This window comes from Hypanus sabinus, chromosome 2 (genome assembly GCF_030144855.1).
Source record: "Hypanus sabinus isolate sHypSab1 chromosome 2, sHypSab1.hap1, whole genome shotgun sequence".
Classification (NCBI taxonomy): Eukaryota; Metazoa; Chordata; class Chondrichthyes; order Myliobatiformes; family Dasyatidae; genus Hypanus; species Hypanus sabinus.
In genome coordinates this window covers 47,172,536-47,244,624 of record NC_082707.1, presented here as the reverse complement: position 1 = coordinate 47,244,624, position 72,089 = coordinate 47,172,536, and the positions used below count along the sequence as shown (strand labels likewise).

Below are 72,089 nucleotides of genomic sequence, written 5' to 3'. Positions count from 1 at the left end.
CTGTAAATTTCTATAATTCATTGATCAGAGCAGGAAAATAATAGCCTTTCTCTAACTTGAGGTTATTATGATCAATTGGTGGTATTACTTTCCTTTCCTTTCACATTTAGACATTGCAGACTGGGGACTAACACCAGTTCTGTATTGCCTCAGAGGTAATGCAGAAGGGGTCAGATGGAAGATTAAGTACAGAATCTGCTTTTCAGGCAGAGTTCTGCATGCAACACAGAAAATACTGAAGGAAGTCAACTGGTCAGGCAGAGTTTATGGACAGAAATGGATAGTCAACATTTTTGGGTTGAGACCTTTCATTGGGACTAAAGGAAAGAGGGAAGATAGAGAGTATAAAAAGGAGGGAAGGGGTGAAGCCAGAGCTGGCAGGTGATAGGTGAATGCAGGTGACCAGGATGGGGAGGGGACAGTGGAAATGGAGCCAGAAGCTGGGAGGTGATTAGTGGAAGTGATTAAAAGCTGAAGATGTTGGAATCTGATAGGAGTGGAAGGTGGAGCATGGGATAAGGGGAGAAAGTAATGAGGGAAGAAAATCAGTTAAGGGGAATGTGTGGGTGATGGAGATGGTGAAGAAGGGACAGAGACTGGATAATGGGTCCAGGTAGATCAGGAGGGGAGATGATAGGGACAGAGGGGGAAGAGGGGTAAGAGTTCAGCTTGCCTCACTGTTTCTCCACAAACTCAACCCATATTTTTGGGTGAAAAATTAATGGGACATATTGTTCCATCTGCAATCAGTGTTTATATATTCAAATGGAAGTAAGTCCAAGACAAACACAGACCTGGCAGAAACCCACAAGGTGGCAGGTAGTTAGTCACTCAATGTCATTACACTGCATCACTGGATCCTGTTTAATTTCAATGAGGAGTTCCAAATTGCAGATAAGGAAGCAAAGGGTTATGTATGGAATATCTTATTACTTTAGTTTTATTTTTTCTTTCTTTCTTTTTCAATCTTTTTATTATTGTTATTAATATCAACAAAATACAATTGATACATTGATAATGGGATTACACATTTCAACTGCACATGAAAGAATACATAAGCAATGATTACAGTATCAATGAGTATTCCCAAATCATGGACGATACAATATATAAATAAACAAGGCAAATCTAGGTATATCATAATATATATAATTAAAAAAACAGAAAAAAGAAAAAGAAAAAAAATTATGCAAAAAAACTAATCTAATAATCTAATAACTAATAAAGAAAAAAACAAAAAAGGAAAAAGAAAAAAAGAAAATCTGGAAAAAGAAAAAAAATGGGCTGTTTATAATATCTCACAAGAATACAAAATCATCAGTGTCATCAACTCCGATCCTCTCAACATATATAAAATCAAAACTGAAAAATCAAATAGGCTTGAAACAGGGTCATATTACATCATATGAAAATATTGAATAAATGGTCTCCATATCTTTTCAAATTTAATAGAAGTATCAAATACACCACTTCTAATTTTTTCTAAATTTAAACATAACATAGTTTGAGAAAACCAATGAAATACAGTAGGAGGATTAATTTCCTTCCAATTCAGCAAAATAGATCTTCTAGCCATTAGAGTAAGAAACGCAATCATTCGACAGGCAGAAGAAGATAAATGAAGTGAGTCCATCATTGGTAAACCAAAAATTGCCCTAATAGGATGGGGTTGTAAATCAATGTTCAATACCGCAGAGATAATATGAAAAATATCTTTCCAATATTTTTTCAAAAGTGGACACGACCAGAACATATGAGTTAAAGATGCTATTTCAGATTGACATCTATCACAAATAGGATTTATATAGGAATAAAAATGAGCCAATTTATCCTTGGACATATGGGCCCTATGTACGACCTTAAACTGTATTAATGAATGTTTGGCACATATAGATGATGTATTAACTAATTGAAGAATTCTATCCCAATTCTCAATAGGAATAATAAGATTAAGCTCTCTTTCCCAATCATTTTTTGTCCTATAAAGGGCTCTGAACGTATCTTCATAATTATATTATAAAGTTTTGATATAAGCTCTTTTTGAAAAGGGATTAATTCAATCAAACTCTCCAAAATACCTGAAGACACAAAATTTGGAAAAGTAGGAAGTACAGTATTTAAAAAATGCCTTATCTGTAAAATTCTAAAAAAATGAAATCTAGGCAAATTATATTTATTAGATAATTGCTCAAAAGACATAAAACAATTGTCCAAAAATAAATCAGAAAATCGTAGTAATCCCCTAGTCTTCAAGGCCGAATAAGCTTGGTCTATAATTGAAGGATGGAAAAAACAATTGGATACAATAGGAATATTTAAAACAAACTGAGTCAACCCAAAAAATTTCTGAAATTGAAACCATATACGTAAAGTATGTTTAACTATCGGGTTGTCAATTCGTTTCGGCAATTTAGAAAGAGCAAAAGGGAGAGAAGTCCCCAAAATAGAACCCAGTGCAAAACCTGGTACCGATTTAATTTCCAGGCTCACCCAATGAGGGCTAAAAGATCCATCCCAATCTTTCAACCAACTTATCAAATATCTGATATTAACTGCCCAATAATAAAATCTAAAATTAGGCAATACTAACCCACCTTCCTTCTTAGAGTTTTATTTTTTAATTAGTGATTTAATGTGCTCTTGGCTGTTTTAGCTTCAAAATTATTCATTAATGTACACCTTTATTTTTATCATTAGGTGTCTCAGATTGTCAGAAACATTTGCAAGATGTCAAAATCAACTAAGCCCATGAAACAGTGTAATAATTAGCCTTATTTGTTATGTGTATATCAAGATGTCAAAGCATAGAGTGAAATGTGTCATTTGCATCAACATCCAACAGAGTCTAAAAGTGCACTGGGGGCAGTCCACAAGTGTCACCATGCTTCCTGTGTGGAGCTGTACACAGTTTTGCCTCTTATCAAAGTCTTCTAGAGCCTCAGCACTGCACCACCAGAGGATTACTTGCCATTGAGACTTGCCATCGAACTCCAAATTAAAGACGGCCTGGGAAACAAGCCCCTTGATTGATATCAGGTGAGTGTTGTTGGGCACTGGGTTGTGATCCAGGAATGTGTCAGTGATGCCTCCATGGTGGGATCTACAAGAGGAAATGCTCCAATGCTAAAAGGAAAATCATGGTTTTGCTCTAGCAGGGAGAGTAAAGGGAAAATCCATCCTCAAAGAAATAGCAGCAGAAATAGGCTTGCTGTACTCTTTAGTAGGACTGTGGCTGGATTTGTCCCCAACTTTATTTTCCTACCCCTTTCCCCACATTCTTGATCCCTTTAGTTGAACCACCTACAGATCCTTAGAACAATGCAACCACGTGTGTAAGGGTGTTTTATATTTAAACTGCAAACCCGCCAACGGACATGCAGTTCTGGATTGGTTTTTCTCAATCTGCTGACTGTGTTACTTCGTCCTCAGCCAAGCTTGGCACTCCAGGTGAAATATCAATTGATGAATCACCCCCACCGTGAATCCTTTAGATTCCACTTACTGAAGATGAGTGCGGAACAATTGATGGGATATGCAGTGCTTTGGAAAGGAAATAAAATGGATCCAAGACTGCCACAGCACCCATTCAAATGAAGTATGTTGGCTTTGGAATACAATTCACAATAAATAAACAAGATGTTATAGATAAACCCGTCGCAGGTCATCAAATATGATTTTATTTTATAGACATATACTGTATATATATATATATACTATACATATACATTGTATACAGTATAACATTTTCATGTGAACCTCAGACCCAGGTAAGCATTAGAAATCAATATTTCTCGGTCAGGATAAGGTGAGTCAGTGCTTCCAGTCGTTATTTAACACATGAAGCAGCCAGATCTTTTCAGTCTAATCTTGACATTGTTTGTGTTGGAGTGAATTTACAGCATGCAGCTGGGTGGGGGCGTTTTCCTTTAGTTTTGCTACAATATGATCCTGCTGCAACAGAAGTGTTATCTAAATTTGTCCTGGCTTGTAAATTAGTGTATTTTGCCATGTGTCGTTCTAATTGATACAGAATGTATCTGATTCTAATCTCCATTGCATACCATAACCTGCTGCCTGCAGGTTAAGAATGCAGGGAAATTCGACACTCAAACAGGAATTTTCTGTAATAGATTTTTTCTCTTAGAACCAGCTTTCAGCCATCAGGATGCTGGCCCTGTCTCCAGATCACTGCAGGCAAGAGAACTGCTTAGTATTTCAATAATACAACTCCATATGATATTTCCTATTTCCTTTTCCAATCTGTCACTACTCAGAAACTTATTTCAAACAGTACTTTATTATCATTAATTTCCATTCCAAATTTATATTGCTTGGCTTTTTAGACAATGAAAGTTAAGAAGGACATATTTCCACTTTAGACTGTGGTTTATGTGGTAAATGACTAATAAGGCCAAAAGGGGAACTACAAGTTCTGTCACAGATAGGTTTGAAAGGGTGTATTGGAAGTTTGGAAGCTGGTGCCACCTCATGAGCGACACTAGATTTCTGAATGCTTCCTGTGTATGGACTCCAGGTTCTCAATGCCATCTGGAATACCCCTTCCCCATTTTGAGTTTTGTGGGACAGGGATTCCTACGCTTGTTATACCTGCATAAGGAGACTTTGAGAACACCACTATCCACCTGTTAAAACTGCTTCCTTTGACAAAACTTGAGTTAGATTGTTTGGTTTGGTATTGTGTACAAAAATTATGTGATCTGCTCAACAAAGCCAGCTAAGCACGTTTAGGGCCTCAGTACTGGGGGCATAGGTTAGGAGAAGATGTTTGTGTTAGTTTGCTTATCCTGCCAATGAATTTAGAGGATTGGTGACAACCATCCTGTGCATTTGGGTGTCTGCTGTAGCAAATCCATGCTTCACAAGTGTACATAAGGATAGAGATCACAACTACCCACATATGATGTCTTGATTTTCAAACACACTATCCCTTCCGATGGCCAAATACACTGCTGATGCTGGTGAATTTCATCATTGATGTTTACCTTTGCCTGGAGGTACCTCCCAAAAAGATTCATGTTGGGATGCAGTTTTGTTTTGCTGGCACAGGCTGACAGAAGTCTTTTAGTGTTAGGCTCATTCTCTTTTATGCTTCAACACAAGCACGGTTGGAATTTTACAGCTCAATAGAAATTTGGATTATTTTGATTTCTGAGTGGAGGCTTGTTACAAGGAAGCAAGTTCATGGGTTTGGTAAGTGAGACAGAATTATAAAAGCGAATGTGAACAAATTGCAACATCTAAACAGAAACCTGCATGGCCGAACTAATTCTGTTACCATTGTGGTAGGGGCACACATACACCAGACCAATGCAGGTTTAAAGGTGAAACTTGCAGCAAATGTAACAAAGTAGGACACATACTGTACAAAGAGCATAATGGCAGACAATTATAAGTGGAATGTACAGGGAAGATAAAAAGATAAATTACTAAAGTCAGGTTGCAGTTTCAAAAATAGCACTAATCTACATGCTTTTGATGAAAAATCTGATAATGACGAGGGTGACACAGGACTACGTGGTCTTAAGATTTACAATGTGAAAAGTACAGGAGAAAAGAAATATAGTTTACACCCGAAGTGAACAGCCCAGCTGTTTCAGTCATTCCACAAAGTAACTCCACGGCATTTCAAGATAATGGACTGAGACCTGCAGATATTCAACTAAGGACATATACTGGAGAAAAGGTAGCTCTTGTAGTACCGACATTCATAACAGTGAAATACAACAACCAACAAGTCACATTGGGCTTGTATGTGATAAAAACAAAGAAGGGTTAGCATTGTTGAGACATGATTGGCCAAAACAACTGCAACTTGATTGGAGATCCATTCACAATTTGCGTGCCACATCCCCTGCAAAAGAGTCAACCAAAAACAAAGTAAGAAAGGTACTGGATGATGCCACAGCAGTATTCAAGGATGGCATTAGAAAATTCAAAACATATAAAGGGTAAAATAATGTTAAATGAAAATGCGCCAAGTTCTTTGGTTCTTTATACCGTATGTGATAAAATAACTGGTGAGCTAGAGAATGAAGGAAATCTTTCCAAGTTTGAGTGGGGCCCATGGGCAATGGCGGTGGTCCCAGTAGCAAAGAAGGATCAGTATGTCATAACCTATAGTCATTTTATGGCCTTCATCAATCCAGTATTGAAAGTAGATCACCACCCACTGCCCAGGATAAAGGGTACCTTTGCAAACCTTTCTTGAGGGGAACGTTTCAGCAGTGTACTTTGTCTACCTACAGATGGAGATGCAAGGAGGGTCCAGAGTGTTACTCGCCATTAACACTCACTAAGTGCTTTATCACTGTAATAAGCCTGTTTCTGAAGGAGAATCCACACCTGCATTATGAACCAGGGGCTGAAAGACTGTTCAGGCACTCAGTGTAACCTGGATGGGATCATTATTACTGGTGGGGATGACAAGGAATGTCTACCAAAATCTCAAGACAGTGTTAAGAAGATTAGTAAATCATGGGCTTAGAGCATGAGGCAATATATGTGAATTCTTTAAACCAAGCATCATTTACTGTGATCACACCACTGTGCCCAGATATTACACAAATGTGCTGAGAAAATTCAAGCAGTGCTGGATGTCCAAAAGCCAAAGGATATATCACAGTAATTGCACTTCTGAGGATGTGTCAATTACAGTCACAGGTTCCTGCCAAACCTGTCTATTGTGCTCCTTCCCTTGAACTCATTAGGTAGATCCAGAAGAAATGACAATGGGCAAAGCAATTTGAGGTGGCTTTCCAAAAGGCAATGGGAATGATACTGTCAGATACTGTACTCACACATTTTGATCCATATCATCCAGTGAATCTTGTCTGCCATTCCTCGCCTAATGGTATAGGTGCAGTCATGTCACATGTTATGAGTGGTGGAAGTGAATGTCCCATAGCTGTTGCATCACGTTCCTTTACTGCTGCAGAGAAAAATTATGCATAAATAGATGGAGGAACCTTCAGTCTGGTTTCAACCAGTGCCTATATGGGAGAGAGTTTACCATCATTACTGATCTTCAACTTTTGAGGTCTATTTTCAGTCTACAAAAGGGCGATCCATTAGCAGCTGCAGCATGAATACAGAGATGTGCTCTGTTTGTTGGAGGACACAATTACAAGATTGAATTTAAGAAGCCAACCAATAATGGAGATGCTGATGGATTGTCCCATTTACCCGTGGGAAAGGAAATATCTGAAAATTTTATCAAAGAGGACACTCCTCTTGATGTATTTTCCCTAATGCAAGTCAAAAGTCTCTCTATAATGGCAGAGATGATCCAAAGGACTAGTATAGCAGTTGTCGAATGCGTGGGACCTCTTGTGCTGCAGGTTATATGTTGATGAAAATTAGGCAGAGATTTCTTCAGGCAAGCTTGATGATTGATGTCCCTAGCTATGATTTGAAATGCGTTGAGTTGGACTGTTTCTCGTTTGATGATGGCAGCATGCAGTGTTTCAAGTGCCTGATTTCAGTCAGGCAATAGTGGCATGCAAGCTGCGGTCAAGATCATGGACAGCAGTCATTTCGTTATATCTATTGAAGTTTGGTCACAGGAAGGATGTGGAGGCTTTGGAAGTTGTCAAGATGGAAACTTGGAGGGCATGCGCTATGAGGAGAGTTTGAATACGCTTGGGCTGTTCCTCTAGAGCAGCAGAGACCGAGGGGAGATACAATAGAAGTTTATAAAATTATGTGAGGCGTAAGTAGACAGCCATCATATTTTCCCCAGGATTTAGAAGTCCGATACTACAGAGCATTGATATACAGCGAGACACGAAAAGTACCAAAGAGAAGTACGAGTCAAGTGTTTTTTTTAAACAGAGAGTAGTAGAGGTCTGGGATTCACTGCCAGGGTGGTGGTAGAGGCAGACAGCATAGGAGCTTTTAAGGGGTCTTAGACAGGCACATGAATACGCAGAGAGGAGAGGGATATGGTCGACATGTGGGAAAGATGGATTAAATTATGTAGGAGTCATGGGTTTAGTCACTTTGGTACAACTAATTAAATCAGTGTGGATCTGTTCATAGACTTCATACAGATGTACAGCATAGAAACGGGCCCTTTGGACAATCTACTTCATGGTGAAACCATTTAAACAGCCTACTCCCATTGACCTGCACCGGGACCATTGCCTTCCAAATCTCTACTATCTATGTACCTATCCAAACTTCTCTTAAATGTTGAAATTAAGTTCACATGCACTACTGGCACTGGCACTTCATTCCACACTCTCATGACCCTCTGAGTGAACAAGCTTCCCCTCATGTTCTCCTTAAACTTCTCAACTTTCAGCCTTAACCCATGAACCACTCAACCTTTGCTTGCATTTATTGTATCTGTACCCCTTAGAATCTTGTATACCTCTATCAGATCTCCTCTTAATCTTCTATGTTCTAAAGAATGCAGTTCTAGCCTGTTCAATCTTTCCTTATAACTCAGGTCCTCCAGACCCGGCAACATCCTTGTGAATTCTCTCTTTACACTTTCAACCTTGTTGACATTGCTCCTGTAGGTAGGTGACCAAAACTGGACACGATACTCAAAGTTAGGCCTCACCAACATCTTATACAACTTCAACATAACATCCCATCTCCTGTACTCAATACATTGATTTATGAAGGCCAACGTAAAGCATTCTTTACAACCCTATCTACCTGTGGCACCACTTTCAACGAATTATAGACCTGTATCCCAGATCCCTTTGTTCTATCACACTCCTCAGTGCTCTACCATTCACTGTGTAAGACCTACCCTGGTTGGTCCTACTGAAGAGCAAAAACCTTTCACTTGTCTGCATTAACTTCTATCTGCCATTTTTCAGTCCATTTTCCCAGCTGATGCAGATCCCTCTGCAAGCCACAACAGCCTTTCTCACTGCCCACTACACTTCCAATCTTGGTGCCATTCTCAAGATGGCTGATCCAGTCAACCACATTATCATCCAGATCACTGATATAGATGACAAGCAGCAAAGGAACAAACACCAATCCCTGTGGCACACCACTAATCACAGGCCTCCACTCAGAAAGACAACCCTCAACTACCACTCTCTGACTTCTCCCACAAAGCCAATGTGTAATCTAATTTACTACCTCATCCTGAATGCCAAGTAACTGAACCTTCTTGACCAGTCTCCCATGTGGGACCTTGTCAAAGGCCTTGCTAAAGTCCATGTAGTCAACATCCACTTTCTTGGTACCTTCTGAAAAGCTCTATAAGATTGATTAGACATGACCTATCATGCTTGAAGCCGTGCTGACTATCCTTAATCAGTCCATGTCTATATCAGGTCCCTTAGAGTACTTTCCAATAACTTTAACACAACTGATGTCAGACTCACAGGCCTAAGGCTCATAAGGCTTGTCCTTTGCTGTATGGTTTTATGTAAATATTTCATATTTCAACTACGAAACACCAAAACCTCAGGAGCAAAAGGTATGCCTGCTTAAATTCCTCTTGCATAAAGGAACTTCAGACAAAAATTCACAGCCTCATCTGCTATGTCTCATAAAAGGTGAACACACTAATGAATATCAAAGATGCCTTAACTTTTACTTATCACACTTGCTGCTTAAATTTGTTTTGCCAAGTCAATAATGCCTAATGTTTCAAATAAATTGGTACATTGAGAAAATGCTCTTTTTTTTTGGCTTATTCACTCCTTATTTCCACTCCTGAAGAAGGTTCTTGGCCCAAAACATCGACTGATTATTCCTCTCCATAGATCAGCCTGAGTTTCTTCAGCACTTGTGCGTTTTGTTCTTAAATGGAATACTTTTATAGCAGTTCTAAACAATAAAAGTGAGGTTTCATTACCAGAAGTTCTTTGAAAACCAGACTGAAAAGAAAATGTTGTCAGATTTGCCTGAAATGCCCTGAAACTCTTGTATTAGCTGTCATGTATTATTCAGCCTGTGTGGGTGAGTCCATTTTCTAATGAATTAAAATGTAAATAGCAATTAACATGAAAACTGCAGTGACAGTGCTGATTAAATTAACTATTTAATTCCCTGTCTCCGGGAGATCTTTCATGCCGTCACTCACCGCCCCAGCAGAGACCATCAAACATTCACATTTCTTTGACTGCTACCTGCTTTCCGGCTCCTCACCTCAGCAAGGGTGCCCATCTGTGGAGCTTTCCTCCCTGCCCACTCACTCTGCCACAACCGTCCAGACCAGTTTCTGCTGCCAATCATTCCAGCATGACAAATGAGCTCAGATCATCACTATAACCAACCTCTGTCACTGGGCTAATTGGATTAACCCTTTGAGAATATTCATCAGGGGAACAGAGATGTTTATCCGAATTGTCTCAACATGCCTAATGATTAATAACATTTTGGCAGTTATGCAGGTAGGAGTCAGACACAAGGCCATTTATTTTAAATTGCTTGACATAAACACCTACTATCGGTTAGCCTATGGGATTTTTGTGTGGGTGTTTTCTTTCTCCTGGTTTTGTTTTTATGTGAAAGTGACAATCTAACTCAGGCAACATTTTAAAAATGCTATAGAATAAGACTATGATTGAACAGTGTACTTTTAAAGATTGCATCTCAAACTCATAAAATAGTCATGGGCTGAATTATTTGTACTATTCGTGTTTCAATCTTCCTTAATCAGCACTTTGCCAGTGGCCTTGACTGCAGTCCATATTATATATACTAGGTATGATGATTTCACAAAAGCAACATTATATGATTTTTGTTTCCAGCGGCAGTAGTTTTATATCTTGTTAATGAGGGTTTTCACTCAATCAAACCAAGCAAACCATCTTATGATCAATGTTTATTTACAGTGTTTGGATGTTTATAGTGACACCACAATTTCTTCTGACTATATGCAACCTTTATCTAATTGTATTCTGAACCATTAGGAATACTGAGATTTATAAGTTCAACTGATGTGACAATCTTGTGCTGCCAAGATTGAATGGAAAAAATTTTTAAACTCAAAACTAAATATCAATAGCTATTATAAATGAAAATGCACAATTTTTAGACAAGCTTTTGAATTTAAATGGAAGATTTAAATATTAAACATTTCTTCAATAAATATTTTTATTCACAACTAAATAATTCTAATTGTTATAGCTATAATTTAGCAAAGTAATAAATTTTATTGCACAATTAGATGCATTAAAATAACCTTTGCTTTAGCTTACAGTTAATTGTTTTTCTTAGTATCTCACTCATCACTTCAGAGCTTGAGAACATCAGTGAATGCTTAATCCGGGTATCTGGTCAAATCTGATATGAAGTGTTAAAAACTTCTGACTCAGGGATATGATGCGTTTGCCTCAAGAGTCTCATTGTTGATTCTTTCAGTTTCACTAAGCTTTGATTTGTGGTGTATCTGTAAACAACTTGGGTGTTTGATGATATATTTCTGGCTGATGAAATTTCCTAATATGCCTTTCTTATTTACTTACTTTGTTATTGAGCAATAAAGATTTATTGAAACAAGTTCTCCAATAATTGGAAGGGTATCAAACTGAATGTTGTAAAGACAAAGCTTCTTTATCTTCCTTGCTCGGCAGTCAAAATTGTTTTATGATATCAAACCCACAGCGTGAGTTTCTGGGAAGGTCTAAAACATTTATCGATAATTTCCAGAGACATAGGAAAATATATTGTAAAGAAGGCATAAGAAAGGTATTGATGGAAATCAATAGGACAAGTGAAATGGCAAAGATTTGACAATTAAGATATAATGTACAGTAGGTGAATATGAAATTGTCAATTTTGGCAGGAAAAGTGTAAAAGCAAGCATGTTATACAACAGTGATGATTGAAAAGCTTTCAGATTCAGAATACTTTGGGGTGCTAGTGCATTATTTGTCTAAAGGAAATATGCAGAGAGCAAATAACCAAGATAGTCAACAGACTGTTATTGTTTATTGCTATTTGTATTCAACAGTAGGGAGTTTATACTTCAGTTATTCATGAAATTACTGAGAATGTACCTTAAGTATTGTGTACAATATTTGGCTCCCTATTTGAAAAATGTTGTAAATATTACAAAAGCAATTCTGAGTAGCTCTTCTCAGCTGATACCTGGATTGGGAACGTTGTCTTATGAGGAAAGGTTGGACAGGTTAGAATGAGTTTAGACAAGTAAGAGATGATGACTGAAAAATATAAAATCCTGAAGATTCTTGAAATGGTCCGTGTGGAGAGAATCTAGAATATGATGTCATTAAGGTTGGCCATTTAAGACAGAGAAGAGACAAGACATTTTTCACAGAGCTCAAATGTCTTTGGAGCTCTCTTCCTCAAAGGAAGGTGGAAACAGAATCTTGAAGTATTTTTAAAGCAGAAAGGATGTATTGTTGATAGGGAATAAATGGCTACTGAAAATTAGTGGGATTTTGGACTAATGGTTTCAATCTGATCAGTCAAGATCTTATGAACTGGCTGAGCAGGCTCAAGGACTCGAATGAGCAAAAAACTATGGTGAATGTTCCATAAATAAATATTGTTAAGGAAGAAAGAAACACAAATCTTATACAGAAATTACCAGGAGAGTTGATGAAAGAAAGACAGGGAATATTGTCTATGTGGATTTTAGCAAGGCCTTTGACAAGGTGCCACATAGGAGATTGCTCAAGAAGGTTAAGTCACTTGGCATTCAGGATGAAGTAGTAACTGGATTTAACGTTGGCTTTGTGGAGAAAGCTAGAGAGTGGTAATAGATGAGTGGCAACCATCCTCTTTGACTGCAGGCTTGTGACTAGTAGTGTGCTGCAGGGATCTGTGCTGATTCCATTGATCGTTGTCATTTAATCAATGATCTAGAGGATAATGTGATAAACTGCATCAGCAAATATGTGGATAATACCAAGATTGGAAGCGTAGTGGACAGCGAGTTAGGCTAACGAAGCTTGTGTTAGGATCTGGAACAGCTGGAAAAATGCGCTGAAAAATGGCAGATGGAATCTTAATACAGAGAAGTGTGAGGCTTTGCACTTTGGCAGGACAAACCAGTGTAGGATTTACAAACCCCATTTCCAGAAAAGTTGGGATAGTTTCCAAAATGAAATAAAAACAAAAATCTGTCTTATGTTAATTCACGTGAACCTTTATTTAACTGACAAAAGTACAAAGAAAAGATTTTCAATAGCTTTACTGACCAACTTAATGGTATTTTGTAAATATACACAAATTTAGAATTTGATGGCTGCAACACACTCAACAAAAGTTGGGACAGAGGCATGTTTACCATTGTGTTACATCACCTTTCCTTTTAATAACACTTTTTAATCGTTTTGGAACTGAGGACACTAATTGTAGTAGATTTGCAATTGGAAATTTTGTCCATTCTTGCTTGATATAAGATTTCATCTGCTGAACAGTCCGTGGTCTCCGTTGTCTGATTCTCCTCTTCATGATGCGCCATACATTTTCAATAGGAGATAGATCTGGACTGGCAGCAGGCCAGTCAAGCACACGCACTCTGTGTCTACAAAGCTATGCTGTTGTAGCCCGTGCAGAACGTGGTCTGGCATTGTCCTGCTGAAATAAGCATGGATGTCCCGGGAAGAGACATCGCCTTGATGGCAACATATGTCCCTCTAAAATCCTAATACACACCTCAGAGTCAATGGTACCTTCACATACATGCAACTCACCCATGCCGTGGGCACTGATGCACCCCCATACCATCACAGATGCTGGCATTTGCACCTTTCGCTGATAATAATCAGGATGGTCGTTTTCATCTTTGGCACGGAGAACTCAATGCCCGTTTTTTCAGAAAACTAGCTGAAATGTGGACTCATCTGACCACAGCACATGGTTCCACAGTCTTTCGGTCCATCTGAGGTGAGCTCGGGCCCAGAGAACACGCCGGCATTTCTGCATAGAGTTGATGTATGGCATCCTCCTTGCATAATACAGTTTCAAGTTGTATTTCTGGACGCAGCGACTGACTGTGTTAAGTGACAATGGTTTTCCAAAGTACTCCCGAGCCCAGGTGGCTATAATTGTCACAGTAGCATGACGGTTTCTTAGGCAGTGCCACCTGAGGGCTCGAAGATCACGCGCATTCAACAGTGGTTTCTGTCTTTGCCCTTTACGCACTGAGATGTCTCTGAATTATCTAAATCTTTTCACAATATTATGTACTGTAGATGTTGAAAGACCTAAATTCTCTGCAATCTTGCATTGGGAAATGTTTCTTTTGAACTGACTAACAATTCTCTCATGAATTTTGGCACAAAGGGGTGAGCCACAACCCATCCTTGCTTGCAAAGACTGAGCCTTTGATGGACACTACTTTTATACCCAGTCATGATACCTCACCTGCCACCAATTAGCCTGCTTAATGTGGAGTCTTCCAAACCGGTGTTACTTGAATATTCTGTGCACTTTTCAATCTTATTTTAACTCTTCGTTGAGTGTGTTGCAGCCATCAAATTCTAAATTTGTGTATATTTACAAAATACAATTAAGTTGGTCAGTAAAACTATTGAAAATCTTTTCTTTGTACTTTTGTCAATTAAATAAAGGTTCACGTGAATTAACATATCACAGATTTTTGTTTTTATTGCATTTTGGAAAATATCCCAACTTTTCTGGAAATCGGGTTCATACATGGTGAATGGTGGGACACTGAGGAGTGTACTAGAACAGAGGGACCTGGGACTACAGATCCATAATTTCATGTAGAACTGAGTTGATGACAGGTGCTGGAGATGGTAAATACCCTGGCAAGCTTGAGAGATACAAATAGGCTCAGATATTTGCCCTTTATACTGAACAGATTGATTTTTTTCCAGACAGTGGATGATATCATTCAAATTCTAGTTTAATAATCATTCAACCATACATTAAGACCTATGAGTTCAGGCCAAAGAAATGCCATTACTCTGGACTAAGGTACAAAACACAGTACCAACAGTCACACTGCACAAGGCGCACATAGCACATATAAGATAGCAAGCACATGCAAGATATCAGTAAAATACAGCCACACAAGAAAAAATATATAGTCCAAGACCCTGAGTCCATGAATGGTGCAGCAGTCTGCAGTTGAACACAATATGGCTTGTCTTCTGCAAAGTGGGGACCGACTCCATCTTGGATGTCATGCCAAACCACCTTTGGCATTCTGATGGAGTGTTCAACTTCAACTCCTTTCTCTTGGGCAGCTGTAAAAAAGCAACATCATGGCTTGAACCCTAGTCCCTACTATGACTGAGGCCACACAACTATCCTGTCATATGCCAATAAATCAGTGAACGGGACTTGCAGCATTCCACATTATCATGTCCTACAGGGTCTTGCCATCACCAGAAAAGTGACGAAGATGATCACTCACTGTTATTGTAGTCCCATGAAAGATGCAACAAAGTCATACAGCAAAACTAATGAAGGGACCAAATGCAAAATGGAAGGCCAACATCTGTACTTTTGCTTGGGTAGCAACAGTAAGAACTTTGAAATTTCCAGTGTCGGATAACTACACACACTAATCCATTCTCCTAGTTTTCTTTTTCTTTTTTTCACTCCACCATCCTAATTCCACTCCTTGCCTAATTCCATCTACACATCATTCCTTCCCCATCTGGTTCCTTTGATTACCCACCTCACTCACACTGATATGTACTGGCAATCTTTCCTCTTCCCTCTCAATCCTCATGCAAGGTCTTGACCTGAAATGTTGACTTCCTCCTTTTGTCTTCATGAGTGCTGCTTGACCTTCTGAGTTCTTCAAGCATTCTTTTATTGTTGTTGTTGTTGCTGCAGATTTCAGCATCTGTGTTCTCTTTTGTTTTCAGGTTAATTGAGAACTCTAAATAACTCCTAGAGATCAGCATGCACAAGAAAATAAGTTATGGGGTGTCACGGGAAATCAGAGAAGGGTTAGGAGTGATGGGACTACTTTGTTGGGAGCTGGCATGGACTTGATGGCTCTCCTCTCTATCATAATAAACATAAAAGAGAAACAGAGAGAGAATGGAAGAGAGATAGCATGAAGTTGGGAGCAGAGAGGTACACAGATTTTGGATTGAAACAGCTGAGGACTGAAAACAGGTATCTGGTCCCTTAGATTACCTTACAATAACATTTCCACTACTGATGTCAGATTCACTGGCCCATTATTTCCTAGCTTGTTTAGAGATTTTCTTAAACGGTAGAATAACATTGGCTATCCTCCAATTCATCGGTACCTCCCATGAAGAATGATTTAAATATTTCTACTAGGGCCCTGGCAGTTTCTGCACTTGCCTTCCATAGGGTCCCAGGGACACCTTGTCAGCCTTGGGGATTTATCCACCCTGATTTGCCTCAGGACAGCAAACACCTCCATCCTCTGTAATCAATATAGAGTCCATGAAGTTGATGCCGTTTTGCCTCACTACTATAGACTTTGTGTCTGAACCCAAGTAAATACATTCACAAAAAAAATTATTTAACATCTTCCCCCATCTGTCTTGGCTACACATTTTGATCTTCCAGAGGACCAATTTTGTACCTAGCAATTCTTTTGCTCTTAATATGTCTGTAAATTCCCTTAGGATTCTCTTTCACCCTGTCTGCTAGGGCAACTTCATGCCTTCTTTTAGCAACCTCCTGATTTCTTTCTTAAGTGCTCTCTTGCATTTCCTGTACTCCATAAGTACCTCATTTTTTCCTACCTGCTATGTACCCCTTTTTGTTTCCTTAACGAGGGCCTCAACATCTCTTGAAAACCAGGGTTCCCTACACTTGTTATCTTTACCTTATATTCTGATTGGCACATCCAAGCTTTGTACTCTCAAAATTTCACTTTTGAAGGCCTCCCACTTGCCAAGTACACCTTTGCCAGAAAACAGCCTGTCCCAATCCACACTCACCAGATCGTTTCTGATACCACCAGATCACCTCTGATGGTGATGTGCAAAATACAACAAATTGTACAAATACGAAAGAAGAAAAAAAGTAGTAAAAATTAAGCTGATATGCATCTCAGGGTTTTCGTATTTTTCTTTTGATTAGTTTCTGAAGTTACAAGGCATAATAATTATCTTCAGTTCTTCAAAGTTCAAAGTAAACTTATCAAAGTACATAAATATCACCATAAGCAACCCTGAGATTCATTTTCTTATGGGCATACTAGTAAATCCAAGAAGCATAATAGAATCAATGAAAGACCACACCCAACAGGATGAACAAGCAACCAATGTGCAGAAGACAACAACCTGTGCAAATACAAAAAAAAAGAGAAATAATTACAATAAATAAATAAGCAATAAATATCGAGAACATGAGATGAAGAGTCCTTGAAAGTAAGTTCAAGGATTTTAGGAACAGTTCAATGATGAGGCAATTGAAGTTGAGTGAAGTTATCTCCTCTGGTTCAAGAGCCTCATGGATGAGGGATCATTATTGTTCCTGAACCTGGTGATGTGAATCAGGATATATTCTGAAAATTCTCAGTAAACATGTAAAAACTAACTGCTGCATTACATCACCTTACTTAACACCATATAGGAAACAAAACAGAACAATATTTGACTATAAAATGTCTTGTCATTGGGTATGAAGTATTGGATAAGGAATCTTAAGAGGTGTTGAGACTGGGGAGATCAGCTGGAAGATGAGGGTCAGGAGCAATAAAAAGGCAGGTTGTAATCCCTTCCTCACTGTGACCACTGGACCTCCTCCAGTAGGACTAACAAGCTGTGTGCCCTCTCCCTCAGTGTCTGAGTCATTCTACAGCCACCATTGCATCCGGAGTGTTACACCCTGTCAGTGAAGTGACACGGTCAGCATCCGATCACAAAGTGAGTGTAAAACCTGCACGTCAGCAATAAGATTAAGTTATGGTATTCAGTAATCAGATAAAAAAATCTGCCTTTTAAAGCCTGTATACATCCTTTCACCAGAATAAATACCAACATCTACAGCTTTACAGTTTATAGATGATTTCCCCAAAATCTGGCATAAAAACAGATTACTTCTGACTAACAAGCAGATCTATTTTTATCTAGATAGATGAGTAATGTATTCATGGGGAGCATTCAACACCAAGCACTGTATGTAACATTTGCTTAAAAGATCAGGCACAGTTAGAGTTTAAATTTCTGTTCAGACCTGTGTAAGGTTCAACAAGGCTGATCTTAAAGGATCATTCCTTGTTTTTCTGTCAACAGGACCCGGTTGACAGAGGTCCTATGTTCAGATCACAAGATTATAGGGTAAACATCCTGGACGTGTATTTAATTGCACCTAATCACAGTTGATTTGAAAACTAGTCATGCCTGATTGGTATTTCTGCTAATTTAAATGGAAGAAGCTGGGTGGGTCCCCTCTATTCAATTTTTCCACTTTCCACTTTTTTCTACTTTCCACTCAATTCAATTCTGTTATACAGGTGATGGACAGGAACCAGGCCAGAAGAAATCTATTCTATTAGCAAGATTAAAACTTGGTCTGTTGGAGTAAATTTTGGCAGAGAAACTTGTCTTTAGTTCAATTGACAAGTAAACTGTCAATTTAGTTACATCCCCCCCCCCCCCCAAACAGGGGTTCCCAACCTGGGGTCCATGGACCCCTTGCTTTATGGTATTGGTACATGGCATAAAAAAAAGTCAGGAACCCTGCTCCTGAATGAAATCAATGGAAAAGAAAACCAGGAGGTTTTGTGAAAGAAGAGAGTAGTATATTGTCATTGATTTGTGCAACTGATAAAGATAAATATCATTTGTCCCATCCTTTTGAATAAATGCTAAATTGAAGTCTTCTCATTTGTTCAAATGGTGCTGCAAATTATGTGATCAAATTTAAAGAATTTGCAGTTCTCTTGCAATGTTACCTAAACTTCATTCGTTCAACCCAATCCTGGCAGTGATTTATTGGAATGCATTTTATGAGGTTTTAATTTGTATAATATACAAATAGGCTTTTGTTTTCTTATATACCAAAAGAAGATTTAAAAAAAATTAAGTTCATATGTAAACAACTTGAGACCTTCATTAGAAATGAATAGGCACTAGGTAGATGTAGATTCATCTTCACGTCAGTGGCATTCCCTTCATTGTTCAAAGTTCATTATTTTAATCAGTTCATTGGTGCTGAACTCTACCAACCTTGGTGTTTAGAAGCTTTTAATGGGCTGTACAAGAGGGTATGGCTTACACCTGAACCCGAGGAGGACCAATTTCCTTGTGGCCATGTTTGCTGGAGATGTGCGGGGGGTGGGTGGGGTGGCTTAAATTATTCGGCAGGGGGGTGAGAACGAATAGAGCTGAGCATGGGGTAGCTGGTTTACAAACAGAGGTAGTGTGGAGTGAGGTTGCTAGCAAAGAGAGGCTGATGATAGAGCAAAATTGCAGTGAATGGGATGGATTGCAGTGTAAAAGGAGAAAAACTGAAAAGGATGATGAATACAGGACTGCAGGGGTTACATTTGAATGCATGCAGTATACGGAGCAAGATGGATGGACTTGTAGCACAGTTACAGATTGGCATGTATGATGTTGTGGAGATCACTGAATTGTGCCTTTCAGTGAAGATTACAGTTGGGAGCTTAACATCCAAGGGTGCACATTGTATGGAAAGGACAGGCAGGTAGCAGAGGCTGCTGGGGTGGCTCTGTTGGTAAAAAATGCAATCAAATCTTTGGAAAGAGGTGACATAGGATTGTGGCTAGAGCTAAGAAACTGCAAGGGTAAAAAGACCTTGATGGGAGTTATATACACACTTGCAAACAGTACTAAAGATGTGGTCAACAAATTAGAAGGGGAGATAGAAAATGCATATCAAAAGGGTAATGCTATGATAGTTACGGGGGATTTCAATATGCAAGTTAATTGGGAGAATAAGGGTTAGTGCTGGATCCCAAGAGGGGGAGTTTTTAAAATGCCTATGAAAAGGCTTTTTAGAGTAGCTCATGGTTGAGTTCCCTGTGGGCCCAGCTATTATGGATTGGGTATTGTGCAATGAACCAGAATTGATCAGAGAGCTTAAGGTAAAGGAACTCTTAGGGGTAAGAGATCTTATTATGATAGAATTCACCCAACAATTTGGGAAGGAGAAGCTAAAGTCAGATGTATCATTATTATAATTGACTAAAGGGAATTACAGAGACTGAGAGAGGAGCTGGCCAAAGTTGATTGGAAGGGAACAATAGCAATGATGATGGCAGAGCAGCAATGGCTAGAATTCCTGGGAGCAATTCCAAACATTCCAAAAGGTGCAAAATTCCAAAGAAGAAACAACCATGGCTGACAAGAGAAGTCAAAGCCAACATAAAACCCAAAGAGAATAGAGCAAAAATTAGTGGGAAGGTAGAGGATAGGGAAGCTTTTTAAAATCAACAGAAAGCAACCAAAATGTTATAAAGAAAGAAAAGATGGAATAAGAAGTAAGCTATAATGTTAAAGAGATACCAAAAGTGTCTTTACTTTTGGAAGTGTAAAAGAGAAGTGAGAGTAGATATTGGACCACTGGAAAATGGTGCTGGAGCTGTATTAATGGGGGACAAGGAAATGGTGGATGAACTGAATAAGTATTCTTTTCAGGCTTCACTGTGGAAGACACTGGCAGTATGCTTGAAGTTCAAGAGTGTAAGCAGGCATAAGTGTGTGAAGTTTCCACTACTAGGGGAAGATGCTTGGGAAACTGAAAGGTCTGAAGGTAGGTAAGTCATCTAGACTAGATGGGCTACACTCCAGGGTTCTGAAAGAGGTAGCTGAAGAGATTGTAGAGGCATTAGTAATGACACTTCAATAATAAATACATTCTGGCATGGTTCCAGAGGTCTGGAAAACTGCAAATGTCACTCCACTCTTCAAGAACAGAGAGATAGAAGAAAGGAAATTATAGGCCAGTTGATCTGACCTCAGTGGTTGGGAAGATGTTGGAGTCAATTATTAAGGATGTAGTTTCAAGTTACTTGGTAGCACATGATAAAGTAGGCCATAGTCAGCATGGTTTCCTTAATGGAAAATCTTGCCTGATAAATCTGTCAGAATTTTTTGAAGAAGTAACAAGAGGATAGAAAAAGGAAAATCAGTGGATGTTGTACTTGGATTTTCAGAAGGCCTTTGACAAAGTGCCACACGTGAGAACTCTAAGATTAGAGAATGTATCTTCAAATGTAACAGTCCGGTCAACTGCATGATAGCATGAGACTGCTCAGCTTACCACACCCACATCAACGGCCTGCTATCAGAGCTCAATGAGCATTCATTTGATCAGCATACCATTCCACTTAGTCCTGGCAGAAGCACAATCACACATTGTACACCCTGCCAACTATTCAGCCACAAAAATTACTTCACCTCGGCACTCACCGAGATTTTCCTGACTTAATACAGAACAAGTTAGAGAATAGCTGGAGAGTCACATACAAACTGAAAGGATCACGTACACTTGCACATCCTAATCCCACAAAAGGGATGATCGGAGACATTACGTGGTGACGATTGGTGAAGCCATGACTGAAATTGTAGACAGTGAATGATTTTTCATATCTAATGCCCCCTTTTGCATCCAAGTTCCCCAACAACTCATGCCCCATCATTTATACACTGTATAAGTGGCAGTTCATTATTTCCTAACTTTCCCTCATCAATAATCATATCCTTACACAATTACTTGTGTCAAATCGTCAGGAAATGCCACAATCTCAGGGAGCACGGGAACATAACGAATAATTTTGTACATGAAGATAGAAATGCTGCACATAATCAGAATCAGATTTAAAATCACTGGCATATGTTGTGAAATGCGTTGTTTTGCAGCAGCAGTACATTACAATACATGATAAGTGTTTGATGGCTCTGGGCCTGTATTCACTGGAATTCAGAAGAATGAGGGAGTGACTTCATTGAAACCTATCGAATATTGAAAGGGCTTGATAGTGTGGATGTGGGGAGTATGTTTCCTATGGTGGGAGTCTAAGGCCAGAGGACACAGCCTCAGAATAGAGCAGCATCCTTTTAGGACAGAGATGAGAAGGAATTTCTTTAGCCAGAGAGTGGTGAATCAGTGGAATTCTTTGGTCGGGGTATAAAGGGATATGGGGAAGAAACTGGAGATTGGGGCTGATAGGAAAATTAGACCAGCCATGATGAAATGGTGGAACAGACTCAATAGACCAAATGGCTTAATTCTGCTCCTATATCTTATGGTCTTATAAATTAAGATACTATTAATTAGCTTTAAAATATATATTAAATATGTAGTGCAAAAAAGAGCAAAAGAAAAAGGAATGATCTGTGAGGTAGTGTACATGGGTTCATTGTCCATTCGGAAATCTAATGGCGGAGGGGAAGAAGCTGTGCCTGAAGTGTTGAGAGTGTCTCTTCAGACTCCTGTACCTTCTCCTTGATGATAGCAGTAAGAAGTAGGCACGTCCTGTGTAATTGGGGTGTGTAATGATGGGTGCCACCTTTCTGAGGCATTGCCTTTTGAAGATACCCTCAGTCCTGGGGAGGATGGTGTTCACGATGCAGCACGCTGAGTTCAAAACAATCTGCAGTTTTTTCTGATCCTGAGCAGTGCCCCGCCCTCCATACCAGACAGTGGTGCAAGAATGCACCAAGTTCCCCAACAACTCATGCCCCATCATTTATACATTGTATAAGTGGCAGTTCATTATTTCCTAACTTTCCCTCATCAATAATCATATCTTTACACAGTTACTTGTGTCAAATTGTGCTAAATTACAAAATTATTCTTGTTATGTTCCCGTGCTCCCTGAGTTTGTGGCATTTCCTGATGATTTGACACAAGTAACTGGGTAAGGATATGATTATTGATGAGGGAAAGTTAGGAAATAATGAACTACCACTTATACAATGTATAAATGATGGGGCATGAGTTGTTGGGGAACTTGGTGCATTCTTGCACCACTGTCTGATATGGAGGGCGGGGAACTGCTCAAATACAAGAGAGCTCTCCACAGTACATCTGTAGAAATTTGCAAGTGACATACCAAGTCTCCTCAAACTCCAAATGAAATATAGCCTCTGTTGTGCCTTCTTTGTAATTATATCAATATATTGGGCTCGGGATAGATCTTCAGAGACACTGGCATCCAGGAAGTTGAAATTGCTCACCCATTCCACTGCTAATCCCTAGAAGAGGACTGGCGTGTGTTCCTTTGACTTCCCCTTCCTGAAGTCCATAATCAATTCCTTGGTCATACTGACACTGAGTGGAACATTGTTGCTGTCACACCACTCAAACAGCTGATCTGCCTCACTCCTGTACGCCTCCTCATCACCATCTGAAAATCTGCCAGTTGTGTCATTGGCAAATTTATAGGTGCGTTTAAGCTGTGCCTAGCCACAGTCTTGAGTGTAGAGAGAGTAGAGCAATGGGCGAAGCACACATTCTTGAGGTGCACCAATATTGATTGTCAGCAAGGAGGAGATGTAATTTCCAATTCGCACTGGCTGTGGTCTCCTGATGGGGAAGTCTCAGATCTCATTGCATCGGGAGGTACAGAGGCTCAGGTTTTGGAGCTTGTTGGTTAGTACTGAGGGTATGATTGTATTGAATGCTGAGCTGTAATCAATGAACAGCAGCCTGATGTAGGCACAGTATTGCTATTGTCCAGGGCTGATTGGGGAGCCAGTCAGATTGCATCTGCTGTAGACCTAATGTGGCGATAGGCAAATTACAGCAGGTCTATGTCATTGCCTAGGCAGAAATTGATTGTGGCCGTGGCTAACCTTTTAAAGCACTTCATCACAGTAGATGTGAGAGCCACTGGGCGATGGTCTTTGAGAAAGCTCACCCTACTTTTCTTTGGTACTGGTATGATTCACACCCTTTTGAAGCAAGTGGGAACCTTCAACTGCAGCAGTGAAAGATTGAAGACGTCCTTGAACATCTCTACCAGTTTTCTGGCACAGATTTTCATTGCCCCACCAGGTGCACCATCAGGGCTTGATACCTCGTGAGGGTTCACCCTCTTCAAAGATATTCTGACGTCAGCCTATGAGACAGAAATCACTTTTGTCACCAGATGCTTCAGGAATTTGCACAGACGTAGTTTAATTCTCTCTTTGAAAATATGCATAAAAGACGTTGAGCTCATCTGGAAGTGAAGCATCACGGCCATTCATGATGTTAGGTTTTGCACTGTAGGAGGTAATGGCTTGCAAACACTGCCAGAGCTGACATGCCTCTGATTCTGCCTCTAACTTTAATCAGAATAGCCTTCCGTTGGTCATACCTGGACTTCTTGTATAGTTCTGGATCACCGGTCTTGAATGCCACAGATCTAGCCTTCAGCAAACTACATATTTCCTGGTTCATCCACAGCTTTTGGTTTGTCTTTTCTGGTATGTTCTCAGAGGCATGCACTCACCCACATAGTTCTTGAAGTCAGTGACAACTGCGGTGTATTCATTCAGAATCAAAGATGAATCCCTAAATATTATCCAGTCCTGTAAGTGCTCCTCTGCCTCCCTTAAGCATAATCTTTATTTATTGATTGAGATACAGAGCTGAATAGGTCCCTTCAGCCTTTAAAGCTGCACTGCCCAGCAACCCCCGATTTAATCCCTGCGTAATTACAGGACAATATATAATGCCCAATTAGCCTACCAACCAGTGAGTTTTTGGCTGTGGGAGGAAACCCATGTGGTCATGGGGAGAATGGATAAACTTCTTACAGGCAGAGGCAGGAATTGAACCTGGATCACTGGTACTGTAGAGCATTGTGTTGACCGTGCCACCCTCCTTGGCCCTCACCATTGATGCTCCGGTCTTCAGTCTCCTCCTGTATGCCAGGAGTCAAAGTAAAGCCTGGTGATGGGACTGGGATGGCACAGCAAGCATTCTTAATGGTGGTATAAGAGTGGTCAAGGGTGTTGGCTCCTCTGGTTCCACAGGTGATACATTGGTGGTAGTTATTCAGAGACTTCTTCAAGCTGGACTGGCTCAGGCAGAATTGTAGGGAGAACTACTGTTAACTTTTCAGGACAATGACATTACATTAAATCCATTTTTCTCTCTCTACACAAATACTGATTGATTTTCCTGCATTTTCTGTTTCCCTTTCAGATTCCCAACATTTGGCATTTTATTTTGTTTTAAGACAAAAAAAAACACTATATTGTCATCAGTTCAGATGCTAGTCGTGCATGGTTTAGAGGACAACACAGAGGGAAGTGTGTCTGCACTTCTAAGGGGCACGGAGACAGGCAAGCATGATGCAAGTGCAAACTTGCCAGATGGCTGAGTATGCACAATTAAATATATACTAAGTGCATTGGGAAGTTCACCAAAAGGTTTGCATCAATGTCAAGGAACAGAGAAGAGTACAGCTTTGTGAGAGCTTTCACACATCTTTTCCATTATGGAAACAGTTGCCAATTATTTTCAGACACATCTGGATCTAGTGTTGATGTTATTACATTCATTGCTGATGTCACTACCTCCAATGCCTCTGACTGCCTGCTGTGAAAACACAAGCTGTTCTCAGGCAAAGCTAGCTAGATGCCAAGGAAGTTCAGACTGCAGTAACCAAGGCGGTGGACTCCTGTATCTAAAGGGCTTCTGAGAACCTCACAGCATTGCAGTGATCTGTGCTCCAACAAGACGCCAGTCATTTCTTTGTGCTCAGTGATAAACTGTCACTTTAGACCAGAAGACACAGGAGTGGAATTAGGCCCTTCGGCCCATTGAGACTGTCCCGTCATTCAGTCATGGTCGACTTATTATCTTTCCAACTCCATTCTCCCAGATTCTCCCTATAACCTTTGAAACCCTTATCAATCAAGAACCTATCAAACTCTGGGTTGAAATATAACCACTGTCTTGGCATCCAGCGTTATCTGTCGCAATGAATTCCGCAGATATGTCACCTTCTGGCTCAAGATATTTAGAGATCTCCAATCTAAAGTAATGTTCTTCCTGAGGCTATGGCCTCTGGTCCTAGACTCCCCTACTAATGGTCATGACTATTCACTCAACACAGTGATAATAAACCTGTTTCTGATTCTACCCAAATGCAAGAATAATCATAAATATGGCTAATATGTTGGGAACACAGAGTGTGACATTATAGCATTTAAGGAATCTTAGCTTAAAGTGCAATGACACAGTTTAATATTCCTGGTAGCAGTGTTTTCAGATGAGACAGAGTATAGAAAAGGAAATGGGCAATGTTCGGTGGAGTCATGAACTTAAGAGGGCATATGTTAGAAGGATCATCAATAGAAACCATGTGGGTAGAGTTACAAAGCAGAAATGGGGGAAAAAAATCACACTTTGGTTACATACTATAGACCCCCAAACATTTCTATACAGAGAAAAGAGCAACATTATGCAGATATTTCTGCCAAATGTCAAAGCACTTGGCAGTTATTGTGAGACTTTAAATATGCCAGTGTAAAAGGTATGGAGGGCACAACATTCTTAAATTTAATTCAGAATACTTTTTAGCCATTATGCAGCCAGTTTAAGAAGAATCAAGTGCAATCCTGCATTTAATTTTAGGGAATGATTTTGCATTTTTGCATTATTGATCATCATTGAAGTAGATCGAGCATTGTTATGAAAAAGGATAAATATAAAATAGGAGTTACTGAGGTGCGCATGCTGTCAATGGTTCCAGACACAAGGGGAAAGGTGCAGTCGTAGCAGAGCCACATGCACCAGCTGCCTGTAGGCTGTGGGCAGAAGAGAAGGAACTATATATAGCTGACTTAGAATGATTTCACTTGCTCAAGGGGTAAACTGTAATCATTGAATATGCATACATCTTCAAATCCAAATACATTAAACATTTTGAAGCTATCGCTGCATCAGTTATTACAAAAGTGTGTCTTGAAGAGATGTCCAGTAGCAATCATGGCTGCATTGCATGGTAGATACCGATAAGGATATCTTTAATAAAAGACAGAGACTCAGTGGAGACTCGGGTGCAATAATTTGCTGAGAACCTTTCCACTTCCTTATTTCAGTGCTGCATTTGAACTCCTTGCACCCTTTGCTCATGTCCCAGGCATGCTGCAGTTTAAGTGGCATGCTTTTAATTTTGTCTAAGAGCAACTGGTTTGTGCAGAGGCCCTCAAAATCAAATAAAAATCTTTTATAATTTTGCCACTTAAAGTTCCTTATCAAACACAAATATAGCCAGAAGAAGAAATCAACCGGTAATAATAGGTAAAGAGTTGATAATCACTTTAAAAGGCCCTTTAGGTATGATGGGTGATTTATTTCTTATGGTGGTCTCTCTCCCTTTTCTGGGTTCTCTTTGTGAGTGTTTACTGAGTGCATGAAGACATCCTCAGCTTTATGACAACCTGCAACCTTCACTCCATAAGTGTATGTACATCATTTTAAAGCTTTCAACCACTTCTATTGTCCAAACATGGACAATGGCCCATACAAACCAGAATCATTGACCCACTGGATCCAGAACAACCTTTGCCATGAAATGGCTAGATAAGCTGATGTGGGAATCAAGCAAAGAACTGCGAAGTAAAACCCATTTTCTATAATTGAATAGATTGTGGAAGGTGATTTATTAAAGAAATCTGAATCACTATAAAAAATAATCCAATCAAGATATATTGGTAATAAATTATATTTGACTGAATTTTGGACATATCCTGGATATAAACAACTGGAAACTTGTAACATTCCTATTTATTAATTTATACAGGCATCTATCAGAATTCTAGGCAATCTGGCTTGGTAGGAGGATAATAAGTATGAATTATTAAATGTGATTAGATATAGTTATTGACGCTGATTTTCATTCTGACATGTACCAATGATATTATAACACCTCAAGCCATATGTTAAGTCATTGTTTAATATCCCATAATACAAAGTTCTCTTTGCATACTATTGGTATATTCAAATATTTGCTTTGTGTTTTGTATTCTGGATAGGCGGTGACCATGTCTCAACACTAAGAAAGATGCATAGTTCAAAAATCAAAGTTCACAGTAAATTTATTATCAAAGTACATAGATGTCACCGCATACAATCCTGATATTAATTTTCTTACCCGCATTCACAGTAAATACAAGAAATAATAGAATGAATGAAAGACAACACCCAACAGGACAAATAACCAATGTGCAAATTACAACAAACTGTACAAAGAAATAATAATAAGTGAATGATAATCATCAGTAAGGGAAAAACACCAGAAATACGCTGAACTAAAAGAGGAAACTGAAAGACTATGGAACATAAACAGGGTATACATTATCCCAATATCGACAACTGGTATCATCCCAAAGGCACTACACAATAGCATTAAACAAGTAGGGCTACACAGTGATATTGATGTAAATGTTGAAAAAGCCACATAAACACCACTAGAATAGTCTGTAAATTCCTAGTAATTGACAGATGAGTGTGTTTGGCTATGCCCATACCTCAGGTTTTACCAGTTTGAGCTGAGAGGAAAAAAAAACAATAATAATAATAAAACACTATGACCAGTCAGGTGTGACAGTGGGAAAGTGTGTATGGAACCGAAGGAGATAGCAGAGGTACTTAAGAAATATGTTGTTTCAGTATTCACTACAGAAAAGGATCTTGGCGATAGTAGGGATGACTTACAGTGGACTGAAAAGCTTGAGCATATAGATATTAAGAAAGAGGATGTGCAGGAACTTTTGGAAAGTATCAGGTTGGATAAGTCACTGGGATCAGATGAGATATACCCCAGGCTACTGTGGGAGGCAAGGAAGGAGATTGCTGAGCCTCTGGCAATGATCTTTGCAACATCAATGGGGACGGGAGAGGTTCCGGAGGATTGGAGGGTTGCGGATATTGTTCCATTATTCAAGAAAGGAAGTAGAGATAGCCCAGGAAAATATAGACCTGTGAGTCTTTCTTCAGTGGTTGGTAAGTGGATGGAGAAGATCCTGAGATGCAGGATTTATGAACACTTGGAGAGGCATTAAATAATTAGGAATCGTCAGCATGGCTTTGTGAAAGGCAGGTCATGCCTTGCGAGCCTGATAGAATTTTTTGAGGATGTGACTAAACACCTTGATGAAGGAAGAGCAGTAAATGTAGTGTATATGGATTCCAGCAAGACATTTGATAAGGTTCCCCATGCAAGGCTTGTTGAGAAAGTAAGGAGGCATGAGATCCAAGGGGACATTGCTTTGTGGATCCAGAACTGGCTTGCCCACAGAAGGCAAAGTGTTGTTGTAGTCGTGTTATATTCTGCATGGAGGTCAGTGGAGTACCTCAGGGATCTGTTCTGGGACCTCTACTCTTTGTGATCTTTATAAATGACCTGGATGAAGAAGTGGAGGGATGGGTTAGTAAATTTGCTGATGACACAAAGTCTGGAGGTGTTGTGGATAGTGTGGAGGGCTGTCAGAGGTTACCGCAGGACATTGATAAGATGCAAAAAAATGGGCTGAGATTTGGCAGATGGAGTTTGTGTGAAGTGCTTCGTTTTGGTAGGTCAAATATGATGAGAGAACATAGTATTAATGGTAAGACCCCTGGCAGTATGGAGGATCAGAGGGATCTTGGGGTCTGAGTCCAGAGAACACTCAAAGCTGTTGCACAGGTTGACTCTGTGGTTAAGAAGGCATATGGTGCATTGGCCTTTGTCAACCGTGGGATTGAGTTTAGGAGCTGAGAAGTAATGTTGCAGCTATATAGGACCCTAGTCAGACCTCACTTGGAGTACTGTGCTCAGTTCTGGTCGCCTCATTATAGGAAGGATGTGGAAACTATAGAAAGGGTGCAGAGGAGATTTACAATGATGTTGCCTGGATTGGGGAGCATGCCTTATGAGAATAAGTTACGTGAACTCACCCTTTTTTCCTTGGACCGATGGAGGATGAGAGATAACCTGATAGAGGTGTATAAGATAATGAGAGGCACTGATCGTGTGGATAGTCAGTGGCTTTTTTCCCCAGGGCTGAAATGGCTAGCATGAGATGGTATAGTTTTAAGGTGCTTGGAAGTAGGTACAGAGGAAATATCAGTGGTATTTTTTTTAATACGCAGAGTGATGAATGCATGGAATGGGCTACCGGCGACAGTGCTGGAGGCAGATACAATAAAGTCTTTTAAGAGACTCTTGTACAGGTATATGGAGCTCAGAAAAATAGAGAGCTATGGGTAACCCTAGGTAATTTCTCAGGTAAGGACATGTTCAGCACAGCTTTGTGGCCTGTATTATGGTGTAGGTTTTCTGTGTTTCTATGTCTTATACTCCAATGCAAAAAGATTAGTGCTACCTAGGACAAAAGGAGGAAGAGGAATAAAAGACATTAAAAATTACACAACAGTCAGATAAAACTTCTAAGAATACGTTTACATCAATGAAAACAGGATTCAGCACCCCACAGGAGCATTTCTGTTAAGTACACACCACGGAACTTAAATGAAAGGACAACATAGAAAACTAAAGAAATTATTGCTACAGAAGTAAAAGTGAGCAAATGGAAGACATCCCCATGATCTGAGCAGACTTGATGTTGACAAGGAAGCATTGAATGCCTGGCTCAGAGCTGGAGACCTCTTCCCAGAATCAGAGGGGTTCCTTGTGACAATACAGGACCAGATGTTCACAAAAAACATATCAAAAGTACATAATAGGAGACAATAAACGCAAGACAAAAGAAGCAGAAAATGCCAAGAGAAACCCAAAATAATGCAACACATTACAGGATCCTGCAGCAGTTTAACTCAATCTGATTACTTACACAGACACAATCAAGTGGCAAACATCATTCACCAAAATCTAGTTTTAAAATACAAACTCATAAAAGATACCATACAAGCCTGATCCAGTATTAGAGTCATTGTCCTACAAATGATATAATCATTGATCCATTATTACAGACAGGACAATTCATAATAACTGTCTGGATACAATACTGCAGGATAAACAAGCAAGATCGGCTTACTTAATAGTTATAGCTATTTCAAACACACACAGCATATGTAAATCAAAAAGAGAAAAACACCAGAAATATGCTGAATTAAAAGAGGAAATCAAAAAAACTATGGAACATTAACAGGGTACATTGTCCCAATAGTAATATCTACAACTGGTATCATCCCAAAATCACTAAGTAATAGCTCTAAACAATTAGGCCTACACAGAAATATTCATGCAAATGTCCAGAAAGACTCAATACTAAACACCACTACAATAATCTGAAGGTGCCTACCAATTAAAAATAAGTGTGCTCAGTTATGCGTACACCTCGGGTTTTTACAGCTTGAGCAGAGAAAGATTAAAGGCCTTCCAAAAATCCAACTACACAACATCAACCAATTCTCCTTTGCCTATCCAGCTTGTTATTTCTTGAAAAAATTCCAACAGATTTGACAGGCAAGATTTTCCCTTGAGGAAATCATGATGACTACGACCCATATTATTATGTGCCTCCAAGTACCCTGAGACTTCATTCTTAATAATCGACTCAAACATCTTCCAAAGTGAATCCCAGTTCTGTATATGGTGTACTTCAATAATAAACTTACTTTGAGTTTTAAATTCTTCACCAATGTCTTATGGTCTTAAGCAAACAGTCATCTACAGCCAGTAGAAAGTATAAGTTGAGTTTACATTGTGAGTTTAATATTTCAATATTAGTTCAAATTAATTTTGCCAGGGACAAGGGCTTTGCCCCAACATTTATAGCCCTGATAAAGCAGAAGTTTACAATCCATAGTTTAATTCAAGTTTAGGTGTATTTTGCCAGTCCATGTTACTCTGTTTACAATCTTTTGTAGTTACAAATGACAACATTTGATTAATCCCTAAATTCCTTTGAATTCTGCTTCTAATCACTAGATTAAGTAAATTAATTAAATCACAGAATAATTAAATGACCTGAAATTTATGGAACAGCACACAAATGCAGTACACTTATTATAGGGGGGGGGGGGGTAGAAATGTTCAATGAGTCAATGAAATAGGCTACCCAACAATCTTATGAAGGAGAATTGGGATTCATTGAATTCAAAAGAAAAGAAAATCCGAAAGCTGAATAAATATTGCTGATGTTATATTACCATCCAAGTTCAGAACTACTTCCTAGGACTTATTACTTGCTGGTCCTAATGTGCACAGTTTGGCTTGGGCAGAAGTGATTAGTAAGAACCATATTTACTATTTTGTAATACAGTTTCTTGTACTAATCTAATTTACAGTGTTGTAGTAACCTGTGTGTTTCATTGGCTGTGTCTGGTGCAGTTCATTGGAGCAAATCTTACTGCCATAGGGCTGTTATTTACAATCTGCTCCTGTGCACACTTCACAGTCTGAATTTACCTGGTTCAGATGTGAGGAATTAACTTGATGGCCTGAACTACTCAGCCAATGGGTTTCTGAACAATGCTGAGCATCTAACAGTACATTAAAAAATCCTTGCCTTAAACCCCTCCTGCAGGTTTTGAAATGTAAGAATATATGAAAAATACCATGAAAAGTAAAGCAAAATACTTAAAATGCTATTCAATTTTTTTTATAATTTGCATTGAATTCTAATGTTGTTATGGGTGTGACAGACAGGCTGATGCTTTAGGTATCCCTCAAAACATTGATGGGTCATCTGTCTCCTTAACCTATTGCCTTCCCTTTGGCAAATGTGATTCCACAATGATATAAAAATAGAATTGTTGAATTTTGATGGAATGGGAGGGACTGGGAATTACCAACAAGAGACCAGAACCATTCATCCCAGTCTAATTTAGGCAGGCTTAGTTAGTTTTCTTTTCATAATGTGTGCAATCTTGCTAATAATGACTAGCTTCCTGAATTCAAGACTGAACTGGAGATAGTAACTGTTAAAACTAATTATGTGAGCTGTTGAATGTGAAGCAATTGAGACTGCACCATCTCCACTCATCAGAATAAAGTGTCATAGTCTAATGATTACCTGATACACTGCATTAAATGCCATTTTATGTGTTCTGGTATTAAAAATACTAGAAGTCATCCATTTAATTCCTGTTAAGCATTTTAATACATTTAACCAATTTTATCTGGTTCTGTTCCACCCAAAGAATCCATTCTAACTTTTATTAGCGTTGGTAAATTCATCTGGGGTTCAAGATCTCAAACGTGTCACCATTTCACTGCGAAATGATAAGCTATTTAAAAGTGGGAGTTCCTGAAAACAGGAAAAAGACAACCAGTCTGATTAAGGATGAGTAATCAAAACAAACAGATGTTCTGCTTCCAAGTAGTTTTTTTTATGAAAGTTTGCAGCCAGATTCCTGTCAGTTCCACAGGGTGTTAATTATGATGGGGGCTGATCAAAAATGGAGACTTTTCACTTCTTACCAATCGTGTCGAGACCCGGGTATTTTCCTGTAAAAGGAAGTGCACGTTAAAACAGCAAGAAAAGGTAAAGCATAAAAATTAGTGAAAACCAAATGTATACAGACACAAAACAGTACAATTTTAATGTTGCATTGAGAGAAGGTATTAACTTTCCAGGTAGTGGTTGAACCTGAGTAGTTCTAATTGTTTTAAGAGATGTTAGTTACATAAACAAGCACCGAAAATTCCATCGCGGTTGCGTAAATTCCTTAGAAGCTTGTGGTCTGCATCACATGAGTGATGGCAAATTAAGAAAGCTAGCGCCGACCTTAAAAGCTGCAGGCACCGCGCTGGAATTGTCTGAATCACCGAGAAGCTTGTGTTTGTAGCGGTTTGTATCCGCGAGTGAGACATCGATGGCTGTCTGTAAAGCTGCAATTCCTGCAGGAAAGGATTGAAGTAGACAGGGGTCCAATTGAGGCCCCTCAGGCATGGAGCCAGCTCCCTCCGGCCCAGCTGTGCCACTGATGGATCTCAGTGCGAGCTGTTAACAGCTGCTGGCTGCCGCAGGAATGGCGTGTTTGCTGTTTGCCTCCGGGGGAAGTGCGGCAATCTTTCATGCGGCAGGGGTGACCCACCGAGCTCCAGAACTACTTTGAATGCTTCACACTTTGCTGCTTGGTTTGTCAGTTTAAATAACAAGAAGGAAGATTGAGTCTCCGAGTAATAATGCTGATGGACAGTAAGGCAGGTTAATTTTAAACAGCAGCCATCAATTCTTAAGAAGTGGCATAAAAGGTCATTGTGGTGGAGAGCCCTCTTTTTGAAAGAAATGTGGATAACTCAATATAGTGGATACACTTTTTACAAAACTGAAGTAAAAATGCTGATAAAATAAAGTGAATAGTTGTAAAAATTTTGCAGGATTTCTGTTTGAACCTACCTTGTTGGGGAGGGGGGTGGACTTTAAACAAGAACATTCTTGTTTTCAGGACATCTTTATATCTTGAGATTTGCCATAGTATTAGCAACTGGACACCTTGTTTAAAATGAGAGGTTCTAAAGATCCGGTGGTTTTTTCCTGCTCTATTTTTCCACGTGTCCATTGAAACACAGTGCAATGTGTTGCTTGTGTCAATTACTGACACAACCTGAGGATGTGGTGTGGGCAGATCCAAGTGTTGCTATGTTTCTGGTACCAACATTGCACACCCACAGCTTGTTAATCCTGACTGTAAGTCTTTGGAAACCGGAGGAGCTGCAGAAAACTTGTGGGGCAAACATACAAGCTCCTTACAGACACTGATGGGAGTTGAACCTGAATCGCTGGTGTTGTAAAGTGTTTGTTAACCACTGTGCTTTTAAGAGTAGCAATTACGGGGGTTTTAAATCGGTGGTAGAAAGGGAGCTCTAAAACAAAAATACTGGGGGGAAAATCTTGGGTCAAGCAGCATTTGTGGAATCAAAAGCAGCAGGTCTCTGCTTTTAGCTGAGATCCTCCATCAGTACTGAGGAAAGAGCAGCTGTGAACTCGGTGGATCTGTGTAGAAGGGGAGCATTTAGTGTGTGCTACCTGAAATTGGAAAATGCATAATTTGAGTTGTAAGATACCCAAATGGAATATGGGATGTTGTTGTTCTTCCAGTTTGTTTGACCCCTTTCATAGTAATGGAGAAGACTGAAGTTGGACAAGTCAGAGTGGGAAGAAGTAAAAATTGCATGCAACGTAAAGCCCAAGGTGGTCCATGTAGACAGACTGCAAGTATTTTGCTAACCAATTTCAAGTCTTGAGAATTACAGACTTGGTGGCCATAGAGCTTGAAGCGTGGCCTCTCGTGCTGGAGTGATTGAGTCCAAGGTTGCTCCAGTAAATATGAGGGTGGTAGAACTAAAATGCAGGGAAAAGAAAGGGCAAGACCACAGAAGGGTCTGGAAATGGGGGTTGGATTTCACAGTATTGCCCTGCTGGACTGGAAATTCATTGTCAACAAGAGACCTGGCTGGAGCTGAGGGGTTCCAACAGATTCTTGGATGAGCTAGGATTGGTGGTGGATCAAAGATGAGTGGCTAGCCAGAGAATTTTAAGATTGGTTATTTTATTTCCTTTTGTTGTGCTCCAAATATTTATTTGCTTTTATGAATGGTATTCTATACTTGCATTAGTTATTATCTATGTAAACATTCTTTAAAAGACACCAGGGTCTGAAAGTGATTTCCAAGTTGGTTGTGGTCAGCTGGAACTAATAAAGTGAATCAAACAGATGGGGAAAATAGACAAGGACTGTTGGGAATAAACCTGCATGAACACTGGAGGAGTGGATTGGGCTTTGACTTGATGACTTCATGATTGCCACCTTTCCTTTGTACATATCGGTGTAATGAGTAAAAGACTGGATACCTGTTGAAACGTGATGAGAGGGGAAAAAATCAAGAAAGTATACTTTTCATGTGGCATATAATGTGCATGAGTGCAATGTGAAAATTGCAGATTTTATTCAAATAACTAAATGCCATTTTGGTAAACTAGTGGAGCAAGATGATTCAAATTTAATCTGCCATTAATTATTTATCTTCAAATTTGACAGGAAAGCTGTATACCTGTATTTTTTCATCCCAGTGGTTAAAGTTCCTGTTTTCCTACTGTGTGTGATTGTTGCTTTGCAAATAGAATTCTGCAACTATCACTTGCAATGGGAATATGAGCAAAACTGTTTAAGCAGCTTTGTAATAAATAAAGGGGGCTAATTTTGTGTAACACAAAATGCTGGAGGAACTCAAAGTCAGGCATGTCAGAAGGTTAATCTAACTTCTGGTATTCTTTTCCTTTCACACTTTCTTCCAATGTCCACTGTCCTCTCCTATTAGATTCCTTCTGCACTTTATTTTTTCCACCTATCACCTCCCAGCTTTTTTCATCTTGCCTTCCCCCCCCCCCCCCCAAAAAAAAAACATCCCCTATTGTCTGCCAGCTGTACTCCTTCTAGCTTCTGCCCCTGTGCTCTCCAATCTTGATGAAGGGGTTGGATAAATTGTTGACTGTTTATCCTGTGTGTGTGTGTGGGGTGAAGAGATGGATGAAGTCAGAAAATGCACAAATCACTCAACTCGTGCTTCCACTGTATTTTAATGAAAAGCACATGGCTGATAGAAAAATTTCCACTTTTTTAGTCATTTTATTTGTAGGACTGAATGTATGCACCCCACCCTCGAATCTGATGTGGGAGCTTGTGTAGGGGTGTTCATAACATGGGGACAGCCTGTAATATGTTAAAGCAATAGATCTGCAGAAGAAACTTTACATTTTGGCAATTGCAAAATGCACCTAGGAAGTTGCTTCTAATGTAGGTTTCCCTCCTTAGTTGAGTTTTGTCACAGATCACAATCCTTTTAATAACTTTTCTACTTTTTTACCCACAAATGTATAAGTATATAACTCAATTATTTCCCAGAGTATTTCTTTTTTCTCTCGAAGCATAAATAATTTGACTATTTAATAAATATAGAATGAATGACAGTATTTGAAAAATCTATTACATTGGTAAACAAAATCAAGACTTCTGTGATTTTATGGAGTTGATGCAAACACATCTATATAGCAAAGTACAAAGAATGGAAATATGACTTGAAACAATGTTCTAGTTTCTATATTCATTCAAAGCTTCATTTATTATCAAAGCACATATTCATATACAACTCTGAAATTTGTATTCTCCAGATCCCCCCCCAAACAAAAAAGGTTATCCTGATCATCAACCCTCCCCTTCCCCTCCACAAAATGGAGCAGGAACATAGACCTCAAAGAAAAACATCTCCCCTCATGCAAAACACTGATAGAACAAGAACCCTCAAACACCCTCCCCTCGCGCATGAAAACGGAACAGGAGTGGGCAATCAAAATGCTCACAGTCCATACATGCAATAGTTCAATCCATAAACACGGAACTACGATACCAGCCTGCAATATCACTAACATTCATTGAAAGAGAGGGACACCACAGGAGTGTAAAGGCCTAGCTGTCTGCCACAGCGAGCCACACAGTGACAGACTGCTCACAGATTACTTCTCCAGCAGCGATCGAAAGGAGGGCAGTTGGTGCTGAGCTCCCACTCACCATTTGCATTTGCCTCAATGTCTCATTCTTCCCTAAAGCTTTAATCGGTGATTAATGGACGCTTCAAATGGCAAAATGGAGTCGAACATCAGCTTACGCCGCATCTCAAAGTTTCTATGCCTTGAGGCCGTCCAAGTGCGCGCTCGCTTCCCGGAATCTTCTCAGAGACAGCAACGCGCTGGATCACTCAAACAATCTCCAAGCTGTAAATCGCGGGCTCTACCAGTCCCAGCTGCACATTTAACGTGAAAACAGTCAAGAGAAATAAAAAAGATAATTTTGTTTGCTATCTGGAAGGTGCTGATCAAGGGAGCATTGTACGCTGGTGCCATCTTGACTGGATAATTCTGGATTAATTATTAATACTGGATGTTAAGGTATAATTATAAATTTTGGTTATACACTGTTATTTTACATGACTGGCCATTTCAAAGTAAATTTATTAAAGTACATATTTGTCACCCTGAGAGTTATTTTTTTGTGGGCGTTCACAGTAAATGAAAATGAAACACAGTAGAATCACAGAAAAACTGCACGCAAAAATACATCCAATGTGCAAAAGACAGACTGAAAGTTATTTAATACTGTAGGCTTTTGCCTTTGGAATATAAATGAAATTTCAGCAGCATGTGGTCTTAGAGATTTTCTTTGCTGGATTTTTTTTCAGGTTAAGAAATTGGCTTGGGCCGAGTGAGTTAGAGAATGATGGGAAAGAACCCTGCTGCTCCATGGTCGTTGCCAGCCACTGGGCCGGTACGTTTGAAGCATTCAAATTGGATTTGTTTCAGGGTAAAGTCCTTCAAAAATTAACTTCTGACTTTTATGGTTGTTTCTCTTTTCTAAAGACCCAGAATGTACTGAACACACCAGCAAAATTTCTTTAAAACTAATAACCATCATGACAAGAATAGAGATAAAACTGGTAATGTGCATTTGCATGGTTGAGTACAATAAGAACTTGTATGTTTTAGTGATTTCTTGGCGCCCTGAGTCTGAAAGTGTGCAGACATGTTAGAGGCATAAAAATATTCAGCACAAACAGACTTTGTCAACCTCATACACACTGATCAAGTTTGTCTACCTCAGATAGCCTGCATTCAGTCCAAATCTCTCTAACTAAGGAATTCCCAGCCATTTTTATACCATTGCCCCTACCATTAATTGAAGGGTCTCTGGATCCCAGATTTGGAACCCCTGCTCTAATCTTTCACCATCTCCATATATCTGTTCAAATATCATTTAGTACTGTAATTGTGCATGTCTCTACAGCTTCCTCTGGCAGTTCATTCTATATGCACACTGTAATCCCATTTTTTAAATCAAAGTCCCCTACTTTTAGACTTCCTTACCCTGGGTAACAATGGCCATCAACCTTGTCTATGCCCTTCATAACTTCTAAAGTCACCCCCAGCCTTCTATTCTCCAGTGGGGAAAAAATCCTCGGCCTATCCTTCTAACTTAAGCTTTCCTGTCCCAGTAACATCTTTGTGAATCTCAGCAGCATTTTCTTTCTAGCACTGGTCTCTCTTAACAACTTATGCAGCTGCCTTTTAACATCCTAACTCTGTGCTCAATGCCCTGACCAATGAAGGCAAACTTGTCAAATGTCTCCTTTACTGCCATGTCTACCTTGCCACTAGCTCTCTTGGTTCTGTAACACTTCTAGGGCCCCACCATGCTTGCCCTATTTTAATTGACCAAAATGCAACACCATGTATTTGTTGGTGTTAAATTACATTTGTCATCATTTGGTCAACCTCCCCAGATCACCTAGATCATGTTGTAATCATGGATAAGCTATTCACTTTTGACTGAGGCCCTCCATGGTTCCGGGTCAACCATGGATGTTGTGTCCCATCTGTCTATGTGATACACAAGTCCAGACAGTACGATAAGGAGAGCAAGCTGTTGCCCATGTAGCAGGCTTCCCCTCTCTGTGCAGCTGATGAATCTAAATGAATGGCAGAGACCCATAGAGATGGTCGACAGCAGCATCACAGGAGTTGCCAGCCAGTATGGAAGTCAATGCCTTGGGTACTCCTGCTTTGGATTTACTCCCAAAGTCTTCACTTTGAGTGGGTATAGCTGCAAAGTAGCAGAGCTTTAGGATTAGAACTTTCCTTCTAGATGAGCTGCCAATCATGGCTGATTGGCCCCATTTGTCTGAAGTGACTGGTTTTAAGGTGCCAATAACCTACATTTGCTCCTTCTCCTGTCGGTAGAAACTGTTCTGCCAGGCTTAGCAGCTAAGCCACACATGAAAGCCAGAAGTTGAACTTGCTTGTCAGAGGCTGTTTGAGATGGACAGCATTGGGACTATTTAATAGGTGATGGGAACTGATCCCCATTACCACCCCTGGCTATAACAACCTTAAGGAACCTACTACAGTAACTACAATTTCAACTACATCACCGATTTTTGTGCCATGTACAAATTCACTGACAATTTAAACACAGTTGTTCAAATTGCTTAACATAGATGACAAAAAACAGTGGAATGAGCACTGATCTTTGTGGCTGCAGGCTTTCAATCTCAACTGGCCCTCCACTACAAGCTGCTGACTCCTTCCACCAAGCCAATTTCATGAATCTTTTGACCTTGTCAAAGAAAGTTGTTTGCATCATGCAGTTCGACCAGACATAAGGGTGACTTTGCTTCTGGAGAGTCGTCACTGTTGAATGGTTCTCCTTCAGTCCTGAATATTATCTCCACTCCCAGTGGATTTTATTTTGAAGGCATATTGCAACTTTGCATTGCCATCGTGCTCAGCATCAGTGCTCTAGTTTCTGTGTTAACCATATTGGGTTGGACACAAAGTTTCCTAACGCCAGCATTAGATTCCCATCCCTCTATTCCTAGCTTTCATTGGTGATTACCAGGTGAAAGAAGATTTGAGGATATGCTGAAAACTTCTTTGAAGTTCAATATCCCTATCAATTTCTGTGAATCTCTGGCCTTTGACCTTGCTAGGTAGAAAAGGAGCATTCAGAATGGTGTAAGAATTCTCTGCCATGCTTTGGAAGTGCACAGCCTAAGTGGTAAAAGAAGCCTATTAAGTCAAGTTACCTACCCTGTGTCTCACACACCAGCAATCTCCTCCATTATCTGTCCAGATGGGTGAGGGGGGTATATCTGTGATTTTTTTCCCCATCTTTTCTTTCTTTCCTTGACTTATAAAACTGTAGAAAATGAAAATAAACCTGCCGATGCTAGAAAAAAAACATAAAATGTTGAAGAAGCTGAGCTGGTCAGGCAACATCTGTGAAATGAGAAATCATTCAACTTGGTGATCTTTGATACGGAGATGGTCTCAGGTAGCAATATGGAAGCAAGAGCTCTGGAATTAATAAAGGTAGATGCTCTAATGGAAAAATATTTTTCAACCTTTCTTATAAGAGCTCCTTAAGGTTGTCATAGCTGGGGGGGGGGGGTGTTGTGAGGGAGTAGTGGGGATGTTCCTAATGGCATGCATCTCAAATAACCACCAACAACAAAGTCCCAGCTCCTGGCCTTCATTAGCTACTAAGGTCAGTGGAACTGTTTCTACTGATAGGAGAAATGGCAAAGGTGAATTACTGTCACCTTAAAACCAATCGTGATCTACTCAGGAGAAGGAAAATTCTGATCTCAAACCTCTATTGCCTTCTTGCTATACCCACTCATGGGAAAAGCTTTGGGTGTAAGCCCTGAGGAATATTCTGGAGCTGGAGTCCGTAAGGTAGTCCTACACTGACTGATAACTCCTGTGACACTGCTGGTGCTAAACTGTACCAGCCTCTGCCGTTCCTTTGGATTCATCAGCTGTGTGGAGAAGGTGGGCCCACTGCATGGAAAACACCTTGCCCATATCATGCTGCCCTGACTTGAGTATCACGTAGATAGCTAGGATACAATATCTACGGTCAACCCGAATCAGAGGAAGGCCTCAGTAACATTCAAATATCTGTACATTATCATGGTTCCCCGACACCCTTTGTGCCTGCGTAGCTTGTGCAGCGTGTAGCTGTGGAAGAAATTCAGCAGTTATTATCCCTAGCTTATTGACTTTGACATGGACTTCTTGCAGATAAACAAGTTGTCTTTAAAGCTCTATTTGAAGCATCAGCCAAAAATAAGTATTTTTCAAACAATTTCTATGTTTGTTGTAATGTGTGGTTGCTTAATTGGTTGCAATAGATGTGTAATTTCAGTCTTATGATACTTGAATTTATTAGAATATTTGCTTAAACAACCTAGACCTGAAGAAGTAGTTCTCCTTCACTGTCACACAATCCTGTGGGTCTTTTAAGGTAGGTAAAATGTGCTTTGATAACAGTGATTCTTCAACTAAGGAGAAAGGAAGATTGGCAAACAAAGCCAACATAAGGTATTGAAACATACTGAAGGGTGTAATATAAAGGCTGTGTCACTGTGGAAAACAACTCAATGAACCATGGGAAGAAAAAGCTTCATCAGTGTATTGGCAGGAGAACTTTGATTTTTTATCGTGTGTACATTATAAGCTGGAAAACACATAGATGATCAACAGCTGACACTGAACTTGGAAACTAACCACTCCAGAAAGGTCATGGGTTGAAACAAAATGTGTACACATATTATATTATGGATTAAGTCATCACAATCAATATCATAGCTGGAAGATCCCTAAATTTCCTAAACGGAGGGAATTTGGAGGTAAGAGGGTAGTGGTCTGGACCAGCAGCCTCTCAAGGGCCAACCAAAAGTTATTTTGTCTTTATTAAATGTCCTTTCTTTTATGATTGCAAGACAATGCTGGACATTAAGAATTTAGAGTACTGCATGTCTAACCCATTAGCAAATTGCTTATTGGCAGAAGAACTCAACTTCATGCAGACCGTGTTGCTGCCTGCTACAGAGAAGTCTGCACAAAGGCAGTGGGCAGTGTAGTAGCGAGTGATTGTCTTGGACGTTTTTCTTGAATCAGTTGTAAAATATTGCTAGTCCGGTTCACTGGTTTTATTGGTGAGACCAATGGTAGAGGAGCTTTATGGCCTCAGTTGTAGTGAGGACACGGTCTCATGTCATGGGCTTTCCTGTTCAGCAGTCCAGGAGGGGTGACACCGGAGGTGATGTGCATGGAGGACCATGCTGGCGGTGATGGTGTCCATGCTGCATTGGGGGCTGTCCTCTCCCATTGGTGCTGCTCTCCAGTGTTCGCTCAGTGTAGGACAAGCTGGATTCCATGTGTATGTACTCCTGTCTGCAGACTGCTGAGAACTGCTTGTCCTTGCTAACAACCACCCATGCTCCATCAATTTGCCAGATATCTCACTCAGGGATTTGGGCTATTTTTTTTTGAGTAACTGCATGTTTACTGCTACTTTATATGTGCCCTGTGCTGCGTATGACTGTTGGTCCTGTGTTTTGCACCTTGGCCAAGGAGTATCACTGTTTCATTTGGTTGTATTCATGTATGTTTCAATGATAATTAAACTTAAATTTGAACTTATATTCTAGAGTCCATTGAAGAGTAGATCAGTCAAATGAGTTCAATCTGTAATATTTTTTAGCTTGGCCTGTAAACTCCAGTACTGTACTTTGGTGACAGCACAATGTTTTCTTGATATTGCCTTGCCCCTACTGCAGTTGCAGGACAAGTTCTATCCAATCCACTCTCTCCCAGGAAAGTGCATGTCAATGTAAGTGTTAAGGACAAGTTAATGAGGCATCTTCCTTTCTTCATGTTATGAGTCAGAACCTGAGCATTCCTTCAGGACAAAGATATGAAAATTCCAACAATTCATGGCTGCATTTGTGAAGCACTGACAGAAAGTGATCCGGATTTTTTTTTTTTTGGAAATATTTTCAGAATTATGTATAGCAGTTGAATATATTCTTCTAGAGATTTTTCTAGAAAGGAAAATCTATAAGTAAATTTCTAAAAGTCTTCATAGTGTACATTTACTTTTAAACATTGGAAACATATACCCCAAACAATTGTTATCCAATAAAGCAAAACTTCCTGCCTGAGCAAAACATTATGTAGGAGCATTTAACAGATGCTTTAGAACCTTAAATATGTTTTTTGTCATCTATTTCAAAGAAACCCGTAATAAGTTCCAGACCAGCATGTGATACGTAGCTCCCCAAAGATCAAAGGAGCGGTCATCGATGGAGTGGTCTGAGTCAGAGTGGTAGGGCTTTGGCTCATTCGGGATCGACAAGGTAAGTGGACTTCGGATTTTTTCCTTGCATTTTTTTTTGAGGAATAGAGAGCATGTCTGTAGGGTTAGTACTTGGGCTCTGGGTGTCAAATGTGGGAATCCTGGGAATCTTCCGGTCTCCCAGATGGGCACATCTGCACCAGGAGCACCGAGATACAACTCCTGAGAAACCGTGTTAGGGATCTGGAGCTGCGGCTTGATAACCTACAGCTTGTTAGGGAAAGTGAGCAGGAGATTGATAGGAGCTATAAGGAGTTAGTCACCCAGAGGCTGCAGGAGTTAGATAAGTGGGTGACTGTCAGGGAAGGGAAAGGAAGAGCTCAAATAGCAGAGAGCATCCCTGTGGCCATCCCCCTCAGTAATCGTCATCTTGTTTTAGATGCTGTTGAAGGGGGTGACCTAACAGAGGATGACCACAGTGATCAGGTCTCTGGGCTGAGACTGGTTCCGTGGTGCAGAAGGGAGAGAAGAAGATGAGGAATGTGGTAGTCATAGGGGATTCCAGAGTGAGGGGAACAGACAGGAACTTCTGTCAGCCTCACACACAAAATGCTGGTGGAACGCAACAGGCCAGGCAGCATCTATAGGAGGAAGTACAGTTGACGTTTTGGGCCGAGACCCTTCGTCAGGACTAACTGAAAGAAAAGATAGTAAGAGATTTGAAAGTAGGAGGGGGAGGGGGAAAGCTGAAATGATAGGAGAAGACCGGAGTGGGTGGGGTGAAGCTGAGAGCCAGAAAGGTGATTAGCAAAAGGGATACAGAGCTGGAGAAGGGAAAGGATCATGGGACGGGAAGCTTAGGGAGAAAGAAAGGGGGAGGGGAGCACCAGAGGGAGATGGAGAACAGGCAAAGAGTGATGGGCAGAGAGAGAAAAAGTAAGGGAAAGGGGAAATAAATAAATCAGGGATGGGGTAAGAAGGGGCGGAGGGGCATTAACGGAAGTTAGAGAAATCATGCCATCAGGTTGGAGGCTATCCAGTCGGAATATAAGTAGAGTGTCAGTCAGCCTGATAGAGATACCTGCATCGTGCATTGCTTACCAGGTGCCAGGATATGGGATGTCTCAGATCGGGTGTAGAGTATCCTGAAGTGAGAGGGTGAACAGCCAAAAGTCTTGGTACGCGTTGGTATCAATGACATAGGTAGAGAAAGGGAGGAGGTCCTGAAGAGAGAATTCAGGGAGTTGGGTAGGAAGTTGAAAAGCAGGACCTCCAGAGTAGTAATCTCAGGATTGCTGCCTGTGTCACGTGCTAATGAGTGCAAAAATAGCATGATCAGGCATATTAATACGTGGCTGAGAGACTGGTATAGGGGCAGGGCTTCAGGTTCCAGGATCATTGATGCATCTTCTGGGGGAGGTACAAAAAGAATAGGTTACACCTGAACCCAAAGGGGTTCAATATCCCAGCAGGCAGATTTAATAGAGCTGTTACAGAGGGTTTAAACTAATTTGACAGGGGGATGGGAACTGGAGTGATAGGGCTAAGGAAGGGGAAAACAGAATTACATCAAAGATAGTGTACAACAGAGATGATAGAAAGGTCAGGCAGGAGATGAGGCATAATCACAGCCAGTGAGACAATTTTCAACAGAAAGCCACAAATACTGGACTGAAAGTGTTATATTTGAATGCACGCAACAGAAGAAATAAAATGGATGAAATTGAAATTCAGCTACAGATTGACAAGTATGATGTTGTGGCCATCTCTGAAACTTGGCTAAAGGATGGCTGTCATTGGGGGCTGAACGTCCAAGGATATACAGTGTACCAAAAAGATAGATTAGTAGGCAGAGGGGGTGGTGTGGCCCTGTGTATAAGAAATAATATTAAATCATTAGAAAGGGATGACGTAGGATTGGAAGGTGTAGAGTCTCTATGGGTTGATTTAAGAAAAATGCATGGGTAAAAGGACCCAAATGGCAATTGTATGCAGGCCTCCATACAGCAGCCAGGATGTGGATTACAAATTACAGAAGGAGATAGAAAAGGCATGTCAGAAGGGAAAATTCATGATAATTTTTGGGGATTTTAACATGAAAGTAGATTGGGAAAGCCAGGCCAGTACTGAACCTCAAGAGAGGGAATTTGTGAAGTGTCTAAGGGATGGCTTTTTTACAACAGCCTGTTGTTGAGCCCTCAGGGGATGCAGATCTGATAAGAGAGCTTAAGGTTAAGGAACCCTTAGGGATCACAATATGATTGGGTTCGCTTGAAGGTTTAAGAAGGATCAACTCAATTCCAATGTGTTGATATTTCAGTGGAATAATGGAAATTACAATGGCATGAGAGGGGAACTGGCCAAAGTTGACTGGAAAGGGACACCAGCAGGAAGGACAGCAGAGCAGCAATGGCTGGAGTTCCTGCGAAAAATGAGGGAAGTGAAAGACAGATATAATCTAAATAAGAAGAAATGTTCAAATAGAAGAAGGACATTACCGTGGCTGATGCAGTAGATGTGGTGTACTTGGATTTTCAGAAGGCCTTTGACAAGGTGCTGCACATGAGGCTGCTTAACAAGTTATAAGCCCATGGAAGTACAAGGGGAGTTACTAGCATGGGAGGAGCATTGGTTGATCAGCAGAAAACATAATGAGAATAAAGGGATCCTATTCTGACTGGCTGCTGGTTACCAGTGGAGTTCCACAGGGGTTGGTGTTGGGACCGCTGCTTTTTACGATGTATGTCAATGATTTGGACTATGGGATAAATGGATTTGTGGTTAAATTTTCCGATGATACAAAGGTAGTTGGAGGAGCAGATAGTGTTGAGGAAACAGAGAGACTGATAGTTTAGGGGAATGGGCAAAAAATTGGCAAATGAAATACAATGTTGGAAAGTGTATGGTCATGCACTTTGGTAGAAGCATTAAATGGGCAGACAATTATTTAAATGAGAGAGAATTCAATTTGCACAGATGCAAAGGGACTTGGGAGTCCTTGTGCAGGATACCCTAAAGATTAACCTCCAGGTTGAGTTGGTGGTGAAGAAGGCAAATGCAATGTTGGTATTCATTTCTAGAGGTATAGAATATAAGAGCAGGGATGTGATGTTGAGGCTTTATAAGGCACTTGTGAGACCACAATTGGAGTATTGTGTGCAGTTTCGGGCTCCGTATTTTAAAAAGGATATATTGACATTGGAGAGGGATTTAGAGAAGATTCAGAAGAATGAGTCCAGGCATGAAAGGGTTCCCATATGAAGAAGATCTAACAGCTCTTGTGCTGTATTCCCTGAAGATCAGGAGATTGAAGGGGGATCTCATCAAAATATTCCAAATGTTAAAAGGCCTGAACAGATTAGATATGGCAAAGTTATTTCCCATGGTAGGGGAGTCTAGGACAAGAAGGCACAACTTCAGGATTGAAGGACTTCCTTTTAGAACAGAGATGCGGAGAAATTACTTCAGTCAGAGGGTGGTAAATCTGTGGAATTTGTTGTCGCAAGTGACTGTGGAGGCCAAGTCATTGGGTGCATTTAAGGCAGAGATAGACAGGTTCTTGATTATCCGGGGCATCAAAGGGTATGAGGAGAAGAGTATGGGAGTGGGGGATGACTGGAAGAATTGGATCAGCCCATGATTGAATGGTGGAGCAGAATGGCCTACTTCTGCTCCTATATCTTATGGTCTAAATGAACTTTTTTTAACACCAGCACCAGAGGTTTGAATACTATCTGGACTGCTGTTCTAGTGTCAATTATAAAGAAGCACTTCACTTTGAAAATCTTCCAACTTTCCACAGATAGACTCAACATTAGTTAAGATACTTCCATATCATTTTGATTTTAAGATGCTGGATTTGGGGCCTGTATTATTTTTTCTCATTCAACAAACATCAATGAGCGATTTCTTTTGTTAATATCAAATTCATACTGTGCACAAAGGCAATTTTCCATATTTCATCACTATCATTGGTTGTGGAATATGCTAAAATCATTAGCAGTCCTTTATTCTCTAATCTTATATAGGGGAGAAAACATCATCTATGCAGAATACCTATACAAAATGTAAAACTGAGCCATAATGTGATATGACTTTGCCTTCCAAAGTTAATGCTCAGATGTATCACTGTCTTATAGTGGCTGAGGTTAGACATAATCATAGAATCACTAGCCTGCCAAAAAACCCATCTTATCCCCCATGTTATTGCACATAATTCACCAAATAGAAGCAGTAGAGATAGAAGTTTGAAGTAATTGAAACCACCATGGTATGCATATAGTATTTGCCAGCAAGTTAAGTTGCTGATATTTGTTTTTATAATTGCTGACAAGTTGTTCACCAATAAGTTGTTCATGTGCACCTCAGTTTTAAATGACCACTTCCATATTTTCCACCTATGAACCTTTCTTGACATTCCCCTACTTGTGGAAACATCTTAACACCTACCCTGTCAAGACCCCTAAAGATCATATGTGTTTCGGAAAGGTCACTCCTCCTTCTAAGTTTGAATGAACGTAGATCTGAATAATTTAGTTGCTTTCTCATCCTAGGAGGTAGCCTTATGAATCTCTTTCAGATTGCTGCAAAGCCAGTATATCTTTTATCTAAAAGGGACTAAAGCTGCATAGGATTTGAACTGTGGCCTCACCATTATTCTGCATGATAATAATTGTTCCCAATTTCTATACTCCAACACTTTGCTTTTGATACAACTGTCTACTAACCTTTTTGTGAATCATATACATGCATATCTAGCTCTCTCTGCACTTCCATCAGGAAGAAGGTAGAGGAGCCTTGCTACTCACACCACCAGGTTCAGGAACAGTTATTACCCCACAACCATCAGGCTCTTGCACCAGAGTGGATAACTTCACTCACCCCGCCACTGAACTGTTCCCATAATTTATGGACTCAGTTTCAATGACTCTTCATCTTATGTTCTCAATATTTATTGCTTATTTAAGTATTATTACTTTTTTTGTATTTGTAGTTTATTATTTGCAATTTGGCTGTTTGTTCGACCTATTGGGTGCAGTCTTTCATTGATTCTATTCTGATCCTTGGATTGACTGAGCATGCTGGCAAGAAAACAAATCTCATATATATGATGATACTTGCGTATCTTTAATTAATAAACTTACTTAGAACTTTGAAAGGCACTCATTAGCAGTTTTTCTCCTTTGAAATTATAGTTTAATTTTTGACTTCTGCATGATCTAGGACATTCCGCATTGTTTCATTTGCTGTGCACTTCTTGTTTAGCGTAAGTCATCAGAGCTTGATATTACAGTCATGGATAATCAATGACTTCCTCATTTGATGGCATCTCAGAAGTGCCCACTGTTCTTATGTAACCTATTCCAAAGTTAGCCAATACACTCTCCAGACCTCGCAAAGTGGAATCATTATTGATATTAATCACTCCCAAGAAGAAATCTTCAGACTTGCCTCGTTCTGACCAATGTTCTCTGCTTGGTAAACATGTGCTGATCTTAATTCTTGCTGATTTAAAATCCTTCCAGTGTCTGGAACAAGATTCTTCAGTTTAAGATTTTGACTGGAGAGAACGAAAACAGAAAGTACATTGAAGTACCAACAAAAAGTAAAGTCACATGAAGTTGGTAAATGCATAAAAGTAATTCAGATAGAGAATAAACAATTTTAGGGATAAATAAATAAATGGCAACAGCATGTAGAACAATATAGATTAAGTAATAATGAATTTATTTTCAAAAATCTGCCATGAAGTGGAGAGATTTACACGTTTTGTTTTTAGTTTTCTCTATTTAAGTTTCTTGAGAGGATATGGCTACTGATGTTGAATTAGATACTTATTTCTCAAATTGACCAACTCAATTGACTTAAAAATAAAATGGAAGCAGTTTATAACCATCATTACTCTAGAGATTTCCTTTCACATTTTCTTTTAGCTAGCTACAATTCCTCCTATCTACCCATGACTAAATTAAATCTTTCCTCTGTTTAACTTGTCTAACTACTTAACTTAGCATTAAGGACATTGACTGGTAAATTGAGCTCATCTTTTCATCTCATCCTGTCCCGAAAGTCTCCCACCTCCTGCCACTCCCTGAGGCTTTTCTGGGTAAATCCTATTTTCCTCGGTAGCCATACATTGAGTTTGGATCAAAGAAAACTGCTTTCATCTTCTTGCTAGCAATATCCACACCATGTGATAGAAAGAAATTTACCATGAAATTTGCAGCTAAAGTGTTTCCTACTTAGAAGTAACAGATGTTACATTGGCTCTCAGTTTTCATTATACATGCTGCACACTGTACCAATTTATTTTAAAGAATATAGTTGGCTAAGAATTCCTGAAGTGATCATTCTCTGCAAAACAATTTGAAAAATAGGAAGTCTAATGAATAGAACATTGTTATATTACATTTCTTTTGAAGTTATTTGAATCTTTGGGTAGATCACACAACATTCGGTAATTCAGAATTTCCTGAATCATGTTTTCCTGAATTTTTCTGATATGAAAAATACTTAAATAGCTTCAATGGTTTCCATCAATCCTGCTTAACCCCATCATTCATTTATGCATATTTCTACTTCAATCTTAATCATTTTGTCCACCTTGCACTTTATTCCTTCCTTCATTTCTTTTCCTGAAAACAAGATTTATGCTTGTCTATATCTGGATAAAGCAGGAGCCAGTCTTGTGATTTTTCTTTTATCCATTAACATAAATAATAGAAATGCCTGCACAGTTGGCTGGGATGTTGTAGGACATCAGGGCTGAATGCATTCTGCATCCGCTTTCTAGCTTGGATTACTGCTTACGCAAATGATTTATTTAGTCTATCCTTCCCAGATCTATTCGTTAGTCAGCTTTTTATTGGTTGTTAAATTTGACCTTCATATAAAACCTGGATTTATGGAATGTACTCCAAATCTGTAACAAGTTATGAATTGGTCATCCCCAAACAGGAATGTTTAATCGGAATTAAACACCGACGTATGTCCTGAAACTTGTTGTTTCACAGCACCAGCACAGTGCAAGACATTAAAAAATTATAAAAAATTTGCAGTGAACAATAAATAGCTCAAAAGAGGAACAATGAGGTGGTGTTCATCGGTTCTGTTGCAAATGAATCCTAAAGCCACAGGTGAGTTGCAGGAAAATGCCCTTATGGTATGCCATAACACACTAAATAGTTGCTTTGTTTTCTGAGTTTAAGTGGGAGAAATTTAGCAAGAGTACAACTCCAGGGCATTTACTTATCTATTCTTGGAGTGTGAGCTTGTAAAGTAAGTTATAGTGCAGGATGTTTCACTGTGTGGCACTGTCAGCAGATACTGAAGGAGCCACACGGAACAGAAACTGGTGCTTCAGCCCTGTACATCTATGGTAACTAAGATGCCCCATTCAAGCTAGTCCCATTTGCCAGAATTTGGCCATAACCTTCTAAACCTTTCTAATCCATGTACCTGCCTTTTAAATGTTGTTGTTGCTCCTGACTCAAACACTTTCTCTGGTAACTTATTCTACATTGATACCTCCATTTGTGTAAAGAAAAATATTGCCCCTCAAGTTCCTCTTAAATCTTTCCACTCTCACTTTAAACCTATGCCCTCTAATTCTTGATTCCCCAACTCTATGAGGAAAAGACTATGTACATGCATCATATCTATGCCCTTCATGACTTTGTACTCTGACATTATCTCCCAAACTCCTATGCTCAAAGGAATTGAGTCCTAACCTGTCCAACCCTCCCTATAACTCAGTTCCTCAAGGCCTGGCAGCTTCCTTGTAAATCTTTGCTACACACTTTCCAGTTTAATAACATCCTTCCTATAGCAGGGCGACCAAAACTGTATGTTTAAACTCCAAGTACTCATCTGCATCCTGTACAATTGCACGACGACCTCCTAACCTTTACATTCAGTGTCTTAGCCTATGAAGGCCAAAGTGCCAAAAGCCTTCTTCACCACTCTATCTGCCTGTGACTGCTTTCATGTAATCAAGTATTCGTACTCCAGGAACCCTCTGTTCTACACTTCCCCCTGCACTGTGTAAGTCCTGCCTGGAATGACTTTCCAGTAGGAAACATCCGCAAGCTTTATCTGTTTCTAATCATATTTGTAAAAGCTTCACCAAAAATCATTTGGTATGATTTTCTGTAAACACCTTCACACCTAATCAATTTTTAATTAACCATTTTAAGCCTTGATATCACATGTATTTGTGTATACTGTAGGGAAGAGCTCTTAGAATAAGTGAGCTGTGTCTGATTAGCAAGTGCATCTTTGCAAGAGCTGTATTCTGTCCTTTACTCTGGCTTCTGCCATCAGGACTGGCTGGGTCAGTATAATTTGACCATTGATATAGATTGTTTTCAACAATCATGCTGTTAGTTACCTTACACAAGACATTAATGAGATCACATCCAGAGTAGATTCAGTATTGAACTCTTTGTTTCATTAAGCATCAGAGAAGGTGTACTAGACTAATACTTGGAATGGAAGGTTAATGTAAGAGGAATGCTTGGGTAGGACAGTCTTGTATTGACTGGGGTTTAAAAGAGTGAGGGGTGATTTGATTGAAAACGTGAATCCTGAGAAGGCCTTCAGAATGAGAATACGAAGAAGATATTTTCTCTTATAAGAGAATCTAGAATTAGGAGTCACAATTTAAAAACAAGTATTTGCCCATTTTAGACTCTGACGTGCTTTTACATCCTCTCTTGGCGGGGTGAGAAACTTCATCTAGAAAGGCAGAAGAAAAGTCCTTGTAAATAGATATCTGATAAGCAATGTATGTAAACTGTTAACATTGGTAGACCCTGATGTGTAGCTTGTATTTACATTTTGTATGTAAGTGCATCTTTTCCCATGAAAACTGATTTAAATATCTCTACTTTAAGTTTACAGCCAACAATAAATGTTTATTGCTTTCACTGGGAGCCCATGGCAATTCAGCTCTGAAGCATGTATTGTTCCTAAATAAATGGTATTCCCATTGGTACCACATTTCCGGAGTTTCTCCTGTGGACAGCATCTTACAAAAATGATATTTTGATGGGACATCAAAATGTCTTGATCATAAGTCCTTTTAAGTTCTTCAGCTATTCAAGCATGCTCCATGATTAGACCAATCCTGGTACCATCATCTAACAAACATCTCCCTATCTCAAATAAGAGATTCCTTTCACAATTTTCCAAAACACTTTACATCTAATCAAGTACTCTGAAACTTATAATACAGGAAATACAGCAGCAAGCTTCCATAAAGAACATTAGCCAAATAACTTGTTTATTGAAGAATAAATATTGCATGAGACAGCAGAGATAACTCACTGTTCTTCTTCTGAAAGGCTTTTGTGTCCAGAAGACCATAAGAAAGGGGAGCAGAATTAGGCCATTCAGCCCATCGAGTCTGGTCATGGCTGATCCCAGATCCCACTCAACCCCATACATCTGCCTTCTTGCCATATCCTTTGATGCCCTGACCAATCAGGAGAAGATCAACTTCTGTATTAAATGTACCCATGAACCTAGCCTCCACCTCTGCAGAGCATTCCACAGATTCACTACACTCTGGCTAAAAAATTCTCCTTACTAAAGTCTCCCCTCAATTTTGAGTCTGTACTCTCTAGTTCTGGATATTTCCACTACAGGAAACATCCTCACATCCACTCTATCTAGTCCTCTCAACATTCAGTCGGCTTCAATAAGATCCCCCTGCATTCTTCTAAATTCCAGTGAGACAGGTGAGAATTGAGAATGGGAGAATGGACAAACTGTGGGTTAATGTCTCTTCTAAAAGATGGACACCTCTGATAGTGTGTGAATGTTGGCTTAATCTGTGGCATGAAATTGGACTCAGGAAACTTCTGATTTGGATACAAGAGTGCGTCCACCGTCCTGGTGAATTTCTTCTGCACTCTAAAGCTACTACATCCTGTGGTGTGGTGGCCAGAACTGTATGTGATATTCTAAGTGTGGCCTGAGCAACAGTTCATATATGACATCCCTACTCTTATTCTCAATGCATCGGCATATAAAGGCAAACATACCAAACATCTTCTTACTATCCAGTCCACTTCTGTTGCCATTTTCAAAGAGCTAGGAACTTGCAACCCGATATCCCCCTGTATAATTAACACTCCCTGAGTTCCCTGCCATTTACCATACACACACGGTGGCCACATTATTAGGAGTGAAACATGTTGCGGTTCAATTCATAGCTTGTCACACCAGACAGTCAGCCATTCTTCTCTGGCACGTTGTGTCAGAATTGGGCTCCTTTCGGATTAACCAGGTCACGGTATGAATGTTCCTGATTCGACCCTTGTTTTTTACAAGGCCGAGTGGCTAGCTCAACACTCAACCCGGCACGGATGGAAAGCGTGTCTTCTACTGCTATAGCTCATCCATTTCAAGGTTCAACCTGTTGTGCATTTGGAGGTGCACACCACTATTGTAACACGTGGTTACCTGACTGTCAGCTTGAGCTAGTCCGGTCATTCTCCTTTGACCTCTCTCATTAACAAGGCTTTTTCACCCACACAAATACCACTCACTGGATGATTTTTCCTTTCTTGCATCATTTTCTATAGATTTTAGAGACTGCCGTGCTTGAAAATCTCAGGAGGTTACCTGTTGCCGAGATATTCAAATCTCCTCGTCTAGGACTAACAATCATTCTACGGTCAAAATCACTTAGATCACATTTCTTCCCCATTCTGTTTGTTCTGAAGACAGCTGAACCTCATGACCATTTCTGCATGCTTTTATGCTTTGAGTTGCTGCTGCATGACTGGCTAATTAGATATTTGCATTAATGAACAGGTGTACTGGTGTACCCCATAAAGTTTGGTTTCTATTTGGCATACCAAAATGTATTACCTCACACTTGCATGCATTAACTTTCCATCTATCACTACTCTGCGCAGCTTTCCAACTGATTTATTTTCCTCTCTGCACTTACACAAACGTTTCTTTACTATCTAGTATTCTACTCATTTTTGTGTCATGGCAAACTGACTAATCAGTCCACCTACACGCTGATCCAAGTCATTCATATGAGTGACAAATAAAAAAGGTCCCAGCACTGATCCCTGTGGTACACTACTAGTTATAGTCAGAAAAAAACACACCCCTTGACCAGTACCCTCTGCCTCCTTCTACCAAGTCAATTTTGGAACAAGTTTTCCAACACTTCTTGAATCTTCTGTGTCCTAATAGTGTGGTCCATTTCATCAATTATCAAAAGCCTTGCTAAAGTCCATATCAGACACATGTACCATGCTGCCTTCATACATTTTCTCTATAAGGCTCAGTCCTGCAGGCTGCCTACAACCAGCAGGTTGCTTTAGCTGAGTTTCCCAGTAGCCTTTGATAGCCTGATAAACTAGGGAAAGGGCTGTACCAATTGGGAAAGCTATAATTTATTTTGATTCTGTTTTTCTTTGCACCTTGTGGTGCATCAGGCAGCTTTTTCTTTGCTATTTTCTTAGCATTTGTCTGTTTTTTACAAGGCCAAGTTCAACACTCAACCCAGCACAGCTGGAAAGTGTGCAAGGAGCCGGCTGGATTCAAACACAGGACCACTGGCCTTGAAGTCTAGTGTTGATGCCACTATAAAATAAAATAAAAAACTAAGAAAATCATCAAAGTAAGGTAAACAATATTTCTTTACTTTTTCCATTGGTGAAACCAATGTTGATGGCTGTGTATGCCATGATTGGGTATATTTAAAGCAGAAATTCTTGATTAGTAAGGGTGTCAGCATTTACGAGGAGAAGGCAGGAGAACAGAGTTGTGAGGGATAATAAAACAGCCATAATGGAAAGGCAGAGCAGACTCAATGGGCCAAATGGCCTAATTCTGTTCCTATGTCATGTAATGTTCTAACCTAAACAAGATAGCTTTCACTTTATTTGCCCACCTAACCCCCAAAACCAGATCAATGCTGGAAAATACATGCAAAACAGGGTACTGCTTCTGGACTCCACGTGGAGTACTGCAGTGGGCAAACTGACTGATTCGGCTTTCCAAATCCATCATTAACTCTCAGACTACCACTTTTGACAGACATCTGGAATTTGCTGCTTTTTCAATCATTGCCTGGAGGTTGGTCCAATCATCAAGGTCTAGCTCAAGAAATCTGTTGAGGGGAAGGATTCATACATAGTCTAATTAGCTATTGAATTCAAGAGAAGGACGTTTATCTTCTTGGAAAAAAGAAAACTTTTGCAACATCCTTTAAAGTATTATAGCATCAGAATCAAGTTTATTATTACTGTCTTATAGGATTTAAAATCTGTTGCTGCAGAGCATAGTGCAAAGACATAAAATTACTATAAATTACAAAATAAATGAATAGTGCAAAGAAGGAATAATGAGGCAGTGTTCACATTTTCATGGTTTATTCAGAAATCTGATGCAAAGGTGAAGACGCTATTATTAAATTGTTGAGTATTGAGTCTTCAGGCTCTGGCCCTTTCACCATGATCATAGCAGGAAGAAGAGGGCATGTCCTGCACGTTGATGGTCCTTAGAGATGTATGCTGCCTTCCTGAGGCACTGCTTCCTAATGACATCCTCCACTGTGTGCATGTGATGGAGTTGACTGAGTCTGTAGCGCACTACAGCCTCTTGCGATCCTCTGAATGGGAGCCTCCATACCAGGCTGTGATGCAAGCAATCAGCATGCCACCCACTGAAATTTGCAAGAGTTTTTGGTAACATACTAAATCTCTTCAATCTCCAAACAAAGTAGAGTCACTGGCATGCTTTTTTTTTTCGTGATTCTATCGAAGTGGTGGGCTCAGGACAGGTCCTCTGAAATGATGACATCCAAGAACTAAAAACTGCTCATATTTTCCACAGCAAACCCCTTAATGGCCCCTCATCAAGCAGGGGTTCCTAGCCGAGGGTCCGCGGACCCCTCGCTTAATGGTATTGACCCACGGTATGAAAAAGGTTGGAATGCCCTATTTTAAAGCAAAGCAAGTAATTTAATACATACCATGTGCATGTTACAATGAGTTAAATGCACTTCAATGCGTACTTTGTTGTTTAACATTCAATCACTGTGAATAGTTTAGGAGTTAACCAAGCAAATGTGGCTGCAATTCTGCATATCCATTAATCATAACCATTTTCAATAAGTTACTTTTATGAATTACTTTTTAATATTACCTAACTCATATGAAAGATTATTAAATTTAAAAGCCTTTGTAACAAAGACTGGACCTTTTTACTGAACTTCTTTTACCGTTTTTTGGGGTTCCAGATCAGGTCCACAGGAGTTAAAGCATTTGGATATTTGGGGCAAACCATAACATCAAACAAACTGCTGATTGCTGTAGTCTGTTGTGACCATTTAGTGAAGCTAAAGTGATTTGGTGGTCAAATTGTAAAGCTTGATGACTTCAAAGCTGGTTTAACTTTCTGAGCTGGAAATAAGGGAGCGCTGTGTCTGCAGTAAGCAGTGGGTATATAAACTACCTTGGGTTCCCATTGTTTCCTTTTGCCCTCAGTTGGCTCCTGCAGTTCAAAGATAATACCTTCTCTTTTCTCAGACAGACCCAGGTTCCAGTATATAAACAAGGGGATTCCCGTCAATATTGGTTTTAAGAAACACTTACATGTCTGGGTTTATTTATCAACTGAGGCAAAATAATAACAGCCTACAGGGGAGTGAACTTCTCTGCCTTTTAATGTTTCAAGCAGAAGGGTTTACAAATATTTTAAAAGGTCAAATAAAAGTGTAATTTTAAATATTAATGAATTGTAAAAATCTGGAAAAATAATTGATGTTGGATATACGTAATTAAATATCAGAATTTGATCATTCCGGACAATTCTTCTGAAATACTTGTTGAGGTTAGAAAATTTCCAAGGAAGTTATCCACTTAAAAGTTGCACATCGCACTGTTCTTCATCCATGATTATTTGAAGTGCTATTAAATACCGGACTCCCTTACAGCTGTGTGCAGCTGAATCATTATTCTGACCTTCACATGTAGAGCTGACATTCAGAAGATCAACGCGTTATCACAACTTCACTTTTATTTATTTTGCTTAAATGTGCACTCATGTAAATGATCCGTGTTTCCAGTGCTGCTCTGACTTGATCTGAACTAATGACTCTGGAGATGTTAAAAGCTTAAAGTGCATTTCCTCCTGAATTAGTTAGTGGCTGAGAGAATAAAATAGATCAGTTCTCCAATTTTCAGTCCATGTTCTCCTTTTCCTTTCACCACCTTTTAAATTAACGGGATTGCATTCAGAGACATTGGTATGGTATAAATTTGCTAGATTTATGGGATTCAGTCAATCAGGTTCAAAGTAAATTTATATATATTGAGCGTGCCCACAAGAAATTGAATCTCAGAGTTTTATACAGTTAGATCTCTCTCTCTCTCTCTTTCTCTCCCTCTCTGAGATACATTTTCTTGTGGGCATACTCAATAATTCAATAACCATAATTGAATCTATGAAAGATTGCACCAACTGTACAGGCAGCCAATGTGCAAAAGACAGCTAACTGTGCAAATACAAAAAGAAAGAAAAAAAAGCAAGTAATAATAACCGGTGAAGGGTTTTCTGTCCCCCATCGGGTTCCTCCTCAGGTGGTGGATTGGGGAACGCTCTGCTGATATGCAGGCCAGGTGGGAAATAAAATGCTCCCCGCAGAGCAAAACAGAAACAAATCCAGGCATGTCTGTACCCAGATTGGGCAGTGCTCTGGTGATGCACCATCAATAACTCACACTGAGACGTAAGGCGAGATATCGTCTTTTATTGACTGGAAGAAGGAACCAGGAGTGAGTGTCTATCATACAATGTCCTGGAGACTGAGGCCGAGCGTCAGGCCTCAGATCTCCTTTATACAGGGGCCTATGGGAGGAGCCACAGGAGCAGTCAGCAGGGGGCGTGTCCCGACAGGCACATAGTTCACCACATCTGGTCAGCGTCTGTTCTACATGTTAGGGGTGGCTGAATCAATACCTGGGTACAGGTATAAAAAGCAAAATGCTTTCACTTCAGAAACAGAGAGATGGCTATGGGAAAGTGTGACACAGCCGCTGCCAGGGGATTGCCAGAGCATACCTGGAGCGAGCACTGGGTGTGACAGTAAGTGAACTACCGATGGTGCACTGCTGAATAGGCCAGCAGGCACCGGGAAACCCACAAAAGATGCAGCAAGCATTCAAAGTTGCCCACCAACACCACAGGCAGTGACTGCTGCAAGTGTTTCTCAGGGTAGCATCCACTCACAACTGAAGCTACTCAAGCAGTTAAGAGAAGAAAGGCATGCATGAAATGGTCATTAGATGCAACCGCATTCATAATGCACGTACATTATTGAGTAATGGAACTCGAGACTGACGACAGCATACAGGGACAAACTTCACCGACAGTTTATAGCACAATATCTCTTCGTGCAAGTAAATGCTCAGTAATTGTAGATCAATGTAGAGTGATAATAAAAATAACTTAATCCCTATTGACATATTAAACTAAATAAAACATGAAGTTGACCAAGAGCCAGAAGGAAACCGATCTGAAGACCAGGACAGTGCTATATAACAGAATAATGAAGATGCTAACCCAAAGCAATGATGAAAATAGAATTACTTCAAAAGAACTGCTCTACAGCCTGACGTTAATAGCAATGAGAGAGTTGTAGATCTGCCGCAGAATGCAGATGAGGAAGCTGATCTTACCAACAAAATTATCCTAACATTTAACATCACACTAACAGAATACCTGGCCGCTGACCTAACAAAAAGACACTACATACCAAAACAAAACATACCAAGATTGATAATATTCTCAACAATATTTAGGAAAACTTAAAACATTTGAAGAACTACACACAATGAACGTATCACGCAGCATTAAAATGGTGCAGTGCAATGGCTCCAGAATAGAGGCACTCATTAATAGAAACCCAAAACTGAGTATGAAATGAGAACACTAATATAGATACACTAAAACAAAAGCTTGGTGTATACGAGGCCAAACTAAATCGTTACATAAAATGCACCAGATGAAGAAAACAGAATTATAGTTCAGAAACAATGAAAAAAGTTTAAACAGGACATTAAAACTAAATTTGATGCACCAAGCTACCTCCAACCCCAGCACAGAATTACCAGCAAACACAGTGATAATGAACTTGTGGTCTAATACCTGATCAAAGAGGGTAACACACAATCAAGAAGTAAACTGGATTAGAGAGAAAAAAGAATGCACTCGCATGGCTGAAGAAATGCAAACACCTGAAACTACAATAGATATGCTAAAAACGGCTATATAAAATACCCACAACTAGAAAGTTACCAGCAGTGATAATATTCATAATTAATTGTCTAAAAATTACTTGCTTTCATCTGTGCTTGTTAATACATATCAACAATTTTCTTAAAAGTCCTGAGAAAGTGCCCAAATCTTCAACAAAAAGTAAAAGTATCTCTTACCTAAGGAGAAATTACAAATCACTTATCAAAATACTGCCCTATCAGCTATTTACCAACTATATAAAAGATTGTAACATCATACATCCCACAAGAAATCAACACTCACTTAGATAACTTAACCACCATATACTTACAGAAGGACATAAAGGATGCCATAAGGAATGAAAATATGTAAAGAGCACCTGACAATAGATTCTGTAATTCTAAATCAAGCCCGGATGAAAAGCAGAAATCTTTCATGTTGTTACATTGACAACCAACAAGCATTTGATTCTGTCCCATTTGATTCATATAAATTATATCCAATACTTGTGAAATTCCTGCAGCATTTGATGAAGCATTGGCATACTATAATCACCCTATCTATTAACAACCAAAAAAGAACAACCATCATTATCAAAGTAAACCAAGACACTTTTCAGGGTGACTCTCTAAGCCCACTATAGTTTTGTCTTGCTTTAAGCCCACTCTCTAATTTACTGAACGGGACAAAAAGAGGATCTCAGAAACAATCAAAGGAAGTATACCTTGACACACCTTCTCTCCATGGACAATTTGAAATTATATGCACCTTCATCAGTAAAGCTAAAACAATTAATTCAAGTAGTAGAACTATTTTGAAAGATATAAACATGAAATTTGGACTGGGTAAATGCAGAACATTAAACATAAAGAAAGGTACAATAAAGCTAGTAGAATATAAAACAGAGCAACAGGATACAACACAACTGCTGGATGAATATGAAACATAGAAATATATGGCATATCAACAAGCAAGGGAAATAGATAATATTGTGATAAAGGAAAATTTAATGACAGAATTTCTTTCAAGGTTGAAGGAAATCCACCAAACAGAGCTCAATAGTAAAACTATAACAAAGGCAATAAACACCTTCACTATACCTATATTAACATATTCTTTTTGCATAATATGTTGTCCAAAACCGATCTGGAAAAGTTACAAAGAAAAATAAGAACTGAAATGACAAATTTTATAAAACGCTATGTACACTTGATCATATTTAGATTAACATTACCTAGGACAGAAGGACGAAGAGGAACAACAGACATAAAAAAATTACACAACCATAAGATAAAGCTTATAAGAATATATTTTCATCAATGATAACAGGATTCAGCACTCCATGTGAGCATATGCAATTCTGATAAGTGCATGCAACTAAATTTAAATGAAAGCACAACCCAGAAAAATGAAGAAGTTATCACTATAAAAGAAAGCGTTAACCAATGGAAGAGCATGAAGACTTCGCCACAATCTGAGCAGACAAGATTTCAACAAGGGAGCATCAAACACCTGGCTCAGAGTTGGAGACTTCTCTTTAGAAACAGAGTATGTTTGCGGCAACAGAGAACAAGGTGGTTAACACAAATAGTTATCAAAAACACGTAATAAAATGCCAAGGAGTTCAAGACGATAAATGTGAAAAATGCCAAGAGAAACCAGAAACAACCCAACACATTACAGCATCTTGCAGCAGATTAACTCAATCTGATTGCTTACACTGGCACAATTAAGTGGCAAATATCATTCACCAAATTCTTCCTTTAAAATACAAACTCATAAAATACCTCATACCTTACTACAAATAAAAGCCTGGCCCAGGTTTAGAATCAGAATCCAACAAGTTGTATTACAACTGATCTATTATTACAGATAGGACAATCCATAATAATCATTCAGATATAATATCCCAGGATAAACAAACTAGAACAACTTACTTAATAGATACAGTATAGCCATTCCAGACACACACAACATACAGAAATCAGTAAGTGAAAAACACAGGAAATATGCTGAACTAAAAGAGGAAATTGAAGGACTGTAGAACATGAATAGCGTATACATTGTCCTAATAGTAACTATCTACAACTGATATCATCCCAAAGTCATTACAAAATAGCACTAATATAGAAAAGGCTGTAAATTCCTAGCAACTGAAAAATTTGTGTACTTGGCTATGCCTGTGCCTCATGTTTCAGCTTGAGCTAAGAAAAAGAAAAATACAGTAATAATATTAATAATAGATAAATAAACAATAAATATCGAGAACATGATATTAAGAGTCCTTGTAAGTGAGTACTTAGGTTGCGGGAACAGTCCAGTAATAGGGCAAATAAAGTTGAGTGAAGTTGTCCCCTTTGGTTCAGGAGCATGATGGGTGAAGAATCTAGTGGTGTGAGTTCTGTGGCTCCTGATGGCAGCAGTGAGATGTCCTGTTCTCTGATGATGGATGCTGCTTTCCTGCGACAACATTCCATGTAGATCTGTGCGATGGTGGGGAGGGCTTTACTCATGATGTACTAACCATATCGACTACTTTTTTGTAAGATTTTCTGTTCAAGTCATTGGGTTTTCTATTGCAGGCGGTATGGAAGTTAAAGGAGTGGACGTCATCATTGGATTCCGATGGACAACCAAATGAACCAGGTGGTGATGCAGCCAGTCAGTGTACTCTCCATTACACACCTATAGAAGTTCGTCAAGGTTTTAGATTCATTGTGAGCAGGTGAGTACTTCCAGCACTATTTCCATATCCTTTCATCACACAGCCTGTCGCAGTTCAGAAGGTAACCCTCCCACCACCTCCTGTATAGTGGTCAGGGATGGCAGTAAATGCAGGCCTTGCCAACAGGGTCTTGTGAATGAAAAATTTAAAAATTATGAAAACAGAATCTTCCTAATCTGCATAGCTCAGTTGCATGTTTAAGTACACAATCTGTTGGAAGCATGGGGCTTTTGCAGTAAATGGAGGGATTAGTGATTTTCATATAACCTGAAGATTGAATACACAGCAACAGCATATTGGACTTCCAAATATACATCAAATATTGTCAGTAAGATTGTTGAATGAGCTTGCTTCTATGATACACTAAATCCACTCCCATAAATACATACTGATACACATATAATTGCTGGAGAAATTCAGCAAGCCAAGCATCATCTATGGATGTTTTGGGCCAAGTCCAGAATATAACTACACCGTCCAAATGAGATAGATAGATAAATAAATACTTCATTGATCCCAAGGGAAATTACAGTGTCATAGTAGCATTACAAGTGCACAGGTATGCAAGTATTCCCTGGCTATAGGTTGGCTCATTATGGAGCCTAACGGCCGAAGGTAAGAATGACCTCATATAGCTCTTTAGAACAGCACAGTTGTCTTAGTCTATTACTGAAAATGCTCCTCTGTTCGGCTAAGATGGCATGCAGAGGGAGAGAAACGTTGTCCAGAATTGCCCGGATTTTCCATAGGGCCCTTTGTTATATCACAGCCTCCAGTGTGCCCAGTTTGATTCCTATAACTGAGCCAGTCTTTCTAATCAATTTATTGAGCTTGTTGACATAACCTGTGTTGATGCCATTGCCCTAGCACACCACCACATAGGAGTTTGTACTGGTGACGACAGAGTGGTAGAACATGAGAAGGAGAGACCTGCATAATCCAAAGGAACTGAGTCCCCTCAGGAAGTAGAGGCGACTCTGGCTCTTCTTGTACACAGCCTCTGTGACAGTGCTCCACTCCAGTCTGTCATCCAGGTGCACCACACCACATCCACATCCTAACCCATCAATAGCAACGGGGAGCAGTACAGGTTTAGTCTTCCTAAAGTCCATCACCATCTCCTTTGTCTTACTGATGGTAAGCTGCAGATGATTCAGTTTACACCATTTGACAAAATCTTCCACCAGGTCTGACGTGACTCAGTGTTGTATCTAAAGTCTGAGGTATACAGGGTAAACAGGAAGGGAGCCAATACAGATCCCTGTGGGCCCCCGGTACTGCTTACAGCCATGTCTGAAGCCACAGAATCTGTGATCTGCCAGTCAGATAGTCCATTATCCAGGATACAATGGAAGTGCCAGGCTGCATTGAATGGAGCCTTTCCCCAGCAATGGTATTGAAGGCAAAATCAAAAACATGATCCTCACAGTGCTGCCCTGCTTAGCCAAATGGGATTTGGCTCTATTCAGCAGGTACGTGACACAATCATCATGTACTCCGGTAGGCAAACTGCAGGGGATTGAGGCTGATTTGACCAGGGGTCAGTGGGAGGCCAGGACCAGCCTATCTAGCACCTTCATAATGTGTGACATCATTCTAGACTTTCAGTTGGCCCTTCTTGGGTACTGGGACCTCACATGATGATTTCTCACAGTCAGGACTTTTTCCAGGCAGAGACTGTGAGTGAAATTGCACTGGAGAACTCCACACAGCTGCTCGGCACACTCCTTCAGGACCTCAGGTTCACACCATCTGATCCCAATGCTTTGCCGTGTCTGAGTTACAGAGATAAAAAGCACTACAGCACAGAGACGTCCCCTGATGTCCATTTAGTCCATGTTGAAGTATTAATCTGCCTAGTCCATGGATCTGCACATGGACCACAGCCCTCCATGCCCCTACCAACTGTGTACCTATCCAAATTTCTCTTAAAAGTTGAAAGCAAACCCACTTGCTCCTTTTCCACTGGTAGCTTGTTCCATACTCTCATCACCCTCCGACTGAAGTTCTCCCTCATGTTTCCTTTAAACATTTCACCTTTCACCTTTAACCCATGACCTCCAGTTCTAGTCTCACACAACCTCAGTGGAAAAAGGCTGCTTGCATTTACCCTATTTAGACCCCTCATAATTATGTATGCCCCTATCAAATCTCCCATCATTTTTCTGCACTCTCGGGGATAAAGACCTAACCTATTCAAACTTTCCCTATAACTCAGGTCCTCAAGTCCTGGCAACATCCTTGTAGATTTTCTCTGCATCCTGACATCTTTCCTATAGGTAGATGACCAAAACTGTACACAATACTCCAAATTAGGCTTCACCAATGTCCTATAGAATTTTAACATAACATCCCAACTCCTGTACTCAATACATTGATTTACAAAGGAAGATATCCCAAGAATATTCTTTATGACTCTATCTACCTGTGATACACTTTCAGGAAATTATGGTTCTGTATTCCAAGATCCCTCTGTTCTTCTGCACTCATCAGTTCCCTACTGCTCACGGTGTAAGTCCTACCTTGGTTGTCCTCCCAAAGTGCAGCAACTCACACTTGTCTGCACTTAATTCCATCTGCCATTTTCAGCCCATTTCTCCAGGTGGTCCTTGCTGACCATAATGTTCCAGTTCCAGTTTATTGCATTATCAACCTGATTGTTGATATAGATGGCAAACAACAACAAGCCTATCACCAATCCCTATGGCATACCACTCGTCACAGGCCTTCAGTTAGTGAGGCAATCTTCTACTACCATTCTCTGCCTTCTCCCACAAAGACAATGTCAAGTCAAATTTACTACCTCATCTTGAACGCCAAGCAAGTGAACCTTCTTGACTAAGCTCCCAAGTGGGACCTTGTCAAAGACCTTGCACCACATCCACCACATACAGTCATTGCCAAGTTCACAAGGCCAGCAGGCCAGTTTGGCTAGTGAAACGACAGATGGCAAGAGGGCACAGGTGAATCATGGTGATGTGTTGCAGGCAGCTTAGAAATCTTATAAATATACTTCTTTTGAACTTCTCCCACTGCAATCTGCAGCTTGTAATTTGCCTTTAAGTAACATACTTTGGAACTTTTTTATTAAAATAGCGATTTCATGATCTGAAAGACTTGGCAGACTTAACTGACAAGCATTCAGGTATGGCACCTTTACGTCACTGAAAGTACATTGACATGGCCCTAAGAGAGAGAGGAGAGGAGGAATCCAAGCTGGACTGAAACACAGGGCAATGCAATTTCCTCGGAGCAGCATTTTATTAGCAAATGTACAGTTGCTGAAGAACAAGATTAGGGACCTATGGCGAAGATTGCTGAATTGGATAGAAATGAGAAATTGCTGCATTCTGTGTTTCACAGAGACATGGGTCACTCCAGACATGCAGGATATGTTATAAAGGCTTGATGGCTTCTAAATACACAGGATGGACTGATTCAGAGGAGGCAAAAGATGTTACATAATAAACTCTTTGTGGTGGTCGGTTGCAGTAGTCTTGTGGCACTCTTGTTCTCCCAGCCTAGAAGATCTAATGAATAAGTGCCGACTGTTCTACTTCCCAAGAGAGTTCTGCTCCATGATTCTGATTACAGTTTACATCCCACCAAAGGCCAATGTTAATCAAGCACTCGAGATATGGAAAGCTGCCATCAGCAAACAAGAAACAGCTTGGCCTGACTCCTTTCAAATCATTGTCAGGGAATTAAATCAGGCTGTTTTGTACAAATCTCTGCCCAATTTTCATCATTATATAACCTGCTGCGCCAGAGGTAACAACACACTCGACCTCTGCTATAGTACAATGCCTATCGGTGCATTTCTAGACTGCGTTTCAGGAAATCTGACCACTTGGCCATCCTTCTCCTACCTGCATACAGGCAGAGGCTAAAGAGCAAAGCTCCACAGATAAGGACAACGAAGAATTGGTTGCAGGAGGCAATGGAGCAGTTACAAGATTGCTTCAAGTCAATAGACAGGGCTGTGTTCAAGGACTCATCAGAGGACTTTATAAAAACAGTTGTAGACAAGTGTGTCCTCACAAAATCATTCAATCTGTACAATTTTCTGTCCATTGAAGCCGTAGAAGCTACCTCAGTAAATATATTTAAGACAAGGTTGGATAGATTTTTGTATAGTAGGGGAATTGAAGGTTATGAGGAAAAGGCAGATAAGTGGAGATGAGTCTATGGCGATCAGACATGATCTTATTGAATGGTGGAGCAGGCTCAGCAGGCCAGATGGCCTACTCCTGCTCCTATTTCTTATGCTGTTATATAGAGTCTTCTCCAACCAGAAGCTCTGAATGAACCATAAGGCCCGCAATCTACCAAGAGCCCGATCAGTGACATTCAGGTTGGGCAACCAAGGACCAGGTATAACTTCTGGGAAGACATCTCAGTGCTTCTTGGCAATCCCAGGCCAAACAAATCACTGAAGGATGCTTGACAGCTGTGGCAGGGCTTGAATGCTATCACCTCTTACAAAGTGAAACCAAGTGACATAGGTGACAAGAAGAATCCACTCACAGATAAACTCAGTGCCTTCTATGCTCACTTTGACTGTCAAAACATGACATATTCCCAAAGCCACTGATGACCCTCTGATTTCAATCTCTGAGGCCGATGTGATAGAATCCTTCAGCGAGGTGGACACGCAGAAAACATCCAGCCCGAATGGGGTACTTGGCAGAGTTTGGAAGACCTGTGCTGATCAACTGGCAGGAGTGTTCACCGATATCTTTAACTTCTCAGTTCTGCAGTCTGAGGTACCCACCTGCTTCAAGCAGACTCCACTTATACCACTGTCTAGAAAGAACATGGTTACCTACTTCAGTGACGATTGCCTAGTAGCACTTACATCCACTGTGATGAAGTGCTTTAAGAGGTTAATGATGAAACATATCAACTCCCGCCTGAGAAGTGATTTGGATCTGCACAACAGGTCCATATCAAATGCCATTATTTGGCATCTTGAACACACGGACAGCAAAGATACATACATCAGGATGCTCTTTAGCTCAGCATTCAATACTACGGCAGCACCTCTATTTCCTTAGAAGTTTGTAAAGAATTGGCATGACATCATAAATTCCGACAAACATGTGTGGTGGAGAATTTATTGATAAGTTGCACTGAGGCCTGGTATAGAAACACAGACGGCCTTGTGTGGGAAATCCTACAAAAAGTAGTGAACGTGGGTCAGTCATCATGGGTAAAGCACTCCCCACTATTGAGCACATCTACACGGAGGAGCATCTATCATCAAAGACCCCCCACCACCTTGGCCATGCTCTCATCTTGCTGCTGCCATCAGGACCCAGACCTTCAGGTTGGGGAACAGTTATTACCCCTCAACTATCAGGCTTTTCAACCAGTGGACATAACTTCACTCGCCCCCATCACAGAAGCTATGGAACCTATGGACTCACGGTCCAGGCCTCTTCATCTCATGTTCTCATCGATTGTACCAGCTCACATTGATTGTTTGACTGACTGATTGTTTGATTGTTATATACTCCAGAACAAATAATGTTACAGTTCAAAAATTAGAGCAGATTAAATTTCCTTAAAGTAAAATATGTGCTCAGTCACAAATAAGAATGAGAATTTTACATGCTTGTAACTTTTTCATTATGGAGGGGAATAACTAAATTATTCCAAAGTGGAATTTTTAATTGCTTTTTCATTAATGTGACAAACAGTATAAATTAACAGTAGGGAACAGAATCATGAAGTGAGTCCCCTTAACAAGTATTGTGTTCATATGTCTGCTTAGCATTATAAAAGAAAATCAGATGTCTTACATGTGAACATATTTAAGAAAATAAACTTACATTTGTTCAATGACTTTTACAACTTCAATGATCCAGATGTGTTTTATTACTTGGCTAAGGAATTTTTTCTGTAGGAAGAGTGGCAACTAGTTTCTGTGGAACAAGAACAAGAAGCAACAAGGAGAAGAAACTACTTAACTGTTTAGTAACCACAAGGGGAGGTTTAAATAGGACAGGACACGAGAAAAGCTTGTTTACTCCTTTTCATCCTCTGAGGAAGGTAGGATTTTGGTTTGGCGTTTCATCTTAAAGGCTTGAAACTCCACATCCAATGATGTGTGTCTTCTGGTGAACTGTCAGAAATGCAGCATCTGTATACACATTAACAGAATTAAAGTAATGATCAGAAAATCTGCTTTATAACATTGGTGAGGAATAAATTAATCGGTCAAGGTGATATGCACCTGACATATAAGCAGGGAAATTCCAGCCATCAGGCATTCATAGATCGGCTTGTTTTGGACTTCTACACGTTCCGGTAAAAGTTGAATATATAATAACAGTGAGATCGGATGCTGGAGTCAGAGTTTGGTATCTTATATAGATGTTGTCGCTCCTTTCATTCCCTCAGTAATCCTTCAGATTTTTGTGCTCTCCATTTCTGAATTGTAACTTCAACCCATAGCCTTACCGACTGATCAATTACAGGAGCATAAGACATAGGAGCAGGAATAGGTCATTTGGACCATCGAGTCTGCTCTGCCATTTCATCAATGCTGATACAGTTTTCCTCTCAGCCCCAATCTCCTACCTTCTCCCTGTATCCCTTCTCACCATGGCTAATCAAGAATCTATCAACCTCTGCCATAACTATACATAAAGACATGACCTCCACAGCTGCCTGTAGCAAAGAGTTCCACAGATTCACAACTCACAGGCTAAAGAAATTCCTCCTCACCTCCATTCTAAAAGGATGCCCCTCTATTCTGAAACTGTGTCCTCTGGTCTCAGACTCTCTCACCATGGGAACCATCCCCTCTACATCCACTCTATCGAGGCCTTTCACTATTCAATAAGTTTCAACGAGGGTACCCCTCATTCCTATGAATTCCAGTGAATACAGGACTCAGCAAATTCTCTTCATATGACAAGCCATTCGATCACCACATCCTTTCTAAGATAAGGGGCCAAAAAACTACTCAGAATACTCCAAGTGAGGCTGCACCGGTTCTTTATAAAGTCTCAACAGTACATCCTTGCTTTTATATTCTAGTCCTCTTGAAATAAATACTAACATCACATTTGCCTCCCTCACCACAGACTCAACCTGAAAATTAACCTTTAGGGAATCCTGCACAAGGACTCCTAAGTCCCTTTGTACCTCAGCTTTTTTAAAAATTTTCTCTCCATTTAGAAATTACTCAGTCTTTTCATTTCTTCTACTGAAGTGCATGACCATACACTTCCTGACACTGTATTCCATCTGCCATTTCTTTGTCCATTCTCCTAATCTGTCTAAGTCCTTCTGTAGCCTCTCTACTTCCTCAAAATTACCTGCCCCTCCATCTATAATCATATTGGCTACAAACTTTGCAACAAAGCCATCAATTCAATCACCTAAATCATTAACATATAATGTAAAAAGAATTGGTTCCATACAGACCCCTGTGGATCACCACTAGTCACCAGCAGCAAACCAGAAAAGGCTCCTTTTATTCCCGCTCTTTGCCTCCTGCCAATTAACCATTGCTTTATCCATGCTAGAATCTTTCCTGTTAATACCGTGGGCTTGTAGCTTGTTAAGCAGCCTCATGAGTGGCACCTTGTCAAAGGCCATCTGAAAATCCAAGTACACAATGCCAACAAATTCTCCTTTGTTTATTCTGCTACTCATTTAGAGGATTAACATCAACAGGAGCCTGCTGGGCAGGACAGACTGCTTCAGTATTGTAATTGATATGTAACTCTTAACTAACTCCCACAATAGCCTCTAAAATCCTTTTGTCTCTTAATAATTGGTTCCTCCATTGGAGATCCATTCCTCATGTAATCCCAGTAATATTTATTGTTAGACGTAAATTCTGCCTGGTGGGATTATCTTCAGAATCATCACTGATCAACTCTTCAAATTTTTCCAAGTGGCATTACCAATTACAATGCAAATTTACAGCAACCAGTTTGATAACATATGCATATGAGCTATGTTTGAACAGAGTTCCCAAGACAATAAAACACGTAATCCCCCAAAAGTAATCTGAACAAATGCCATAACTTTATTGGCTTTACCCATGCTGAAAACCGTGACACTAACAGCACAGTTGATATGAATTTACCAATATAGTCCTTGAGAATTATTAATTCTATATTGTCTTGAAAACATTAGCTTGCATTTGTGGAAATGTGTAACCGAGATGGTTGCTTGACTAATGATAAGATTCTTGGGTGTAAGGTGTTTTAAATATTCAACATCATATTGTCTTGACATGTTTTTGTTTGATTGGCCACAAGCATGGCATTTAGAGCAAGTTTTCAGAGTGAAGCCTCTTTGAATAGATTGTGGAAATCAGAGAAAGTGAACTGAATACTACCTGACAAATAAACTCTTCTTGGGCTTCAAGTCGAGTACTGGTATTGATTATAACTGATGTTTCGATGACGAGCTCTGCCATCTTCTTCAGAGGTGATGTCTGGGCATGTCTAGTCCGGTGGTATTTATACCCCTGTATTCCCTCCCTCCTGAATGGTTAGTCTTCAGCCAACTAGATTTCTGCTTTCCCACTTTGTTTACAATCGAATTCCAGTTCTTAATTAGAGCAAGACCTTTTATCTTTGTTAAAATTCTTTCCCTCTAGTTTTATTGGATGAGGACTAACCAATCAGAAGGGATGGAAAACAGGCGTATATATTCCACGGGACCAGACATACCTAGGTATCATCCCTGAAGATGATGGCAGAGTTTGTCATCAAAATATTGGTTATGATAGATAACAGTACACTGAAGCCCGAGAAGAGTTTATTCGTCATATACGCCGGGAAAGCACTAGATCCTTGAATACTTACTGTTATTTTACAATTGAAAATTTCTTTGTGCTGTATTTAATAATATTGTAATAAAACCAGCTTACACTTTATGAAATTTTATTTCTAATGTTAGCTTGATTCAGTATCACGGTTTATGAGCTTGTGCTTTAAAAGAGAATTGAAAGTGCCTGCTTTCTCAGCATCTAGTCTCCTCAGATTGTGGAATATTTATGTTACAGAAAGAATCTTTCATATCAAGGATCCACTTGTAGCATCAAACTTTCCCAGTTCAACTGGGAAAGTAATAAAGCCCTTATAATTTGCTTCAGTTCCAGTCTTAGTGGAACACACCGTCTGCACCATTAGATAAGTTTTCCTACAGCAGCTCTCATTCCAAGGCAGCACAGAAGATGATTTGTATGATCTTTCACCTGGCCAAAAAAAACAGAAGTGGATGAAGCAAAAGGCATTTGAAGTTCAAATGCTAGTGAAATTCAAATGTGCAACTAGTGGTAATTTAAAACTTCGTTAAACAAAAATGGAACGGCCTTTCCGATGACTAGGTTAACAAAGAGAGTAGTGTTCAATGGCACAGATTGTTCCATTGATTACAGGCAGAAAGTTGAAATAGCACGGTCAAATCTGCAATCAACATAATTTTGTATTTCACTAACTAATTTTTTTTATTCCAAGGTAAACTCAGCTTTGTATAATAATTAAATCTTGAAAAATAAAATGTTTGGTGATATTTGCAATGTACTGATTTAAATGAATTTTGCTTCTGTTTGTATTATTTAAACTTCAAGTGC

The 72,089-nt window shown here is 39.7% G+C and overlaps 1 long non-coding RNA gene across 3 annotated transcripts; it reads left to right on the top strand.

The window, feature by feature from the left end:
• The first annotated feature begins 33,199 nt into the window (after window positions 1–33,199).
• Window positions 33,200–68,353, top strand: LOC132378565 (uncharacterized). Of its 3 annotated transcripts, none has more exons than XR_009507108.1 (6): window positions 33,200–33,338; window positions 38,033–38,118; window positions 43,431–43,552; window positions 55,002–55,143; window positions 62,343–62,485; window positions 65,582–68,353. It is a non-coding gene; the product is annotated as an uncharacterized LOC132378565 (long non-coding RNA). The 3 variants fall into 3 exon arrangements; XR_009507112.1 differs by having other exon boundaries at window positions 65,849–68,352; XR_009507114.1 differs by lacking the exon at window positions 33,200–33,338 and adding an exon at window positions 36,854–37,742.
• Window positions 68,354–72,089: the final 3,736 nt, after the last annotated feature.